The following is a 60,948-nucleotide window of genomic DNA, read 5'->3' as shown; positions in this document are numbered from 1 at the left end:
ATCAATAATAAAATATTATAATACTTTTGTTTTTCTTATATATATAATATGTTTGGATTTTATTTTTTCCAAATGTCATTAATAATTAAATATATAAGTATATGGCATTTTAATTAAAAAGTAATAAATTATTATGATACATAGCATGACAAATTTAATAACATAATAGATTATATAATCAAGTGGTATATAATATAATAAATCCAATAACATAATAACTTCATATTTTTCTAAATGTAATCAATAATTAAATATTATAAGAGAGCATTTCAATTAATAAATAATAAATATAGTATGATAAATTGATAAACATAACATATTGTATAATCAAGTAATGTATAGCATAACAAATTTAATAATATAATAGCTTAATTAAACCTAAATTAATCACACATTTATATTGATCATATATTACAATAAACCCTCATACCACTATGAATTTATAGGTGTTGATACAAAATATATATGTAGACAGTAATAATAATAATAATATATATATATATATAACAAATTAATCACACATATGTATTGATCATATATTATAATAGACTTTTATTTCACTGTAAATTTATGGGTGTTGATACAAAATATATATGTAAACATTTAAAATATTTATGATAATTTATGTAATAATAATAAATATATGAAAACCTATAATTTTGGTAATTTCATAATATATATATATATATAACAAATTAATCACATATTTATATTGATCATATATTACAATAGACTTTCATTCCATTATAAATTTATGGGTGTTGATACAAAATATATATATAAACATTTAAAATATTTATGATAATTTATGTAATGATAATAAATATATGATAATCTATAATTTTGGTAATTTCATAACATATTAAACATATTTAATTTATGATTAATATATGTATAATAATAACTTTGTACATACTATATAGTGGCATGTTCACTCGGAATCATTTTGGTTGTGCTGTAATATCTATGCAAAATGCAAATTTCTTTTGTTTGTGTCATGTTTGATATGGAACTAAATTTGTTTTGAATGATTTATTGTTCTGTTTAATTTATCTTGAAGTTTTATTATTTATGATGGTTATTTATTTTAATTTACTGAGTTTTTATTGAATTATTTAAAATATAAATATAGATAGAGAGCTGGTTTATTTTCAAATGTTGAATTAAATGAGTATGAATTATAAATTATTGCATATTTGTTTTTTAGAGCATGAATTAGAAAATTGGTATATATTTTTTATTCGAACATGTATTCAAACGAGTTATTCGAATATGTATTTACAAGTTATCGAACGAGTTATTCGAATAGGCATTTACAAATTATTGAACGAGTTATTCGAACAGGTATTTATGAATTAGTTGAACAAGTTAATCGAATGAGTTAGTCGAACAAATTAGTTGAACAAACACGAACGAGCTTTTTGTTAATCAAACAAACACGAACACACATCATGTGTTCGTTCGAACACGAACATGAACAATCGAACATGCTTATCGTACGATTTTCAAACGGACATGTTCATTCATGTTCGGTTTGATTGCAGGCCTAGACACAATGGCCAGGAAAAATAATTACTAAGACATTGAGAAAACTTTGATTGTAACAGCTGCTTAGAAAATGATAAATCAAATGCGCAATGGAATAAGCAGAAAATTTTGATTGCTATTCTACAAAACAAATTTCAACACATTACATCCCAAGTACTGTATGTATGTTTACAAACACTATTAATTTCGTTGGTGAAGTGAAGCTAGGTTTAACCGTTTAAGTCTCTAGCACAAACATAATATTTATAGAAAAAGAATGATATTATGAATCAACTAATATAACACATACTCACTGTCACCTGGATTCATTCACATATCCAGTCACCAAAATGGACTAAAATTTACAAAACATTACCTTTTTTCTTCCTTTTTGTCATGTTTTTGCTATATAAAATTTACATCCCAGTTGAGGATGTCCTATTTATTCTTTGTGCACCCAGTTTTGGAGCAGCCGGTTTAGCTCCTCTGCCCCTACCTGCTGCTAAAGGCTTGGCCCTTGTAGTCGGTGGAGGAGCAGCAATCGCAGCCCAAGGGTCATCATCATCAACTGTTGCTGCTGATTTCACATTCAAACGTTTTGATGATGTTTTCGGAGCAGGTGCAGCTATGGCACCCCACAAATCATCATCTTCATCTTTTGCTGCCTTAACTGTACTTTTTGGTCGCAAACTTGTAGCTGGGGAAAATAGAAAATAAAAACAGAAATCCTTTTAGGAAAGTGTTCCCGCAAATGTAATCAAACAAGAAGAAATGAAGTTACTGAAAATGATAATTAGTGAATAAACTTGTCCAGTATATTACAAGCTATAATATAACAGATTATACCTGCTGGTTTTGACTGTGAAACAGGTTGTGAGACTGGCCGCTTTTGAGCTGCTTGAATGTTGGCAAGAGCAGCAGTTGGCTTAGGCTCTTCAAGAGGTTCAATATCATCCCAACCATCTTTGTCACTATCATGCTCTTCATGAATTCCATTTTCAATTTCTCCCCACCCATCTGTTGAAGTAGGGGAAACAGGTGCAGGCTGATCGGCAAAGTCCGTGCCTGAGCTTACATGATGGATTGATGTTGTACTTGTAGTTTCCATTGCTAAAAGTTTCCAGAAACTGACATTAGACATCAAAAGCAGAGAATGCATCCACACAAACTATGATGGAAGGTAATGATCCAGTGGAAGCATAAAGCAACTGCATCACAACAAAAGTGCAAGCATACACACATATGTGTGCACATGTGCATACAGACAATAGGATAATGCGGAATCCTTCATGCTTACATACATACATGTTGTCACAACTTTGTACACAACATGCATAATGACAGCCATCATGCTCCACATTAACAATGATGAAACCATGAAGACTTAATATTATCATCAGTAAATGGTTCATAAAGTGTCGTGTTCACCACAAGGTTGGCAAGTCCCACATAGGCCAATAATGACCAAAGTAAAGCTCACATAAATCCCACTCTCTAATAAGAGGATGATGTGACACCAGGCTTTTCCTCTTCACTTATCATCCAAGACATGGCCCTATTAACCAATTTAAGCATATTTAATAGACTTAAGTGATTTTAGTCAGGTAAATGCTTAACTGTCCAAATTGCCAAGGATATGATGCAAGATGAATAAGAATGCATAAAAAATGAATTTTGTCATAAAAATTGACACATTTAGAAGTAATAATAAGTAATCGAAATACATACCTGAGCTGGCATTGGATGTCGTTGATGTTAGAGGTGTACCAGAATTTGCAGAAGCAACTGGTGCTTGGTCGGAAGGTTTACCTTTAAGCGTTAAGGAGCTCATGGCCCATCTACATGACATTTATAAATGCGTCAATGCCACATTTCGGGAAAGTTGCTAATAAAGAATCAATTTCATTGGCAAATTGACAACATATGTAACAATTCGATACAAGAATCAAGGTACTTGCAAGGTATCTATACCGGAAATTACAAAACATTGAAACAGGGACAAATAAGTGACAGATAAGAACACCTTTAGGTGTCACACTGCATTCCATCAATGCACTCTTGTTTTGAAAGACGCAGCATCATCTGAACAAACAAATTGTTCGTGCAACTTTCCATATAATTTAATTTTTCTTTTCTTTTTCAGTTCTTTAGTTTTTATTGAGTAAACAAAATGAGTCCATTCAAATCCCAGGCACCCCTTTCCAACTAGGATTTAATAAAGCCAATGGTTTGGTTTATTTAATACTAGTGCCTACATTTCCAATGCAATGAAAATATAACACAGAACCAGGTTGTTTAAAAAGAAGAGGGGGGGAGGGGGAGGTGGGGGGTTGCTAAACAAAGCCACAATTCAAAATAAGCATAAGGGGAACAGATGAACAATCATAACAAAGCAAAATGCACAACCAATTGCCTGTGACTCAGCATGACAGAAGGAGGCCAAATGGCACACTTTTGAGTTCAAAATGAGCCACACTTTCATAGAATAAATACTTTCAAATCACTTACCCAAGTAAACTGGCATTTCCTGGCATCGATGAGATTCCAATACCTGAAGCTCCAGGGGTATCACCAGAATTTGTCTACATCAAACACAGAGTAAAAATCAATATAACAAAATGACACAAGTAATGAGATAATCAAACATTAACCACAATAATATCTTCATACTTTCTTACATGAGCTTTTAGGCTTTAGCTATTACAAACTAAGTTTCAACTTGGCATGGATTCTTCAATTTAAGACAAAGATTACTAAAACGGCATCACAGCAACTACTTCACTTTGTCCCAATTGAAATCTATTTTTCAAAAAGAAATGCTGGATACCGCAGATGGCTTAGATCTTGGGGTTATGCTGAAGTACCATACAGGTATGAAATGGTAAGACAGGAAAGTTTCCATTAAAGACCATAGAGAGGTTGTACCCAGATTACTTATACAACTTACTGCTTAACTAGGGAAGCCATATGAACAAGAAATACAAGAGAAGTAGTGACTAAGGAGCAAAAAGACATAATGAATCATTATGATACTTCAGTGCTTGAAATGCAAAAAATAATCTTTTTAAGTCTACATTTACATGCTGTAAACATATGACACTTGTTTATTTTTAAAAAAAATAAATAAATAAAAAGCAAGAAGAAATTGAGGACCCCACCTTCTCGTGGTGTTGCTTCACAATCTGCAAAAACTGGTCAACTGCTTGAAATGCCTTTGATCTGACATCACTGTTTAAAATAAAAGGAGCACCTTGTTCACGTACAAGTACAATAAGTCAAAAAACTTGGATATATAGATACATCTTCCAAAGAAATTTAACCTGTCAGGATCAATTGTAAGTACAACCACATTTGGAAGAATCCTAGTTGCAACCTCATTGATGTCATAATAAGCACTGGTGGCACATAAAGCCATAACTCCTGCCACATAAAAATTTTAAATTGGTTAGTATATTACACAACTGTGGGAGCTAAAAGAGTAAGCAGACACCTAGAGCAACAATGAATACAAAGGAAAATGGTATAGTTGTTCAACACTCTGAAAAATATGGTATGAACTTTAAAGAAACTAACCAAAACTTATAAACAAATAGCTAGAAATTCAATACGACAGAAAATATATTAAATTTTGATACCAGCTCCTCGGGCAGGAGAGAACGTATCCCGCAGTGCACGTACTGTGAAAGCATTAATCAAAACTCTCTTCCTTGTCTACATTGTACATTCAAACACATCAGATGATAATTTTGAACAAGACAAATATAGTTACAAAGACCACATAATGACAACTGGATTAATGATTATCTCATCAACAAAAGAAAACCATAAAACCAGAGATTGACCATTGTCTACAAAAATATCAAAGTAAAAGATAAGCAACTTGCTCATAATTACCCCTTCGTTTAGGTAGCTTGCAATATTCCCAAGTAATATGGTGGTATTTGTCCGGATTGCTGGTTCTTCATCAACCTGTAAAAATTAACAAATATTAACACCATAAACTACAGGACATCAATTTATTTTATGTCAAGAAAAGGAATCCTAAATCAGAAAAAGGATTCAAGAACCAACAACAGTAACTCTCAGCACTAGAAAAGGGCATCTGATTTATATTGTTAGCAATTTATAGAATTTAGTTCTATTGGCAAACAAACCATGCACCTGTAGCTTTGAAAGATATTTCAACAAAGACCCTGACATAGTGCGTTGAGAGAGCTGCGATGAAACATATAAGACAACATTAAAAAAGGTCTCCGCATAACTAACTACAAAAATGTTATCAATAAACCTAAAGAGGAACAGTCACAAGATAGAAAGATCCAATCGACAGCTCATAGTGGAATGTAAGAAGAAGATGGTTCATGTCTATCCTATAAACATACCTTCGGAGCCAGAACAAGCATGGATTTAAGAGTCAACTCACGAAGAAAAGCTGATGTGTCAGAAAAACCCGTAGCAACATGGGGGTACACCTAGTCAGAAGCATATCAAAATGAAGGTAAAAATTTATTGTCAGGACTTCCATCCAAACAATAATATAAACTAGAATTTGTAATAATCACAACAAAAAAAAAAAAAAAAAAAAAATCATTTTATGTTCGGCTGCATACTTGCTCATCAACAATTTGTGCAGATAATGATTCTCCATATTGATCAACATGTTGCAACAGACCCACTCGAACAGCTCGGTCATTGGAGGAATATAGTTTCACAATTGTTGGCAGTACCTGCAAATTACATAAAGCAACTTCCCACAGTCATAACAGAAGTGATGAAACAATTACAGTAACATGCACATGGTTACTCTGAGATTGAATGGAAAACAAAATGACCAAAACAAACGTAAAAAAATATGACACTGTAAAAGTACAGAAGGTTTATTACCTTGACACTGAATTCTTCAGTAGAAAGCCAAGAGCTCATTTTCAGCAGTGCAGTCAATGCAGGGGCAGCAGCTGAACCAAATTCAAGGGCAGAAGCTAATAAAGGAAGCAACTGTACAAACCAGAAGATAAAAGCATAAATTGGCATCAAAAGGCATTCATTATATATTAAGTAAGCATACACTATAAGAATATCAAAAGCAACACCTTTTTCAGCACGATTTGCCTAGGGAGTTGCTCAGCTAAATTTGGAAGTTTGCGGAAGAAGGTATCCTTTTCAACGCTGTCTTTTAAATTCAGAATTTCCATAAAATGTATGGTGTCCACCAACTTATTTTGAAAATATTCTGTGCATCCAAAATTTGTCAAATTTAATAACACATAGAAAAGGAAAACGGAGAAAAGAAAATTATGATATAACTCAAGAAAGTGACTAGCCTCCTTTTTTATCAACAGTAACAAAGAAATAAACTAAAATAACTCAAAGTCAAAAGAATGCTAACCACTGTTCTCAATAAGCTTGGATGAATTCAACCTGCGAGAAGGCATGGAACTCAAAAGCCGCTGATAATCTGGAAGCAGAGACTGTGAGACAAGAAAATAGGCAGATGCAAATGAAAATGAATTTTCAAAGAAATGAAAATAACAACAAACAAAAATGAAAGCACAGATACAAAAGAAATGTTCATGAAGAGTCACTGGCATGCACACTTAGAAATACCAACCATTTCAATTATACATAAAAGAAACAATTACTTTAATGGATTAAGAGGGGGAAAATGAAACAGAACCCAGGAACAGAAAATCAGTAGTCGNAGTTAATTAATAATCCAAACAAACCAAACCGGTTCAAACCCATGCGGGTTCATGGGTCAGAATGTTAAGTGACGTGGCCAACTTTTCATCCCTTTCTCGCCCAAATCTGGATTCCACTAAGTGACGTGGCCACCTAACAGCCTTTGGATGGTGATATCGTGAAAAAAGCAGATCCTTCACAGCATGAACTATTTGCAATGCAAACTTTGGAATTGAGATCGGGGTATCATCTGCCACAACTGATGAAGCATTCCTTACAGCTCTTTCGACTTGGGAACCATCCAAATCCAAAGTAATAGGCACATCTCTTCTCCATCAGACTGAAGTTGATCGCTAACTTCTTTGGTTATCAAAGATTTTTCATGATTTCTGTGGCATAAATGCAAGAGAAGAGAAAAGAAAAGCTTGAAGAAGAATCAAGCTGTTGTGGAAAAAGGTTTGGTAGGAAAAGTTAGGTTGAAGATAAGAATGAAAAGGAAGGAAGCGGGGGAAAGTGAGTTTAGGGTTTAAAAGAGAGAGTGAGAGGGCAGATCTGATTGATTTGAATTTTAAGAAGAGAGCGCGCAGGGCATGAAGAGTTGTCACAAGTGTATTGTCTGTACTCTACTGTTTAGGTTCAGTTTAGTTTAGTTTAATTTTAACATAAACAAAACAAAACCAAACTAGTAAATCAAACACACAATCAATATTTTATACTCTCTCCTTGTTCCTTTTTTATCAAAGAAATAAACTAAAATAACTCAAAGTCAAAAGAATGCTAACCACTGTTCTCAATAAGCTTGGATGAATTCAACCTGCGAGAAGGGATGGAACTCAAAAGCCGCTGATAATCTGGAAGCAGAGACTGTGAGACAAGAAAATAGGCAGATGCAAATGAAAATAACAACCAACAAAAATGCAAGCACAGATAAAAAAGAAATGCTCATGAAGGTTCACTGGCATGCACACTTAGAAATGCCAACCATTTCAATTATGCATAAAAGAAGCAATTACTGAAACAGAACCCAGGAGCAGAAAATCAGTAGTCATATAGTAATACCCAACAATAAAAGGCAAACCTTTGGAATTGAAGCAGTGTTACGCAGCTCCTCTGTTTTGCTCAACCTCATACCAGAGAGACAGCCTATCAGAGTAAAAGAAGTGATGTCAATATTTATACAAGTGCAAAATAATCTATAATTGATATACAGAGTCTATTCTAACAGCAAAAGAAGTAAACTGAGACTCATCCAAGCCCCAAGAATCGACGGCCCATGGGGGAGATTTTCTGATTGCAGCCCAGTCAGACTTTGCCAACTCCATAGATTTGTACTGCGCTCCAACAAGCCATGCATATTGCTGAGGGAAAGAGGAACAAAGAAATCAAATTTTGTGACAAAACAGACTCACTTACCAAGTATATCAGTCAGTATAATAACAAAATTACAGTTGATTTATCAAAAGTACAGAAAGAAAACTATTGTTGATTAAAATAATATTCACATATAATTAAGTAAACATTTCACCCGAAATTTCAACAGGCATAACTGATCATATATGTTAAAATGGTTGGCAGGAAGAAGAGTTGAGTTACAACAAACTATAACTCTTTATCTGTTATTTTCTGATGATCCGTTGACAATAGATTTGCCCTCTTAAAGGAGTCCATCGAATTATCAAATTATATATGCTGCTTGAGTTTTTAGTAATAATGCACGTCATTTCAGAGGTTTTATGAAAACAAAAAATGCAATTGCAGGTTGTTTTTCAAACCAAATACAAAGATTACCGGCATTGCTCCAGTGGCAGCTTCATGATTCCCTTCAAACTCTGACAAAACATCAAAAGCAAGCAGCTTCCAATCCAAAGTTTGTGCAACAACAACACTGGTCAGGCACACGTTACCATGAACCTGTAGATCCCAAAGAGTAATAAAAAACTGAGATTGCAGATCATGAAGAGATTGAAAAAGAAGAATTAAACTAGATTTATAAATATTCCCGCAAATTTTACTCATATCACTTACAAGTTTACAATCATTATTCAGGAAGCTAACGGCTTTAGCAATTTGGTGCAGCCCCCATGCATAATACTCAAACCTAAAAAACAGAATAAAATTAATTCACTAACTCATTAACAAATCAATATTAACATTGCAAGTAAGGGAGATTAAAGTCAGCAAATTATCGAAAAAAAAAAAAAAAATAGCGCTTTTGGGTAAGAAATAAAACGACGTGGTATCATTTTTGTGAAGACGCAAGGCTATATTATATGGTTCAAGTTTCTCCCGCCCATAAACCGTTAGGCAGCTTTAAGAACCCATAAACCGTTAGGCAGCTTTAAGAACTAAGAACAGACTACAGAGTTTTTAAGAATCTTGCTGGTTTTCTTGAAATTTATAAGAATCTTCTTTTGTTTTACTTGCCTTAGAAGATATGGATGAACAGAACTCATCACTGCCGGTTAACAACAACCAACCTGAAGGGGGAGATGTGGAGCTCCTTCGAAGTCTAAGAGAAACTCGCGAAGACCACGCCAGAACCAACGATGATTCTCAGCGTGTATTGAGAGCATTGGAAGCCCTAAAGGGAATCGAGATGACTGAGGAAAAGCGGGAATACATGCTGATAAGTAGATTCTTCTTGATTCTTGATGACGGATTATAATATTTTCTTTAGTTACAAAATATATTGGTTGTGATCTGGTGCCGTTGTTTTGATCTTTAACATTTGCATATCCCCATGTCTAAATTGCTGTATTAACCCATCGTTTTGCAAAATTTAATTTTTCTGAAATCTTCAGCTCGGTAGTGAAAAGAAATACTATATACATCATCGGAAAACAAGAATCAGAAACGCGGCGAAAGAATTATGGCGGAAGTGGATGAGCGAAGTGCCGCCTGCTGATCAACAGAGAGGTTTTGACCACAGTCAGCCGTCTCAGCAAGAAGAGGCTGGTTGCATGCATGCTGGTCATGGTGAGTCGTCAAATCCTGTTGGTGATGTTGGAAGAGATCTAATTCCGTATGAAGATTTGGATGAACAGAACAGATCATTGTCGGTTAACCAGAACCAACTTGAAGGTGGAGATGTAAAGCTCATTCGAGGACTAAGAGCAATTGGCGAAGATCACGATAGAATCGAAAAAGATGCTCAGCGTGTATTGACAACCATGAATGCAAAAATTAAAGCCCTAAAAGGAATCAAGATGACTGAGGAGAAGCGGGAATACCTTGTGGTAAGTAGATTATATTTTCTTTAGTTACAAAATATATTACCCAATGTCTGAATTGCTGCATTAACCCATCTTTTTATAAATTTTATTTTTTCTGAAATCTTCAGCTCGGTAGTGAAATGAAAGGTTATATGCATCATCAGAAAACACGAATCAGAAAAGCGGCGAAAGAATTGTGGGGGAAGTGGATGAGCGAAGTGCCGCCTGCTGATCAACAGAGAGCTGAGGAAGGGTCTGGTGGCATGCATGCTGATCATGGTGACTTTGCTGAGTCGTCGAATCCTGCTGGTGATGTTGGAAGAGATAATGAAGATTTGGAGGGTGGTGAGCATGGCAGTGGTGCTTGAAACTGTTGCGTGTGGATAGTGTATCAAAGTCAGGTAGAGTAGAGATTGTTGCGTTTTGAATTGATGTCCTGCAATTAACTTTGGTTGTTTGGATTTGGAAAGAGACTTTTCTCCAATTTGTGAACAATTAAGTCTTTGTTTTTTATCTTCCAAAACAAATTCTATTAAAACTTTCTGCAGAGTTGTTTGTCTATGGAGCTGATATCATGGGTTTATAAACTTCCAAAGCATCATAAGCATAGCCATTATTAGTATAAGCTGATATCATGGAATTCCATACTTCAATCTCTTTTTCTTGTATCAGATGAAAAATTTCTTCTGCAGCTTCAATCATTTTGCACTTGCCATACATCACAATGAACCTACATACCAAAACTCTCGTCTTCACCATTCCCACAAGCAGTCAAAAAACGAAGTTGACACAAGTCAAGTACATATCAATTGTTGCAGTATCCAAGAACGAGTCACCATTCCCAATGTTCCTTACGATATAACCATGAATCTGCCCCAAATCCCTATTACTACACACATCAAGTAGAATACATAATGTGTAATCTTCAGGTCTTATACCCGGCGATTGCATTCGACAAAACTGATATATTCCCTCTATAAAATGACCAAATCTAAAGTAGCCATCAATCATAGAGTTCCTAACTGATATATCTTGAGTTCCAAACTGATATAGCTCCTTCTCAGTAGAGATTTGACTTTTTCTTCAGATGTCTCCCTGAAGAAAAGACAGGTCACCAAAGACGTCTTCAGATGGCACGTCATGCATGAAGTGCTTGCTGCTGTTTTTACACGTTAATCATTTAATAAAGTTCATAGGTCCAAATAATTTTATTGTCAATAATGTCTCCCTAAACCTTTTTAATGATGCCTGGTAAAATTCGGATTTGGATTCGTTAATCTCGTTGAAACTTGAAAGCAGTAGCAAGGGTTTTCTTTAAGAGAAATAATCTCGTTGAAGGCAGTAACAAGAAAAAGATATAATCATGGAAATTGAAATATATATACCAAAATAAGAATCCTATTAAAAATTAATTTCCTTAAACTTATCTAGAAAATCAGAATCCTACCAAAAATTGTTTTCCTTTAACTTAATTACCTAGTAAAATAAAAACAAAATTTATACTGTACATCAATATATTTTACATAAATAGATTTTATTATTTTATGTTATTTCAATCACATCTCTTCTTTGTATTTATCATAAATATTAAAATCTTAAAATATAAGATTTTTTTTGAATTATTATTATTATTTTACATAAGGAAGTTTGTTTTATTATATCACACGAAAATAAGAATCCTACCCAAAATTGATTTCTTTATAAATTTCGGATTTGGATTCTTTTGTTAAGTTGATCTTGAAAGCAGTAACTTATGCTATAAATTGCGGATTTAGATTCTTTTGTTGAGTAGATCTCTCTCGTTGAAAGCAGTAGCAAAGGGAAGGATATAATCGTATTTGGGAACTGAAAGAAGAAAAAGAAAAAGCTATGGGGAAGATTACTGAACTTCGTGGAGATTTAAAGAGACTGGTAAAAGAACTGGAAGATCTTGATAACGCACGGATCTGCAATTTTAAAAGAATGAAGAGTTACGTCCTCAACGAACAACAATTTAAGCTGGTTAAGGCATGTAAATATACTTTTTAATTATATATATATATATATATATGAATCCATATTTTTAACTCTTTGATGGAAAATTATAATGTGATATTGTTTGTTGCAGGTGGGTACAGAGATGAATCCCGAGAAGGTTGAAACATATAAACTTGATCACGAGGAAAACAGAATATTTCTTTTGATTGGGATGGATCTTCAAAGCGCAATCAAGGAGGATGAAGGTGGTGACTTGACTGAAGCTGCTTTGGATGTGTTGAAAACCTGGGAAAAGAATACTAAATCTCATGAAGATTCAAAGAGATCAGCTTAAGAAAATCACGACACAATCGAAAGGCAGAAAGAGTAGAGTCTTATATTTTTGTTATAGATATCATATTTCATATATTATTGTTTTTAGTACTCAAGTTATAATAGACATCAAATATAAAGTCTTATAATTTTCCCTGGTAAAACACGTATCTCTTCCAAATTTGGAGATTGCTCTCACAAAACAGTCTCTCACGTTTAAAGTTGAACAAGCTAGTTTTAACATCACACAATCTCAGGATGGTATATCATATCTCAGATCTTGGAATCTCTTCAATAGGCTTGACTTGTATTTCTCGATTTCAGCCTCAAAGGATTCTGGAGTGGACCCCAAAAATAATATTGCCCCATCAGAGGATCGTGGAGTGGATTTTATAACTGATATTGCTCCAGCACGGTATAAAGCTCCAGCTGCTTCATCTGTGTAACAGGACAATGGGAAAACAAATATTTGCAATAATAGGCATCACTTACTCCACTCCACATTTCAAACACAAAAGTCTTATGGATCTCTACATTCAATTTGCCCACTTCAGGGCAAAGTATAGCTTCTTGTGGGTGATTACTCATGGTTCACTTACCCTACACAAGTTTGCCTCTCAACTATTGTTTGACAGATACAACATATCAGTAAATGTTATCATATTCTCTTTTATATCCATAGATTAACTCATAAGAGCATCTGAATGCAAACATAACTAACCTGAGCCAGAAAGGGCAGCAAGAGCCTTCAGTGCTTCTATCCGTGTATAATAGTCTTCAGCATCCCCCAACATATATACAAGCTCCTGCGCACCACCAATCTCCACTATGTTCATCCTCCTTTCATCTGTGACCAATAGCAAAACAAAATTACAATATCAGATGCAGTCCATAAACAATCTCCAATCTTAACAATAATGTCATTAAAGAAGAAAGAACAAAACTTTTACCATCTGTTGCAAAACGGGCTACTTTATGAGCTCCCACAGCTTTAACAAAGGGAAAATTGGATTCCAAAAGTAACATAGCGTGTCGCATCTTCAAATTATCTCCTAATTTTAGGAAATCATAAGATTAAGTTAAGAACCCTTCAAAGGCAGAAACTTTCTATAACATAAGCTAGTCGAAAATCAATTCTCATACCCATGAAAGGAAGACCAAAAAGATATACAAGATAAGTTGCAGTCACAGAATTGACAAACCACCGAACCCTTCTATGCTTAATAAAGATCTCATCTACAAGTCAATCAAGTTAAAAAGGAAAAATTTTAATTTCTTTGCAACCAAACAGAGCATTAGCGAATCGAATTATTACCCAGAAAAACACAAAAATAAACCTTTCACATTGCGGGATGAGAAGTTACGGGATTGAACATGCCCGGATCTTCTTCTACACAGATGCTGCACAAAATTTGACAAAAAAAAGAAATTAAAATGAAGAATTGGAAGATAATAAGAAGTGAAGCAGATTGAGGGAAAGAAATTACAGTAGATAGTCGGGATGCTAAGATGCGCATGGTGTTATCTAACAGAAGAAGATTTGAGAGACAATTAGGTCATGAGATCAGAGTATTGAAAATTGAAAGACCTGCTCATGGTGAATATACATATATTCAACATAATATGAAATTATCCAAAAATTTAAATTAAAAGTTTTTGTATTAGTATTGGAATTAAATTATCAAACTAACTAATTTTCGAAGGACAATATTTATATATAAAATATAAAGTGTAAAAGTGGATGGAACACACGATGCAATTGCTAAGGAAAAAATAAAGAGGGGCACTCTTCTAAGTTCGAATGCTTACCATCGTTATCATTTAAACTTACGATAGTTTTAAGATTAGTGGAGATGTGCGCAAACTAATCTGAAATACTCTCAAACAACGAAAAAAAAAAAAAAATTAGCAAGGAGATAAACGAATTGACGAATTCATGTAGCAATGTTATAAACGATTTTTTTTTATTAAAATAAAAACGCAATTTATACATCAATTTATTTTACATTATTTAAGATTTTATCATTTTTAATTATTTTATGTTATTTCGGTCACATCTCTTAATCTTACAGAGTTACTTTTGATGAACTTCTTTTATTTCTACTTATCTGTTCTTTGTATTTGTCATAGATATAAAAACCGTAAAATATAAGAATTATTAAACCGTTGATCTTTAGAATAACTTGGGCTTGGGGTTAATCGAAAAAAACCAATTTTCCGGTTCAGTTTCGGATTGATTCGATTTTTTGGTTTTTTTTTTTTTTTAACACACCTACTATGAATAACTTAAAACATACTCCTTCTGTTTTTTTATAAATGTCGTTTTGAGGGTGTAAATTTTTTTTAAATTAAATGACGTTATCTTGTCTCTGATCCACGTCTCCATTCTCTACTTTTTTCCATGGCCCACATCTCCTCTCTCTCTCTCTTTGTCTTATCTCTTCTCCTCTTCTCCTCTCTTCCACATTTTCCATCGCCCACATCTTCTTTTTCTAATCTGACAATATATATATATTAAATTATTTAAATAACTCACTTATGTGTGCAGCAGGAAAATTTCTACACCGTCTAATAGGACTAGCCCAATCTTAGTCCTATTAGACGGTGTTTGTATAAGCTTATAAGTCAGTCAAACTAGTTTATAAGTTCTAAAATTAAGTTATTTCTTCATAACTTTTTTGGGTTTATAAACTGGACTTATAAGCAATTTTTTTTTTTCCTTATAAACACTCGTGCTTATAAGTTTGTTTGACAAAGTAGATTACCACATTATCTCTATTTAATTTTAAAATTTTACAGTATACTCTTATTTTTATATTTCAAAGTCATGTTATTATAGTATCCTTTTTAGTCATTTTAATAATAAAATGTACTTATAAACCACATTTTACCAAACGCATCAATTACTTATCAATCACTTATAAATAATTTAATCAAATACATAATTACTTAAATTTCAAATGTTTATAAGCTTAAATGTCAATTATAAATACTTTAACCAAATATATAATTACTTAAATTTCAAATGTTTATAAACTCAAATAAACTTATTTTCATACGGTTAGACAAACGCCCCTTTGAACAAGTAATTAGAAGAAAATATGTTGCCAAGAGAGGAAAAAAGTCACCATGGAAATTATAACATTAGAAAAAAAGCTTAATCAATTAAAACTTCTTATAAATAAATTAACTCCAAATTTAAAATAAAAAACTAGTTAAATCCCTAAAATGAAATGAACAAAGGAAACAAAATCAAATCATAATTTAATAATATTTTTCTTCCCGATTCAATAAATTATTATTTTTTCAATATTGTCTTACGATCAAACTAGATATTCAGTCAAAAAGTAAAAATTAAACTGAACAAAAATGATATATATGATGAATCTGTACAGTCTTAATCCTTCTGTGGGATCTTTGGATTCTCCACAAAATTCTAAAATTAGTCCTTCCTTTACAATTAATTAATGACCATTCAATGCCACAATTACTCAACTGGGCCTCTGCCGTTTCTCTCAAACTCTTTACCTTCATCAGACAAAAGTGCGTACGCACACCCCAACCCCCTAACGGCCCGGCCCGACTCGTTTTCAACATAACACCTGGCAACAACTCTGCCCTTCCGCTTGCACCACAATCCCCCACGCGCGACTGAAGTCACTCTCTCCCCATCAACGAATCTGATTCTTTTTCCGCTTTGTCATCTTTTAACGGTTTCACGAAAATCACGCCCTCCGGAAAGGGCGTCGTTCCGTCCTCCCTTTTGATTTCACCGACGGCCAGTCCTCGGACACCGCTTCTCCTTTTTCAACCTCGTCGAATGACCGTTATCGGAGTACGTGGACGTAATGGCGCTTCACGTAAGTTCTTGACGATCTCAGAGACGGAGTTTTTCATCCACTCGTCGATCAATTCTCATGCGAAATCGTCTCATCTCGTTTCTGTTTTGTCCTCTTCTTTTCCAAACTGTCCATACGAGCCAACGACATCGAAATCGGTTCATGCACTTATATTATCATTACCTCGGCCGATCATCGCCACCCGATGATTGACGCGATGAAGATCGATTCCGGCGAGACGCACTGAACACATCGCTCCTCCGCCGCACCGAAGGCTCACCGACCGCCATACTAGGATGAAAATCAATCAGAAACCGAAACGAAAAAGTGATGCTATTATATATCGGTGTGTGTTTTGATTTATGGCGTTCCAGAATGAGGAGAGTGTGATTGGCGGAGAGTTGAAAGGCGTTTTATTGGAGGAAGAATTGGTTTGATTTTGATATTTAGAGAAGTTTCGCCTTTTGTTTTGGGTTTGGTCACTTTTGACTCCGAAATAATTATCTACATCCGTATGAATTGAGTTTGATGCAGCCTTTTCACATCAGCGTCCATTTTAAATATAATACTACTTTTTTTTATTTATACATTAAAAACAGTAAACATTTATATATAGATACTTGGTCTTCTTTTTGGGGAAAAAACTTCCAAGTAATTTTTTTTTTTTTTAATGTGTAAGATTATTACTTTATTATGTATTATTAAGGAGAATATCTTTCTAAGATACAATTTTTTAAAACAAATTACAAATGGATACGAGTTCTAAAACATAAAACCCACTAAACAGGGATAAATTACCGTTAAAGAATGTTAAATTACTATGTCTAACCTGATCAATGTAACTCAAGTTGCTAGATCGGTCTAGTTGAATATGACAAAACCATTGGTCATGCCAACACCCTTGGCTTGGCCTTTATCTAGCAAGCGGTGTTGGCTTTGCTACGATCAACGCCACTATTGATTGCTTTTGTTATTTTTTTTATTTTCTAAGCTTTTTTATTTAAATCTTTTACAATTTTTATAATAATATGAATTTTTTATTTTAATAGTTATTAGTAGCATTTATGTCTTTTTTATATCATTTTTTGTTAAATAACCATAACATATAATTTGTTCATTTTTAGTGAGTTTTAGCACTTGTGTCCATTCACGATCTCATTTTGAAAATGTTGTCCACAAATGATATTCCCCCAAATTATTGTTTGTAGAAATTAATTGATTTTATGAATTAAATAATTATAATATAAACTTGTAATTTGTAATTATATCAAACTATGTTTATGTTTGTGGATTTTTAGTGAAATTCTTAGTTTATTGTATAATATTAGGAATTAAGATAAATTAAATTTTGCGTTGTAATGGAATTATATGGATGATTGTAATGGGATAAAAAGGAAACGGTTGTAGGGGATTGTGGCCGTTATAGAGTTGAGTCCCACGAGGTCCACGAGAAGTAAATCTAAATAGTAGTGTCGTGTACGCGGTGGTCTCTGCATGATTGATCGAAGCCGCATTTTTGATCGAACGGTGGAGAGTGGTGAGTGTGAGGGCTTCACATGAAAAACTGGCGAGCACGTGGTAGCTTGTTAAAATTGCGTGCATCGTTTAAGAAGACACACGCTGCGCGTCTTCACCAACTGAATGATTACAAGTCTTGCCACGTGGTGTCCATGTACATTATCTACTTGACCGAGTACCCACATCTGATAAATGTGCTATAATCTAATTTATTTAACTAATCATTTGTAAGTTATTAATAAAAAAAATAAAACGACAAAGCTACGAATGCCGATTATTTTACACCGAAAATGTGTACTGGCCTATGTGTATCCCTGACCATCACATAACAGTCCAAACGCCTGATTTTCTATAAATATTTTTCTAGTGAACGATCATCCATCAAATATGGACGGTCTTCACTTACATGGACTCCCATCCATATATAATGGACGGGTCCTTTACTACGAGACGCGTCCCCATTTAAAGGACGCCCGTCCATAAATAAAATAGATTAATTTTTTTTATAAAAATTAGGGACGGCCGTTCATCCGTTATGACGGTCTCCCTGTTGAGTTGAAAGGACTCTATTTTGCTGATAAAATACCCAAGTGTGATTAAATTGAAGTATATTGAGAAAATTAAAGAATTTATGAATTTATTCACGAAAATCACTTCTATATTTTCTTATGAATTAACATGTTTGGAATGATTTGGGAAATGATATGAGTTGATATTAAGTTGTGGTTTAGGGATTAGGGGTGATTTTGTCTCATTTATGCTTTTGGGGAGTAAACTGTCATATTTATAGCTGATTTTGTCACATTTCAATTGTGTAGGGACAAAGTGATATTTTGCATTTTGTCTATAAAAGAAGACGAAAAGTCCGTAACGTGGATGCTGTTCACCAGTTTTCCGGCGAGCTCCGGCTACCCTTCGTCTCCCTCCGGCGACGATTCATCTTCCCCACCACCTATCTCTTCATCAGCCGTCAACGCCACCGTGGGAAGTGAAGAGTTGTCGCGACGTTTCATCTTCCACCACCGTGACGCTTCGCATTCTAGGCCAGATTTCGCCTTTTTCCGGCAACGTTTCAGCTCCCCAGACTTGATCTTCATTCCCCACGGTAGAATCTAGCATTCCAAGCTTCATCCATCGCAAAAACCGTCGGAATTCGCCAATCGCCGCCGCGCCTCTTCATCTTCCAGCCCAGATCCTACTCATTTTGGGTGACTCCTCACCTCCCGAGGACCTGATCTAAACTCACCATCACCAGAGCTTTCCATCGGTACCTTCGGATCCCATTTCCACCACTGTTTCCGGAAGACCCATCGGAAAATTAACGTTTTCCGGCGGTGCGCTGTTTGTATTCCGGGCTGTTCGTTGGTCGTTTTCACCCCTTCTTCGCATCATATCGCTGTCGATTACCTCCCCTCCCCATGGTCAGCTTCGTTTCCACCGTTTCAACCTCGTCATCACCACCATGAGCGTTAAGTTCCTGGTTGTCTGTTACGGCATAGCAAGATCGAGATTGACTCCACGACTCTCCTCATCAGCTCTCGACTAGTTGGATGAGCCCTTATAGGACTTTGGTAGTATTGTGCTCAGATTATATTTGTTTCGTTTCATGTTTGATTTCGATACTTTAATAGATTTGAGCATAACTGTAATGAATATTGTTGTTTTATGATTTAAGTGTTTCATAGAATTTGCTGAATGATAAACGTTGGTTGAAATAATTAAATGATGAATATGCTTTTCATTACTTCCCATCGATTGTATTGAGTTGTGTTCGTTTAATTTAATTTTTACTATTGTTGCTTTTATTGTGAAGTTGGTTGATTGGATTATACGTGTTGACAAATTGTATTTGTTAATCGCGTATCAACTAGTGGTATTGCCTTGTAGCGTTTATCGGTGTTCTTGATAGTCTTTAACCAATCGAACTTGAGTGATCGGTGAGACAGGATAGATTATACTGAGTGTCGGGAAGCTATCATTGATTTACCTTGCCTTGTGGTTTAGGGGATCGTAGAGGGTGGAGAAAGAATTATGTGAGTCAGTCTGTGTTGAACCAAACCGTAACGGCAACATTTTTATTATAAAGTCTTTATTAGTTTTAATTTCACTCTTTCATTATTTGCATTTAGTCTATTTAGTTTCATAAATCATTTTGCCAATTTCTCTTTCGTTAACTCAAATATACATTAGGTCATTAGTTCTTGCTCTCTGTGATTCGACCCTGCTTACCGCTAACTACGGTATTATTGTTAATTTTGTGACCGTGACGACCGTCCAACAGTCCCTTCATTTTGGACGGGTGCCCGCAAATAAGGGACGCCCGTCTTAACCAAAATATGAAAATAAAATAAAAAAACTTTGGGACAGGCGTCCTTACGTTTGGACGGGCATCCATTACCGTCCATACTTTAAAAAAAAAAATTCTAAACAAAACTCTTCTTCTTCGTCTTCATTCCCCATCTCCTCTCTTCTTCTTCGTCTTTGTTTTATGAGATAGGTGTGCCAAATCCAAAGGCTCCAAAGCCCAGAAAACTACAGAAGCAAACAGGGGAGCTTAAACATTGCACCTATTTACCCAAAAATACGTTAAAAGATAACTCTTTTTCATAAAATCGCACATGATGAGTCCATTTATTTATTAATACTCAGATGAATTTATAAAGAGCTGGTGTAATTTCGGTAGATGCTGCAAATTTCTGATCACCATCTTCATACACCATGTTTAGCGGAGGGAAGGAAAAGGAACTCATTTTAAGAGTTATTTCCAGAAGACAACTTGGCAGTGAACTAGATATGAATAAATTTTAATATATCTTAAACTTTAACTATTCTTAATCCAAGCTACCCACCAAACAAGTCTTTCACAAGGCTACATCCCAGCAAAGAAATGTAATGGCCTTAAAGTATAAATTAAAAGACTGATTCCGTGCCTGGTACCCGGTTCCTAGTTAGTAAATTCGCGTTTTATACGCGATTATACGGCTAGCCTATAATCCCTTAAACGCGAATTCACGTAGTTTATGAGGCTGCGTATAATTCGCGAATTATATACCCTATCCTAAATTCGCGAATTATACCCGAATTATTGCCGAATTTTTGCCGAATTTTTGCAGACAAAAAAATAATTACATGATAAGGCAAAACGACGTCGTTTTGGTGGGGTTTGACTAAAATTAAAAAACTCCTTCTCCTCTTTCTCGGTTCTCTCTTCCACAGTCTTCATCTCTTCTTCAAATCTTCAACAATTCAACTCTTTTTTCTTCACTCTTACTCTGAGTCTTGATCTCTTCTTCTCTTCTCTTTTTATTTTAACTCTCTTCTCCAAGCTTTAAGTCCAAGACTTCAACTCTTCAAGCCCAGCTACACACTTCTTCTCTTCTCTTTTTAACTCTCTTTGAATCTTGTATGTTGGTGATTTGTTTGTGTTTGTGTGGTTTGGAGTAGTAGTAATAGGGGCTGGTGGATTGATGATTTGTTTGTTGGTGGATTGATAGATTTGTTGAAACAGTTTGATGAAATGCTTGTGAGAGTTATATTTGGTATCTGTTTAACATAATATTTCATTTAGTTCTGTTGTTTTGTGTTGTATGGTCAAAATGAAAGACTAAAGATCATCTATAAAGCAAAAGGTAAAGGCAAAACAACAAAAGAAACATGAATTCATAAAAATAATATTGTCGGGCTTGGATTGGAATTGGCAGATACTTAAAGAAGAAGAAAAAAGCAACAAACCATCAGTTTACAACCAACGCCAACTGCAAATTGTAAACCCATGTGCACTTTGTCATGTTTTTAGATTTCATAACACTTTATTATTTGACCTTTGAATGTACTGTCCAATAAATTCAGAAAATAAAACAACTATACTAATGGAATCCAAACTTTGTATGCGTAGCTATAAAATTAAGGATAAAATACTATCTTAGTTATTGTTCAAATATACTTTAAATTAAAAGGAAAATAAATTGTAGAGTCGACCACAATGGATTATTTAAATGGGGATGTTTTGAAAAGTGCTAAAACCAAGATTGCTATTGCCGTATTTTTCAAAACTTATTATTGACAATTTGTCTTATTAAACCCTTATTTATCCGAATTTTATTTTTTCCGTATCCGAATTTTATGACCGAATTTTTACAAACGTATTTTTCACCATTTGCCGTATTATACCCGTAAAATTCCCGTACCGTTTTTTTGCCGTACCCGTATTTACTAACTAGGCCCGGTTTACACATGCTGCATGCTGCATGCAAGCCTCTCTTTCACTATGCTTTCAGCCAGCTTCTTTCCTGAACAAATTTTTAAATGAAATATTCAGCTCAATTCCGTTGAAGAATAGAAAATTAAAAAACGATGACGTGCTGCCAAACAGAATAAGGAAGTAATACCTGCTTCTTTGTTAGGTACAGTAACGTAAACTACAATCATTGGTACAGTGTCGCTGTTCCCTTCCATTTTGATGGCGTTAAAGCTCTTTGATGGTGTTTTAGTACCAAACTTTGATCTAAAATTACAATTATGTAAATGCTAACAAGCGATAATTCAATTACAATAAAACTACAGAGAAATTGATTCGAAATTTAAGATATGTACCTTAAAAGAGAAATTGTTTTCCCTGTTTTGCTTTTGTAGTTTTCTGGACTTCGGAGTCTTTGGATTTGGCACGCATATCTAATAAAACAAGGACGAAGAAGAAGAGAGGAAATGGGGAATGAAGACGAAAAAAAAGAGAGGAGAAGGGAAATGAAGACGAAGAAGAAGAGTTTTGTTTAGAATTTTTTTTTTTTCAAAAGTATGGATGGGCGTCTAACGTAAAGGACGACCGTCCAAACGTAGGGGACGGTCGTCCAAAATTTATGGATGGCTGTTCCCAAATTTTTTTTTTTTTTTTTATTTTCATATTTTGGTTAAGGACGGACGTCTCTTATTTGCAAGCGCCCGTCCAAAATGAAGGGATAGTCATCTATAACGGATGAACGGTCGTCCCTAATTTTTATAAAAAAAATTTATTCCATTTTACTTATGGACGAGCGTCCTTTAAATGGGGACGCCCGTCCGTAGTAAATGGACCCCCGTCCATATAATATGGAATAAATTTTCATAAGGTTAGACAAACAATATGGAATAAATTTTCATAAGGTTAGACAAACGCCCCTTTGAACAAGTGATTAGAAGAAAATATGTTGCCAAGAGAAGAAAAAAGTCACCATGGAAATTATAAAATAAGAAAATCAAGCTTAATTCAATTAAAACTTCCTTAATAAATAAACTCCAAATTTAAATAAAAAAACTAGTTAATCCCTAAAATGAAATGAACAAAGGAAAACAAAATCAAATCATATTTAATAATATTTTTCTTCCATCGATCAATATATTTTCCGATCAATAAATTATTATTTTTTCAATAATTTGTCTTACGATCAACAGATATTCAGTCAAAAAAGTAAAATTAAACTGCACAAAATGATATTTAATGAATCTTACAGTCTTAATCCTTCTGTGGGATCTTGGATTCTCCACAAAATTCTAAATTAGCCTTCCTTATTACATAATTAATGACCATTCAATAGCCAGCAATTACTCAACTGGGCCCTGCCGTTTCTCCACTCTTTACCTTCATCAGACAAAAGTGCGTACAGCACAACCCCAACCCCGCTAACGGCCGGCCCGATCGTTTCAACAAATACACACGCTGGCAAACAACTCTGCCCTTCCGCTTGCACCACAATCCCCCACGCGCGACTGAAGTCACTCTCTCCCCATCAACGAATCTGATTCTTTTTCCGCTTTGTCATCTTTTAACTGTTTCACGAAAATCACGCCCTCCGGAAAGGGCTCGTTCCGTCCTCCATTTTTTGTTCACCGACGGCCAGTCCTCGGACACCGCCTTCTCCGTTTTCAACCTCGTCGAATGACCGTATCGGAGTACACGTGGACAAGTAATGGCGCTTCACGTAAGTTCTGACGATCTCAGAGGGAGTTTTTCATCCACTCGTCGATCACATTCTCATGCGAAATCGTCTCATCTCGTTTCTGTTTTGTCCTCTTCTGTTCCAAACTGTCCATACGACCAACGACATCGAAATCGGTTCATGCACTTATTATTATCATTACCTCGGCCGTCATCGCCACCATCGATGATTGGCGCGATGAAGATCGATTCCGGCGAGACGCACTGAACACATCGCTCCTCCGCCGCACCGAAGCTCACGACGCCATACTAGGATAAAATCAAAATCAGAAACCGAAACGAAAGAAAGTGATACTATATATCGGTTGTGGTTTTGATTTATGGCGGTCCAGAATGAGGAGAGTGTGATTGGCGGAGGGTTGAAAGGCGTTTTATTGGAGGAAGAATTGGTTGATTTTGGATTTAGAGAAGTTTCGCCTTTTGTTTTGGGTTGGTCCTTTTGACTCCAAAATAATTATCTACATCCGTATAGATTAGTTTGATGCAGCCGTTTCACATCAGCGTCCATTTTAAATATAACTACTTTTTTTTTTTTTATTTATACATTAAAAACAGTAAACATTTATATATAGATACTTGAGTCTTCTTTTTGGGGGAAAAAACTTCCAAGTAATTTTTTTTTTTTTTTAATGTGTAAGATTATTACTTTATTATGTATTATTAAGGAGAATATCATTTTCTAAGATACAATTTTTTAAAACAAATTACAAATGGATACGAGTTCTAAAACATAAAACCCACTAAACAGGGATAAATTACCGTTAAAGAATGTTAAATTACTATGTCTAACCTGATCAATGATAACTCAAGTTGGCTAGATCGGTCTAGTTGAATATGACAAAACCATTGGTCATGCCAACACCCTTGGCTTGGCCTTTATCTAGCAAGCGGTGTTGGCTTTGCTAGCGATCAACGCCACTATTGATTGCTTTTGTTATTTTTATTATTTTCTAAGCTTTTTTATTTTAAAATCTTTTACAATTTTTATAATAATATGAATTTTTTTATTTTAATAGTTATTAGTAGCATTTATGTCTTTTTTATATCATTTTTTGTTAAATTTAACCATAACTAATATAATTTTGTTCATTTTTAGTGAGTTTTAGCACTTGTGTCCATTCACGATCTCATTTTAGAAAATGTGTCCACAAATTGATATTCCCCCAAATTATTGTTTTGATAGGAAATTAAATTGATTTTATGAATTAAGATAATTATAATATAAACTTGTAATTTGTAATTATATCAAACTATGTTTATGTTTGTGAGTTTTAGTGAAATTCTTAGTTTAATTTGTATAATTATTAGGAATTAAGATAAATTAAATTTTGCGTTGTAATGGAATTATTATTGGATGATTGTAATGGGATAAAAAGGAAACGGTTGTAGGGGATTGTGGCCGTTATAGAGTTGAGTCCCACGAGGTCCACGAGGAGTAAATCTAAATAAGTAGTGTCGTGTACGCGGTGGTCTGCCGCATGATTGATCGAAGCCGTCATTTTTGATCGAACGGTGGAGAGTGGTGAGTGTGAGGGCTTCACATGAAAGAACTGGCGAGCACGTGGTAGCTTGTTAAAATTGCATGCATCGTTTAAGAAGCCACACGCTGCGCGTCTTCACCAACTGAATGATTACAAGTCTTGCCACGTGGTGTCCATGTCAGCTTATCTACTTGACCGAGTAACCACCATCTGATAAATGTGCATATAATCTAATTTATTTTAACTAATCATTTTGTAAGTTATTAATAAAAAAAATAAAACGACAAAGCTACGAATGCCGATTATTTTACACCGAAAATGTGTACTGGCCTATGTGTATCCCTGACTCACACTAACAGTCCAAACGCCTGATTTTTCTATAAATATTTTTCTAGTGAACGATCATCCATCAAATATGGACGGTCGTTCACTTACATGGACTCCCATCCATATTATATGGACGGGGGTCCATTTACTACGAACGGGCGTCCCCATTTAAAGGACGCCCGTCCATAAATAAAATAGATTAATTTTTTTTATAAAAATTAGGGACGGCCGTTCATCCGTTATGGACGGTCGTCCCTGTTAGAGTTATGAAAGTGACTCTATTTTGCTGATAAAAATACCCCAAGTGTGATTAAATTGAAGTATATTGAGAAAATTAAAGAATTTATGAATTTATTCACGAAAATCACTTCCTAATATTTTTCTTATGAATTTAACATGTTTGGAATGATTTGGGAAATGATATGAGTTGATATTAAGTTGTGGTTTATGGATTAGGGGTGATTTTGTCTCATTTATGCTGTTTGGGGAGTAAACTGTCATATTTATAAGGGCTGATTTTGTCACATTTCAATTGTGTAGGGACCAAAGTGATATTTTGCATTTTGTTCTATAAAAGAAGACGAAAAGTCGCGTTAACGTGGATGCTGTTCACCCAGTTTCCGGCGAGCTCCGGCTACCCTTCGTCTCCCTCCGGCGACGATTCATCTTCCCCGACCACCTATCATCTTCATCAGCCGTCAACGCCACCGTGGGAAGTGAAGAGTTGTCGCGACGTTTCATCTTCCACCACCGTGACGCTTCGCATTCTAGGCCAGATTTCGCCTTTTTCCGGCAACGTTTCAGCTCCCCAAGACTTGATCTTCATTCCCCACGGTAGAATCTAGCATTTCCAAGCTTCATCCATCGCAAAAACCGTCGGAATTCGCCAAATCGCCGCCGCGCCTCTTCATCTTCCAGCCCAGATCCTACTCATTTTGGGTGACTCCTCACCTCCCGAGGACCTGATCTGAACTCACCATCACCAGAGCTTTCCATCGGTACCTTCGGATCCCATTTCCACCACTGTTTCCGGAAGACCCATCGGAAAATTAACGTTTTCCGGCGAGTGCGGCTGTTTGTATTCCGGGCTGTTCGTTGGTCGTTTTCACCCCTTCTTCGCATCATATCGCTGTCGATTACCTCCCCTCCGCCATGGTCAGCTTCGTTTCCACCGTTTCAACCTCTGTCATCACCACCATGAGCGGTTAAGTTCCTGGTTGTCTGTTACGGCATAGGCAAGATCGAGATTGACTCCACGACTCTCCTCATCAGCTCTCGACTAGTTGGATGAGCCCGATTATAGGACATTTGGTAGTATTGTGCTTCAGATTATATTTGTTTTCGTTTCATGTTTGATTTCGATACTTTAATATGATTTGAGCATAACTTGTAATGAATATTGTTGTTTATTATGATTTAATGTTTTCATAGAATTTGCTGAATGATAAACGTTGGTTTGAAATAATTAAATGATGAATATTGCTTTTCATTACTTCCCATCGATTGTAATTGAGTTGTGTTCGGATTTAATTTAATTTTTACTATTGTTGCTTTTATTGTGAAGTTGGTTGATTGGATTATACGTGTTGACAAATTGTATTTGTTAATCGCGTATCAACTAGTGGTATTGCCTTGTAGCGTTTATCGGTGTTCATTGATAGTCTTTAACCAATCGAACTTGAGTGATCGGGTGAGACAGGATAGATTATACCTAGAGTGTCGGGAAGCTATTTCATTGATTTACCTTGCCTTGTAGGTTTAGGGGATCGTAGAGGGTGGAGAAGAATTACTCTAAAACTTAAGCTTACATGTTTGTTTATAACATTTTTTTAGCTTATAAGTTGGGCTTTAAGCCAAAAAATAAGTTGGGGGGAGGTACTTTTTTTTTTTTGGCTTATAAGCACTATGCTTATAAACTATTGACCAAGTATATTACCACATTATCCTTGTTTATTTTAAAATTCCTTAGTATACCCTTGTTTAGTAGTACCTTTTTAGTCATTTATAATAAAATAACTTATAAGCCATATTTACCAAACACGTCAACTACTTATCAGTCACTTATAAGTATTTTAACCAAACACGTATTGCTTAAATTTTAATGCTTATAAGCTAAAATTAGCTTATAAGCACTTATTGCTTATAAGCTAATTTCATAAGCTCAGACAAACACCCATCTTACAGAGTTACTTTGATGAACTTTTGTTTCTACATATCTGTCTTTGTATTTGTCATAGATATAAAAACCGTAAAATATAAGAATTATTAACCGTTGATCTTAGAATAACTTGGGCTTGGGGTTAATCGAAAAAAACCAATTTTCCGGTTCAGTTTCGGATTGATTCGATTTTTTGGTTTTTTTTTTTTTTAACACACCTACTATGAATAACTTAAACATACCTTCTGTTTTTTTATAAATGTCGTTTTGAGGGTGTAAATTTTTTTTAAATTAAATGACGTTCTTGTCTCTGATCCACGTCTCCATTCTCTACTTTTTTCCATGGCCCACATCTCCTCTCTCTCTCTCTTTGTCTTATCTCTTCTCCTCTTCTCCTCTCTTCCACATTTTCCATCGCCCACATCTTCTTTTTCTAATCTGACAATATATAATTATATTATTATTTAAATAACTCACTTATGTGTGCAGCAGAAAATTCTACACCGTCTAATAGGACTAGCCCATCTTAGTCCTATTAGACGTGTTTTGTATAGCTTATAAGTCAGTCAAACTAGTTTATAAGTTCTAAAATTAAGTTATTCTCATAACTTTTTTGGGTTTATAACTGGACTTATAAGCAATTTTTTTTTTTCCTTAAACACTCGTGCTTATAAGTTTGTTTGACAAGTATACCACATTATCTCTATTATTTTAAAATTTTACAGTATACTCTTATTTTTATTTCAAAGTCATGTTATTATAGTATCCTTTTAGTCATTTTAATAATAAATGTACTTATAAACCACATTTTACCAACGCATCAATTACTTATCAATCACTTATAATATTTATAAATACATAATTACTTAAATTTCAAATGTTTATAAGCTAAATGTCAATTATAAATACTTAACCAAATATTAATTACTTAATTTCAAATGTTTATAAACTCATAAACTTATTTTCATACGGTTACAAACGCCCCTTTGAACAAGTATTAGAAGAAAATATGTTGCCAAGAGAGGAAAAAGTCACCATGATAAACATAAAAATAAAGCTTAATCAATTAAACTTCTTAAATATAAACTCCAAATTTAAATAAAAAAACTAGTTAAATCCCTAAAATGAAATGACAAGGAAAACAAATCAAATCATAATTTAATAATATTTTTCTTCCCGATTCATAAATTTATTTTTCAATATTGTTCTTACGATCAAACTAGATATTCAGTCAAAAAGTAAAATTAAACTGAACAAAAATGATATTATGATGAATCTGTACAGTCTTAATCCTTCTGTGGGATCTTTGGATTCTCCCAAAATTCTAAAATTAGTCCTTCCTTATACAATTAATTAATGACCATTCAATAGCCAGCAATTACTCAACTGGGCCTCTGCCGTTTCTCTCAAACTCTTTACCTTCACAGACAAAAGTGCGTACAGCACAACCCCAACCCCGCTAACGGCCCGGCCCGACTCGTTTTCAACAAATAACACGCTGGCAAACAACTCTGCCCTCCGCTTGCACCACAATCCCCCACGCGCGACTGAAGTCACTCTCTCCCATCACGAATCTGATTCTTTTTCCGCTTTGTCATCTTTTAACTGTTTCACGAAAATCACGCCCTCCGGAAAGGGCGTCGTTCCGTCCTCCCATTTTGATTTCACCGACGGCCAGTCCTCGGACACCGCCTTCTCCGTTTTCAACCTCGTCGAATGACCGTTATCGGAGTACACGTGACAAGTAATGGCGCTTCACGTAAGTTCTTGACGATCTCAGAGACGGAGTTTTTCTCCACTCGTCGATCACATTCTCATGCGAAATCGTCTCATCTCGTTTCTGTTTTGTCCTCTTCGTTTCCAAACTGTCCATACGAGCCACGACATCGAAATCGGGTTCATGCACTTATTATTATCATTACCTCGGCCGATCATCGCCACCATCGATGATTGAGCGCGATGAAGATCGATTCCGGCGAGACGCACTGAACAATCCTCGCTCCGCCGCACCGAAGGCTCACCGACGCCATACTAGGATGAAAAAAATCAGAAACCGAAACGAAAGAAAGTGATGCATTATATATCGGTTGTGGTTTTTGATTTATGGCGGTCCAGAATGAGGAGAGGTGTGATTGGCGGAGAGTTGAAAGGCGTTTTATTGAGGAAGAATTGGTTTGATTTTGGATATTTAGAGAAGTTTCGCCTTTGTTTTTGGGTTGGTCACTTTTGACTCGGAAATATTCTACATCCGTATAGAATTGAGTTTGATGCAGCCGTTTCACATCAGCGTCCATTTTATAAAATACCTACTTTTTTTATTTATACATTAACAGTAAACATTATATATAGATACTTGAGTCTTCTTTTTGGGGAAAAAACTTCCAAGTAATTTTTTTTTTTTTTATGTGTAAGATTATTACTTTATTATGTATTATTAAGGAGAATATCATTTTCTAAGATACAATTTTTTAAAAATTACAAATGGATACGAGTTCAAAACTAAACCCACAAACAGGGATAAATTACCGTTAAGAATGTTAAATTACTATGTCTAACCTGACATGATAACTCAAGTTGGCTAGATCGTCTAGTTGAATAGACAAAACCATTGGTCATGCCAACACCCTTGGCTTGGCCTTTATCTAGCAAGCGGTGTTGGCTTTGCTAGCGATCAACGCCACTATTGATTGCTTGTTTATTTTTATTTTTTCTAAGCTTTTTTATTTTAAAATCTTTTACAATTTTTATAATAATATGAATTTTTTATTTTAATAGTTATTAGTAGCATTTATTTCTTTTTTATCATTTTTTGTTAATTTAACCATAACTAATAAATTTTGTTCATTTTTAGTGAGGTGAGCATCTGAATGCAAACATAACTAACCTGAGCCAGAAAGGGCAGCAAGAGCCTTCAGTGCTTCTATCCGTGTATAATAGTCTTCAGCATCCCCCAACATATATACAAGCTCCTGCGCACCACCAATCTCCACTATGTTCATCCTCCTTTCATCTGTGACCAATAGAAAAACAAAATTACAATATCAGATGCAGTCCATAAACAATCTCCAATCTTAACAATAATGTCATTAAAGAAGAAAGAACAAACTTTTACTACTTTATGAGCTCCCACAGCTTTAACAAAGGGAAAATTGGATTCCAAAAGTAAAATAGCGTGTCGCATCTTCAAATTATCTCCTAATTTTAGGAAATCATAAGATTAAGTTAAGAACCATTCAAAGGCAGAAACTTTCAATAACATAAGCTAGTCGAAAATCGATTCCGAAAATCAATTCTCATACCCATGAAAGGAAGACCAAAAAGATATACAAGATAAGTTGCAGTCACAGAATTGACAAACCACCGAACCCTTCTATGCTTAATAAAGATCTCATCTACAAGTCAATCAAGTTAAAAAGAAAAAATTTTAATTTCTTTGCAACCAAACAAAGCATTAGCGAATCAAATTATTACCCAGAAAAACACAAAAATAAAAAATCCACCTTTCGCATTGCGGGATGAGAAGTTACGGGATTGAGCATGCCCGGATCTTCTTCTACACAAATGCTGCACAAAATTTGACAAAAAAAAGAAATTAAAATGAAGAATTGGAAGATAATAAGAAGTGAAGCAGATTGAGGGAAAGAAATTACAGTAGATAGTCGGGATGCTAAGATGCGCATGGTATTATCTAACAGAAGAAGATTTGAGAGACAATTAGGTCATGAGATCAGAGTATTGAAAATTGAAAGACCCGGGCATGGTGAATATACATATATTCAACACAATGTGAAATTATCCTAAAATTTAAATTAAAAGTTTTTGTATTAGTATTAGTATTTGAATTAAATTATCAAACTGATTAATTTTCGAAGGACAATATTTATATATAAAATATAAAGTGTAAAAGTGGATGGAACACATTATGCAATTGCTAAGGGTAAAATAAAGAGGATTTAACATACTATTTTAAGTTCGAGTTTTACATTGGTGATTATTAAAATTTTTATGATAGTTTTAAGATTAGTTGAAATATATATAGATTAATTTAAAATACCTTTAATCATCCAAAAAAATAAAAATAAAATAGCCAGGAGATAAACGAATTGACGAATTCATGTACCAATGTTATAAACGATTTTTTTTTATTAAAATAAAAACGCAATTTATACATCAATTTATTTTACATTATTTAAGATTTTATCATTTTTAATTATTTTATGTTATTTCGGTCACATCTCTTAATCTTACAGAGTTACTTTTGATGAACTTCTTTTATTTCTACTTATCTGTTCTTTGTATTTGTCATAGATATGAAAACCTTAAAATATAAGAATTATTAAACCGTTAATCTTTAGAATATCTTGGGGTTGGGGTTAATCCAAAAAAAACCAATTTTCCGGTTCAGTTTCGGATTGATTCGATTTTTTGGTTTTTTTTTTAACACCCCTATTATGAATAACTTAAAACATACTCTTTCTGTTTTTTTATAAATGTCTTTTTAAGGGTGTAAATTTTTTTCAAATTAAATGACGTTAACTTGTCTCTGACCCACATCTCCATTCTCTACTTTTTTCCATGGCCCACATCTCCTCTCTCTCTCTTCATCTCCTCTCTTCCCCTCATCTCCTCTCTTCCACATTTTCCATCGCTCACATCTTCTTTTTCTACTCTGACAATATATATATTAAATTATTTAAATAACTCACTTATGTGTGCAGCTAGAAAAACAAGTTTTTTCCACTTGCAAAATCAGAGGAAAAAATCAAATTGAAATGAAATGAAATTGTTTCATTCAAAGTTGTGTAGAAACTTAAAACGTCGTTTATATTGAAACGGAGGGAGTATATAATAGTAGGGTCCGTCACTCTTAATGCTAAATAAAAAATATAAATAGCCAAATCCTAATCCTATTAGACAGTATTTGTCTAAGCTTATAAGCTAGTCAAACTAGTTTATAAGTTTTAAAATTAAGCTATTTTTTTATAACTTTTTTGGGTTTATAAACTGGACTTATAAGCAATTTTTTTTTTTTATAAACACTCGTGCTTATAAGTTGGTTTAACCAAATATATTATCATATTATCTTTATTTAATTTTAAAATTTCATAGTATATTCTTATTTTTATATTTCAAAGTCATGTTATTATAGTATCCTTTTTAGTCATTTTAATAATAAAATGTACTTCTAAACCACATTTTACCAAACGCATCAATTACTTATTAATCACTTATAAATACTTTAACCAAATACATAATTACTTAAATTTCAAATGTTTATAAGCTTAAATATCACTTATAAATACTTTAATCAAACATATAATTACTTAAATTTCAAATGTTTATAAACTTAAATACACTTATTTTTATAAGGTTAGACAAACACTTTGAATAAGTGATTAGAAGAAAATATGTTGCCAGAGAGAGGAAAAAAGTCACCATCGAAATTATAAAATAAGAAAATAAAGCTTAACTCAATTAAACTCCAAATTTAAATAAAAAACTAGTTAAATCCCTAAATTAAAAAAGGAAAACAAAATCAAATCATAATTTAATAATATTTTTCTTCTATCAATGTCAATATTAGTTTTTCCGATTCAATAATTGTCTTACGATCAAACTAGATATTCAGTCAAGAAATAAAATTAAACTGAACAAAAATTATATATGATAATGAATCTATAGAGTCTTAATCCTTCTGTGGGATCTTTGGATTCTCCACAAAATTCTAAAATTAGTCCTTCCTTATTACAATTAATTAATGACCATTCAATAGCCAGCAATTACTCAACTGGGCCTCTGCCGTTTCTCTCAAACTCTTTACCTTCATCAGACAAAAGTGCGTACAGCACAACCCCAACCCCGCTAACGGCCCGGCCCGACTCGTTTTCAACAAATAACACGCTGGCAAACAACTCTGCCCTTCCGCTTGCACCACAATCCCCCACGCGCGACTGAAGTCACTCTCTCCCATCAACGAATCTGATTCTTTTTCCGCTTTGTCATCTTTTAACTGTTTCACGAAAATCACGCCCTCCGGAAAGGGCGTCGTTCCGTCCTCCCATTTTGATTTCACCGACGGCCAGTCCTCGGACACCGACTTCTCCGTTTTCAACCTCGTCGAATGACCGTTATCGGAGTACACGTGGACAAGTAATGGCGCTTCACGTAAGTTCTTGACGATCTCAGAGACGGAGTTTTTCATCCACTCGTCGATCACATTCTCATGCGAAATTGTCTCATCTCGTTTCTGTTTTGTCCTCTTCGTTTCCAAACTGTCCATACGAGCCAACGACATCGAAATCGGGTTCATGCACTTATTATTATCATTACCTCGGCCGATCATCGCCACCATCGATGATTGAGCGCGATGAAGATCGATTCCGGCGAGACGCACTGAACACATCGCTCCTCCGCCGCACCGAAGGCTCACCGACGCCATACTAGGATGAAAATCAAAATCAGAAACCGAAACGAAAGAAAGTGATGCTATTATATATCGGTTGTGGTTTTTGATTTATGGCGGTCCAGAATGAGGAGAGGTGTGATTGGCGGAGAGTTGAAAGGCGTTTTATTGGAGGAAGAATTGGTTTGATTTTGGATATTTAGAGAAGTTTCGCCTTTTGTTTTTGGGTTTGGTCACTTTTGACTCCGGAAATAATTATCTACATCCGTATAGAATTGAGTTTGATGCAGCCGTTTCACATCAGCGTCCATTTTAAATATAAATACTACTTTTTTTTATTTATACATTAAAAACAGTAAACATTTATATATAGATACTTGAGTCTTCTTTTTGGGGGAAAAAACTTCCAAGTAATTTTTTTTTTTTTTTTTTTATGTGTAAGATTATTACTTTATTATATATTATTAAAGAGAATATCATTTTCTAAGATACCATTTTTTAAAAGAAACTGCAAATGAATACAAGTTCTAAAAAGGGATAAATTACCGTTAAAAAATGTTAAATTACTATGCCTAACCTGATCAATGACAACTCAAATTGGCTAGAACGGTCTAGTTGAGCATGGCAAACCGTTGGCCATGCCAACACCCTTGGCTTGACCTTTATCTAGCAAGCGGTGTTGGCTTTGCTAGCGATCAACGCCACTATTGATCGCTTTTGTTATTTTGTTATTTTTATTATTTTCTAGGCTTTTTTATTTTAAAATCTTTTGCAATTTTTATAATGATATGAAATTTTTTATTTTAATAGTTATTAGTAGGCATTTATGTCTTTTTTTTTTAATATCATTTTTTGTTAAATTTAACAGTAACTAATATAATTTTGTCCATTTGTAGTGAGTTTTAGCACTTGTGTCCATTCACGATCTCATTTTAGAAAATGTGTCCGCCAATTGATATTCCCCCAAATTATTGTTTTGATAGGAAATTAAATTGATTTTATGAATTAAGATAATTATAATATAAACTTGTAATTTGTAATTATATCAAACCATGTTTATGGTTTTGAGCTTTAGTGAAATTCTTAGTTTAGTTTGTATAATTATTAGGAATTAAGATAAATTAAATTACGCGTTGTAATGGAATTATTATTGGATGATTGTAATGGGATAATAAGGAAACGGTTGTAGGGGATTGTGGCCGTTATAGAGTTGAGTCCGACGAGGTCCACGAGGAGTAAATCTAAATAAGTAGTGTCGTGTACGCGGGGGTCTGCCGCATGATTGATCGAAGCCGTCATTTTTTATCGAACGGTGGAGAGTGGTGATTGTGACGGCTTCACGTGAAAAAACTGGCGAGCACGTGGTAGCTTGTTAAAATTGCATGCATCGTTTAAGAAGCCACACGCTGCGCGTCTTCACCAACTGAATGATTACAAGTCTTGCCACGTGGTGACCATGTCAGCTTATCTACTTGGCCGAGTAACCACCATCTGATAAATGTGTATATAATCTAATTTATTTTAACTAATCATATTCTAACTTATTAATAAAAAAATAAAAATAAAGGTTCCAGCATTTTGAAAAGTTAACACCGTTATCGTTAATAATGTTTCTGATAATAAGTTGTTTGATTAACCGTTAACCATTTATTTAAAATATATATATATTTTTTTTTATCGTTTTCATCATGTTCAATTAAGAGTGTTACTATTATTTTCGACTAATCGAATTTCTATTTAAGGTGTCATCGTTACTTCCCTGAAATTGAAAGGGAATTTTTTTTACCAAACTTTAAAGATGATTTTTTAATTAAAGCCATTAGGCATTTATTTAAGATTTTTTTTATCCTTTTCACTATTTATGTTTAACTATGGAATCTCTATTTGAGGGTGTTATTATTATGTTCGATTGATCGAGTTTCTATTTAAGGGTATCATCGTTACTTTCCCAAAAATGAAAGGGGAAATTTTTTTCACCAAACTTTAAAAGATGACAATGTAATTAACTTAGAATAACAACGATCAAGAGAGGAAGGAGCCCCAAAAGCTAGTTTAAAGAGGAAAAAATCCAATTATATATATATACATTATAATAATCTACTAAATTAATGATGTTGGACAAATACAACTTTACATGCCTTGAAAATAATCGTGGACAGAAACTTTCATGATCTTAACAAATGCAACCATGAATTCATCAATTTCTATGCATATTTTCTGAGATGAAAGCTTGAAAGGGAGGCCCATGGCAGGATATAACACGGGATCTCGAGTAATAGGCTCATCAGGGATGAGTTGTGTCCACTCATACTCTGTTATTAAATAATGAATCACTAGCAAACTTTCAATTCTTGCAAATTCAGCCCCGGGGCATATTCTTCGTCCTGCTCCAAAAGGGATGTATGTGTGTGGGAAATGCCCTTGAACTTGAAGAAGCATCAAATCTTGAGGAATATCAAAGCCATCAAAAGTGATGTCTCTTGTTATAAGTCGAAAGTTTCCAAAAACGGGAGGAGTAAATCTCATGAGCTCTTGAGCTACTCTACATGTTTACTTCATCATTTGCATTTCATTCCAGCTGAGCTTTCTGTCTCTTTGCTGTTTAGCTTTAACAACTTCTCTTTGCTCTGTTCAAATACAAGACTTTCATAAAAAAACTGATTCTGCAGTTGATGTAATCTACATTATCAAGATATATTTTCAACAGCTTGAAGCACTTTGATAGATACCTCTGGGTCCCTGACCAGGTGTCTTACAAAATGACTGAGGAGAATTGTGGTTGTATCATGGCTAGCAATTATCAAGGTTAAAAATATGTCAAGAACTTCCCGTTCAAGTAAAGGTTCACCATTTTTATGTCTCAGAACAAGGAGGCTAGAGATGATATTGTCTTGGGAGTCAACTGTTCCTTCTTCCATTTGTGTTTTCCTGTTCAATATCAGCTTGGAGAGCAGTTTGCAGACCCGGCCCCGTGCCTGCGATGCTCTATGAAGTGTAGTCCCTGGAATAATCAAAGGAACTGCCCATACTCCTTTCAGGGTAATTGAAAAATCTTCCAAAAGTTGATCTTTCGACTCCCCATCTGGTAACCCGAAAAATATACTGCTAGTCACATTGAATGTTATCTTATTCATCAATGTCAAAACTTGTACTGAATCCTTCCCATCAAGCTCCTGAGTCAATTTGATTAATAAAGCAAAGTAAGCAGAAACTAAAAGGAGTAGGAAAAGATTCATGGATTTTCTGTCACCTCGGGTAGCTGCTTCTGAAGCAGAGTATCCATTTGATGCAAATATCTCTGAATACTTTCAGGTTTTAGAAAGCTCGCAATGGCACCCCTAATAAGCTTGTGCCGCTGTCCAGACATATCAAAGAGGCTGTATTTTCCAAACATTTTGACGGCACTGCTTGGTTGGTTGTAGGATATACCATTATCACCTCCACTAAACACAAACCGATTGCCAGCTTGGCCTGTCAAAACCATCGTTTTTTTAACCCAGCAGTGAGGTTTTGAATACTGGTCCAAACTTGTTGATGCGGCTCTGAATCCATTCATCAGTCTTGTTTTGCTTCTGTGCTCTCACAAAACTTATGGATTCTCCAACAAGTGGAAATCCTAACGACCCTGGTGGAAGTTTTCTGCCAAGACACCATGAGCATTTGTGTTTCAAGTACCCAGCAACAATGGCAACGAGTGTTAAAAGAGCAATGGTTATCAATGGCAATGTAGATTCATAAACAGTAAGGAACTCCAGGGTTTCTTGTTTGTAGAAGGACTGTAAAGCTTAGAACAATCAGAATGTAAAATCAAATGAATGATAAGAGCAACCAAATAGCTTGAATTATCTCATCTCAGGATCATAAGGTAGAAAGTTGAGGAACACCAAAATGTGAGTACTTGTACATGCACAGAAAGTTTGGCTCTATAAATCTAATTAGAATTTGATTAAATTTAACAGTAATGATGTTGACATTTGTCTCGGCATGCAACAAGATAAAGATAACAAGCAACTCTTTCAATCTTATTAGTCCATGGATACAGGACAAAAGGGAAGCAAAGGCCTGTTGAGGCAGTTGATTGTTCATGTATTCTGCAGGTATGGTGCAGAAATAATTCAAGACTATGATGTTTCGTCATATATGATTTATTGACATTAATGAAAGAAAATGTAAACTTCATAAATAAATAATGAAAAGGGGGTTGAACTTTGCATAATATTCTATGTATCAAGCAAATTTATAGCTTAAAGAAACATCTGATAACATTTGGAAAAGATTGAAAAATATAACTTTTGATGCATAGTTCCTTCATTCTCTAGCTTTAACTCAGAGGGACCAACAAGTTGGTTGCTGTTTGGAGATGAACGACAAATCACTTATGGATTTAATTCTTAAACGACAAGTTTCTTTTTCGGTGGAAAATAGTGCCACAAGTCATTTACTTTGATGAATAGACTGCAAGTGATTGGCTCAATGATAACTGTGTTGGACATAACAAGAATCCCAATGGAAAATCCCTACACTGTCCAAATAAAACGTTCCCATGAAGGGCTGGTCCTTGAAACAATTTTAACTTGCAATGAATACAAACCCTTTAATTTCTCAGGTTTCAGCCTGAATCCAGCCTTGTTTTAGTTTATGCCTATATATATGGTGACGTTTCTTGTCTTGTTTACTAACAAATGTTTACATCATTGGATTACAGAAAAACAAATAACACAATCAATATGTCAATTCGAATGGTTCAAGATTCTCTCCTGATCTGGAATTTTTATTTCAGTTTATATAAGCTTGTGTTCGATGGTTAATGAAAAGAAAAAACATTTGAGTATTTATATTATCCACTTTCTCTTTGAGGGTAGGTAAGTGAACTGTTCCATTATTCAATTCAAATGTCAATTCTGGCTTTCTACTGTACTTTGGTATTCAAGTTTGTTGAATATTTCACACCAGAGAAAAGATAATGTTTGATTTAGAAATATATGTGGTAGGTTTGTTGTGTGGTGGTTACCACCTAACTTCTATGAACGTGNTGGTGTAAACCCTTTTGGAAGTGCTTTCTTGACAGGGAATTATGGTTGTTAGAGGGAGTTTTTCCCTAATTTGGATAGCTAGAGAATGAAGTATAGTAGTAATTTTAGTAGAGTGTTTATATGCACATGAAATGTTTGATGAAATGCCTAAGTGAAATCTGCCCTGTCACTACCGTAACTTTCTAAGTAATTTTTGGGCATCTTACGGTTTGAACTGGGCTGAGACCGAAACATAGAAGTTATAGCCCTATTTCTAAGCTTTGAAACGAGACTAGAACCATAGCAATCCGAGGTAGATAACGAAAGTTATGGTCTTTTAGTGTGACTGGTACAGAATGACTGTTTTGAGGAAATCTTGTATTTGGCATTTCATTAGTGCATTAGTGAGCATGAGCTAGCTCTACACAAGTGTTTATGCACTTAAATAGTAAGAAGTAGCTTGGGATATAGTAGAGAATGTGAGTATAAGCTACTTTAAGAGTTAAGAGAAGAGAATAGAGTAGGTTGTGTGATGGGGAACCCGTGAGTAATGGATAGAGTATTCCCGTATGTACGCCGCATTGAGAGAGCGGCATGAGTATCAGATAGTGAAGTGGTGTAGCCCGTGAGAGTGCATGCGGATGAGGGCTATACCCGAGTACCCGAGAGAGAGAGATTATACACTCACATCTCCAAGAGTTCCGAATCTATGCACAACCGAGTCCGATCGGCTAGAATGAGTAGAGGTCACGTAGAGTGGGAGCGAGTCCCGGCCGTGCCCTCGGTAAGATGGGGCCGTGACTTACTAAAGAGAGGTAATAGAAAAGAGTTCTAAGAGAAAGAGAAAGAGAAAAAGGGAGAAGTACCCAAAGAGAAATTGAATGAGGAGTTGTAAGGAAAGAATTAGAGAAAGAGAGTTACGGGGCTAGCATGAGTAGAGGATTTACTTACTGAGCATCATTTTAGTGCTCACCCCGTTGTTTTCCTATGTTTTGCAGGATCCAGGTGAAGACACAGTCGGATGGACGTCGACACGCGAGAGGAAGCGGTTACACTGTCCACCATGTTTTAGTATCCTTTGTGTACATTATAAGTTTGTATAAAAATGTATATATTTAATAAAAGAAAATTTTGGGCCCAATTTCTTTATGTTATTTTTATGTATTTCATTATAAGCTTTTGAGTAGTAGTGGCTATTACACATTAACTATTTATGGTTAGTCAATGCCCAATAGTCTAAGGCACCATGCATTTATATTATCCTAAGAATCGAAATCTTGTAATAGTCAAAGAGATATAATCAAAAATTGGAATTGGAATTGGAAATAACTAATATTTCAACATGTACACAAAATTACCAATGTAATAAAGCTCACTAACCTTCTTTAAATCAGTAGTACTTGGGACTTCCTCACTTGAATTATTGAAACGATTAATTATACACAAAAATTAATACAAATAATGAAAAAAATAAAATACAATTACACTAAAAATGAAGTAATTAAATTACCTAGGAGAAGACAACTTCTCGTATGCCTCTTTCAGTCCTTCAATAAGATTGCACCGTTTCATTTTGAAAGCTAGAATTCACAAATTAAATGCACTAGAAATTAAGACTCGGAAAAGTTAATAATCTACAAAGAAAAGTGCAAATTGCTTAGACAATTTCTAGTGTATTTTTCAACTTGGGAAAGGACAAGGACTAGTTGGTCAATTAATGGTAAAAGTTGAATAAATATCTTCAAAGGCAACTGCATCACGATCCCCAACTACCACCTTAAACAATGATAAAAAGATGAGATTGTTAGATGGCATAGCATCATAAAGGCTTTAATATCAGCTACACCTTTAATTTTACTTCGAAAACTTTTGCACCATCCCAGATCTATTCCACAAAGAATTCCCCAGAAAATTGATCAGTAAGTGCTTCTCTATCTTATAGTTGTCAGATGATAATCTGTTTGTTCTAGCTTCTATGACTTAATTCTGATTGTGTGCAATAAAATATGCAGTGACTACTGAAGTTGTAAAGGTGGATGAAATCCCTTTTCCTTCTCAGATCACAAAGGCTAAGCCATTAAATCTTCTTGGTCATGGTAAGTCATCTTGAGGGAAACAATATTAGATGATTCATATTTGATTTGATTCGAAAGTTTCTTATTTCAATTTTTGCCTTTGTGGGGCTGCAACAGGAATCACAGATATTGAGATACACTTTTTGCAAATTAAGTTCACAGCAATTGGTGTTTACCTTGATCTTGAGGTTTTGAGTCACTTGCAACAATGGAAGGGGAAAGCTGGAAGTTCTCTAGCAGAAGATGATGACTTTTTTGAGGCTATTGTTTCTGGTAATTTATATTTCAATAGCGATCAGCAGACTCTGACTTGCATAATAACAAATTGATCATAAGTCTTTTCTTGAATTATATTTGCAGCTTCTGTGGAGAAATTATTGAGAGTTGTAGTGATCAAGGAGATTAAAGGGTCACAATATGGAGTGCAACTGGAGAGTGCTGTGAGGGACAGATTGGTAGATGATGACAAATATGAAGGTGAGGAAGAACAACAATGAAAAAATACAAGACTGGGCCATTTTGAGTATGAGAAGAACACCACATTGCAGGTCTCTTATATACTGAATTTAACGATGACGAATGATGGAATAAAGGAAATGCAGATGGTGAACTTTAGAAATGCGGATCTAAAAACCCAGATCTAAAACCCACCGGAAACACAGATCTGAGAGAGAATGCGAGACTTACTTTGTGGTATGAGGTGAGTGAGCCGTGAGGTGATTCCGACAGAGAATGCAGCTGCGGCGTGGCAGCGTCTGGCGTGCGGCGTGAGGTGGTCCAACAGAGAATGAGAGACAGAGAATGCGGCTGGGGCGTGGCAGCGTGCGGCGTGAGAGTCCGACAGGGAATGGGAGACAGAGAATGCGACTGCGGCATGCGGTAGTGAGAAATCTGAGAATCAGAGTGTAGATCTGTTGACTGTTGTAGACTTGTAGTGTTTTGTGTTAGATTTAGTGTTAGACACGAGAGAGACAGAGTGACAAGAGACAAGAGTAGAGTCAGTAGATTGTAGAGTAAAAAATTTCAAAACTAAAAAGTAAAAACAAATTATTTTTTGGTTCAGCAAACCGGTTCTGGGTAACCGGATTTTATTTTACCAAAAACCGAAAACCAAACTGGATTTTTGGTTTTTTAAATAATCAAACCGGAACCAAACCGAAACCCAAAAAAAATGAATTTTCGGTCCGGTTCGGTTTTCGGGTTTTTTTTTTTCCACCCCTAGCAATAAAAGCAGAAATGGCAAAGTAAGTCTGTCGCAAAGTGAATGAGCCATGAACCTGTTAACTACACAACGACAATGAGTTCCCTTTAGGCATGACAGAGTATCGAAATTGATAGCACGATGGGCAGGGTTGGCCAAAATATGGAATGTGACAAAAAAAAGCCCACTACAAAACCATGATCCCACAATCATGCTAACAAGTTAGTTCTCTTTATAGTGAGACAGAACTTAAAATGGCAAAACTCTAAAATAGCTTCATAGTAGAGTATGGCCAAGGTCCCGCTGCATGTCGACGCTACAACGCCAATCAATAGCTAGAGTTTCTTAGGCACAACCAGAGCCTTATAAACGTCTTAGTAAATCATGCGTGGCCAATAAAATTTAGCTTGTGTTGTTGCTGGGAGACTACTAATTGCTAAGTAACATTCGGTAAATGGAAACGTCAGGGTAATTGATGCATGCAAAAGCAACAGCCAATTTAAACCTTACTTAAATTCCATTAAAATGTTGTTTGTTAGCACAGAGCAAGCAAGGGTCTTTCCTGTAAAAAAAATTCAAACTAACTAATTATTTACCGAATATGGGGGGTTTTGATTAGTAACGCAGAAAATAAAAACAAATAATTAAATTCAAGGTTGAAAGAAGATGAGAATAATGAGATTGAAGGATCATTCATCACCACTAAACATGCACAGCAAATTAACAAAAGCACTTCCTAACTTCCTACCCTTTTGATTATAACAACTCAAAAAATATCATAAGTTCGATAAATTCAATTTCTTTTTAGTGTGTCGCTGGATTAAACAATCTCTTACCCACTTATCTATACATCAAACAATCTAGAATAAGCTCTCTTGATTTAGCTATCTTGAGTGTTTTTTTCCCATTGCAAGCAATTTACCACTAGATATGTAAATTAATTAAGCGATTACATACTTAAGTATCCAAATTGGTAACAGATAGATTAACCATTCAATTGCACACTTAATTAATCAAGAGAATCCACTAAGGCATTAATAGTAGAGAATAAAACACAGTAATAAGAAAGAAAATTACAGATTTTATTAATTATCACAAATCATGTCTATGACTTTGAAATCACCCCCAACACAAGAAAATTAGTTATCCGTAGAAAATAATAAATCCATATTAGTATTCATGAGAACAAACAATAGACGTGAATAGAAAATCTTAAGAAAATTGGGTGGATCAATGGTGTTGCTGCAGAACTCCTCCTAATTGCTTCCTTCCTCACTCTATTCTTTTGTCTCTTCTTTCGTCAATTCCTTTGTCAACTCTCCTTTAAAACATATTGAAGACATCTATTTATAGTGCTTGGGTTCAAGGGGTACTTTTGGAACAATTCTAGGAATTACCCTAGGAAAATTCGGATAAAACTAATCAAAAAAACCAACAACTCGAATTCCTTCACACGGGCCGTGACATTTCTTTTTCAATGTCACAGCCTATTGCATTCTACTCATGCACTCGTAGCTGCACAGTCGTGGTTGTTAGAGTAAGTGCCTTAGGCCAATCAATTATTGTGGAATTAACTCTTTGTAATAATGTCTATTGATCAATAAAAAGCATTTTATTCTATATCGTGTAAATCATATTGATATGTATTGATATATATCCTTAAAATGGTAGAACTGTGGCAAGGGTATCAAGTGTTTCAAATCCTGATAGTGAGAACACTATGATCATGATCACATATGGTGGTCATTCTAGAAATATCTGTAGCCCCAGTATTATTCTAACTAAAGACACAGATAATACAGTAAGGCTATCATAGTGTTGAATGATCCTGTCAAAAGGTAGTGACTAATCTCACTTTCAAGGTTGTTTGTCGACAACCTGGTGCAAAACATTGGTGCTTGCTATAAGCAAGTTCACTAGACTAACCCACTAAAGGATTACATATAGATGGTAACCCTAGTGTCTATAGAACAAATCTTCTAAAGAATGGTGGTGCATGTAATCCTTAGACTTGAGATCACTAGAGCGTCTTGTGCACCGATTGGTGTAGTTTAACACTAACCTAACGTAGTTCTTTTTAGAGCTATCAATACAGTAGTGATTAGCTACATCAAGGAGTGTATCAAGACTATGGTGGATCGACAGAGGATTCATCAATCCCGGGTACCGGGAGAAGTTATCTCATTACGCAATTCAATAAATGGCAATGACACTAAATCTATGGCCATAGTGGGATTGAGTTGTTGCCCAATCCAATTCATTATTCCGGTCATTGGTCCAGTAATTGAATATAAACACATCAAGAATAACTGAGGTTGACACTATTTCTATACCTCAGTCTGGATGAGATAACAGATAATGAAAGGATTTGATTGCATGGTAACCATATCGTTGATAGGTGGTTATTTCACTGAATCTGAATCTATCGGGTGGTCATGATGCCTTACTAAGGGTCAATCTTGGTCTATATGTAGTGAGATGATTAATTAATGTTAATCACGATACTACTCACTGCCGATATAATAAGGAGTCTACGGGTCACACACTTAGAAGATAATTTAAGAATCATTTTGTGCAAGGGGTATTTTTGTCTTTTTTGGATAAAAGGGTATTTTGGTAATCTCACAATGTAATTAAATTTGCTGAGGTTGTTGCCTATATTTAATTTAATGTTAAAATTAAATTAGTGAGATTATATTTAAATATATGTATGCATATATTTAAATGAATTATTATTTATCAATTAAATGTTAATATATTTTATAAATATATTAATTTATTTTAATTACTATAATAATTAATTAAAATAAAATACCATAAGAAGGGTGTTTAGATACAAGGGTGGATTAGAGTTGGAACCCATGTGTATTCCTTATTGGAATAGGGTTTCAACAACTTTCACTATATAATGCAAGTTGTATTAAAGAAAAAACAATTATTCATTCAATCAAAAGAGAGAAAAAGGCAACCCCCTTTCACCCTTCACACACGTTTTCCCCTTTGTTTTGAATCAAAGATTTCCTTTGATTCAAACTTGATTCTTGAAGCCAATTTGTGGATCTAGCAAATCCCTCTTTGGTTCTTCGGATTGTCTTCGTGTGGATCACTGTTCGTTCAGTTCTACGTTGAATCAATAGCGAAGTAAATCCAAAAACATTTGAATGAGCCTCCAAACATGCGTAAGATCTCTTATCCTTGTCTGGATTGTGTTATCTTTGTTCTTTTTCAATTTAAGCTTGTAAAATATATACATATCAGACCCTGATCTTGGGTTAATCAGAGTAAATGATGGGAAATAATTTTTATTTTCTGCTGCTTCTACCCATCGATTTACTTACAGTGGCATGTGTCCTTCTTCATATGTAATGCAAACTCGAGACATCACCATTGCGACGCAAGATTCCAAATGTTGCAACACACCTCTTTGTCTTAAACTCATGTGCACATGTGCGAGCTGACTCGATTTGAATTGGTATAGACATGTGAACCATTGGCACTCGAAATGCCATAACTTTCTTGTTTCAACTCCGATTCATGAACCGTTGGTTCCCAGTCATTAAAAATTCCCTTGCCGGCATTATTTTCACCCAAATATTATTTTTAAACACTTATACTTTGAAAACATACCAAACATACATGTGACTCCAAAAAACACATTTTAAAAACAATTAAGTCACCTTATACAAATTAAACCTAATTTCTCACAAATGACACCTATAAATCACTAAGTATAAGTGCATTTCCAAGTACTTATCAGTATAAGTGCATTGCCTGAGAATTGACAAAGTTTTATAGGTTAGTGTCCTTAATATTACTACTTTTCTTTACAGTCTTTTATATTAAAGCTTCCTACTCTTAAGTGCCAATGACCAAGAAAATCAAACAAGTGTTGAAAACGCGAATATTGTTTATAATAGTTGTGTATTGGCCAAAATCCATGCTGGGCCTCTAATAGCCCCAATCACAATCGATTCCATTATAGAGCCCATTAGCAGACAACTTAATTCCGTGGCCCAACTCTTGTTGGTTCATATCAAAGCCCATCCTTTGGAGGGTTCACTCTACGGCATGGGTCGCTCTACTAGATGAGTCCATCTATGAGTTGAGCCACTCGAAGGATTGGGCTCATTTGACAATGGGATTCCGAGTCCCATGGGAACTCTAACACCTCAAGGACTGTGAGTCTCATGCGAATTCTAACACTCCTAGTATTGTGAGTTTCATGACAACTCTACTCTAAGTACTATGAGTACTCCTAATTTCATAAGAACTCAAATCACCCTGGCTTCCTATAAATACAAAGGTCAATCCTCTCAGAAGGGGATTCACTCACAATTCCTCTCTCTCGTTCTCTTCTTCTCCTCTTTAAGAGCTATCGTTCCTAACTGTAGAGCCATGTTTCAACCACTCTATGCCAGTAGTCATGTCTTAGCTCCACGGTAATGATAAACCCTATCCTGTTCTTTTCCTTACTAAATACTTGTCACAACCGTGCTAATTTGAGCGTCGAAGTGCTTACGGCAAACACCACACCAATGTCAACTTCACGTTCATCCTTTTGTGTCTCTAACAACATATCTACAAGGTTATCAATGGTATCTTCCTCATGGGTTCATCCTCACGAGCATCTATGGTAGATTCTGACCGTCTACAAGTTTTAAAGCATGATCATAGGGGCAAGCAATAAAAATATAAAAGCAGATATGGCCAAAGCTACACATCCAGCCTTTCTCACGGGTCATCCTTGTTAGTGTATGCCATAGGAACCAATCGTGTTGTCGGTTTCAGGACATTATATCTTGTAAATGTATTATGAATAAAAGAAATTGTTCTTATTTCACATGTTGATTTTCTGCTTCATTTATATNATAACAAGTCAGACAACTAGTTATAACTTAATAATATGATGATACAAGCGATAATATGGTGATTCCCTTACCACATTGCCCTTGGTCCTTTACGTCAGTAACAGCTCCTTCGTCTATCCAGTTCAAGCTAGATGGAACGTCCTCTGTATCGTTGTACCTGAAGGGTGATACCGTTTTGGATGACTTTGATTGGGTAGACTTGTATCCAGTATGTGTAGCTTTGAATTCTTCCATGGTCAAGTCTGCAAACTTATTGATGCCTAGCTTGTGACTCTGATTCCCTGCATTGTTGAACTTTTCTATGAATTCAAAATTGTCCTTGAATATCATAAAACGCCTTTCTTTCTCTGCATTATCCTCATAAGTGCGTCCATATTGAGCCATCCATTGCTCATATTTCTCAGCAATGGGAGCTTCATGCAATGTACGGGACATGACTTGAGATGCCCATGTCCCGAAAATCATTAACATAGCAATGAAAATTTTTTTTCCTAGTGTTAAAGCCATTGTTTATAGACAGAAGATAGCTCGAATCTTAAGCAACGGCTTCTAGTGTTTGATAAGCTGTGAGGAAGTAATGGCTCAATTTAGGTATTTATAGATTTGAGTTTCATGTGAATTTGCGCCTAGTTTTTTTTATCCTTTGTATGTGGTATTGTCTATGTAATATGATTGCTGGTATAATTTGTTCTTGCAGCTCAATTACAGAATCCAGACATCTATTAGAAGTATCTTTTGCAAAGACGAGGTTGCTAATATATACTCAAATACTGTATAATTAATATTCAAATGTGGTTGTTACTAAATCAAAACCTAGACGCAATAAGTCAAGATGACATAGAGATCTTCGTGTTGTATATCCCCACAAAACGGTGCAAACCTTGCAATATTCCTGCGACCTCTGTGTCGTTTTCTAGATTTTAGAATTGCAGCATCATTGCACTACTCCAGTGACCTGTGTGTCTTTTTCAATATTTAAGAATGGCAGAAAACGACGCTACGGCAGCGTTGTTGCACTATCCCAGCGATCTCTGTGTTGGCACAAGAAGTAATGTTTGAAGCTTTGGAGCGGTGCAACGTGTGTCGGATTTGGTCAATGCAGATTACATAAGCCATAATATTTCATCGGATAGCCGATTACATCCACCCTAAAATGTGTCTATTTCATGCTTCTGCCATGTACATACCAAAGTACATACCATGCAGAGCTTTTATTAACAACCACATTTGTTAATATTCAAATGCGGTTGTTAATAAGGTCTACACATCACCTCTAATCTGAACTTAACTGAAAAACAACTGCTGCTTGAACAAATCTGAAAGCAGTTTGCACAACACAGCCAATCACGCACACTGCAGCAAACTCCTACCGCTGCAGCAACCATTTTTATTGCTGCAGCGGTCGGTCTTCAACTTCATGCTTGCCATCTTCTCGCCGCAACATTACTTTTTCCATGCCAGGCATCTTCAACTTCTACCAAAAGATTCATACTTCAACAAATATTACAATGATTTAAGATAGTTAAGCTTAACAAAATATGATCTTTTGTTGTATAGGTTTTAGAATGAGATTTCATCTATATCTTACCAAAATATTACTCTGTATGCTGTTTTATTTCTGGTCAAAATCACAGAGTTTTGATCATGCACTTGGAAAAATATATTACAGTGATACTAATGATTGCATTATATATGTTCCAGATTATCAATCACTCCATATTAATTGTGGGGGCCCAATTGTGACTATAAACAATATCATGTATGAAGGTGCCAGACATGGAGCCGTATTGAATTGTTTTGGTTCTACTCTTATCAATTCAGAGTGCATAAGAAACCTTACATCAACAGAAGATCTCTGTCCACTCAATCCTGAGACCGTATCTCTGAACCCTAGTGAGAGTTCTTTGATTTTACATCATAGTTCTTGAGCTTAATTTACAAATGATGAACTACAAAATCATTGTAGATTTTTTTTTTTTGGGTCCTAATTAGTATTTATATTGCGATTGTGAACCATCATAGCTGGGATTTTTGGATTCTGACTAATATGTCGCTAATGCATTTATCATTGTAAAGAAACACTGAAACATAATACTGAGATTATAGACTTCCATCTTTTAATTTGTTAGTATTCTGATATTCTCCTTATTAATTACACCACATTTATGTTATAAAATATCTATTGAAATCTCACTTAATACCAAGATTATAGATTTCCATCAAATTCTTAGAAAAATTCAAATAATATTTAAACTCTAAAATTCATTATTATTACTTAATATATTTGAAATTCAAACCTAAAAATCATTTCTTGTAACTCTGAAGTTTGAACATGAGATATAATAATCTAAGAAGGAATTAAAATTGGTCTATTTAATTACTGGAGTGAGCAATTAAAACATGTTAAAACGTATAGTGTTCTTTATAGTAATTTAATTTAAATTAAACCTGTCAAAAGTTTTTTTTTTTTTTAAAAAAAAAGTTAAAATGGGAGACTATTAAAAGAAAAGGTTAGAACTAAAAATCATGACCCATATTTTATTTATGATTTCCCCACCGCGTGATTATAAAAACCAAAATTTGGTCCAAATGAAAGGAAATAAAGGCTCCGTTTGGTTCACAATTGGGTGTTTTTGGGAAAAGTTTTCTGAAAAAAGTTAAAAAAAAGTTGAATTGGGCGGGTATTACGATGTAGGATTTATAAATTAATAAAATACCCCCTATATTAGTTTATTTACAAAATACCCCCTATAATAAAATCTTAAAAGTTAACAAAAACACCCTCAACCCAATGTCAAATACGGACAGCCGGCCACCACCACCGGAGGGTGGCCGGGTTCACCGTATTGGCACATAACCAGCTGGATCTTGCCGGTCATGCGCCGATATGGCCTTTGCCGGCCAGATCCACGGTGGATCTGGCCGACAAAGGCCAGATCTACGGCCAGATTTGGCCATATTTTCTCGTCAACGATGACCAACAAACGGTCGTCGTTGATGGTCAACGACAACCGTTTGTTGGCCGTCGTTATAAACTGTTACGGCCAAAGATCTAGCTGTCAACGACCAGATCTTTGGCCTTAGATCTGGCCTTTTCCGGTCAGATCCATGATCGGCGTACTACTGGCTAGATTCAGCCGGTAGTGCGCCATCCTAACAGATTCCGGCCATTTTCTGGCAGTGGTGGCCGAAATCTGGTAAATATGAATTACTGGGGTGTTTTTGTAATTTTTAAAAAAATATTTAGGGGTATTTAATTAAATTATAAAATTTAAGGGGTTTAAAAAAAGTTGAATAATATTGGGAGTAGTATTTCCAAAAATCAAAGTTTTTAGATATTTTACTGTTTAACTTTTTTGGGAATACTAAAAGTAGTATNATTAAAATTTTAGTTTAACCGCTTCAAATTTAACTCTACCATTTGTTATCATCGGTAATTACAAGTGTGTAATTATAATGAAACAATGAAACATGTAGCATTTAACAATATCATACATTTACTTTTCCCCTCTAATAAAAAATACCAAAATCAGGTCAAAAGAAGAGGAAATAAAGTTGGCCCAAATTTAGTTCTTAGTAAAAGGAAGTAGCAGTAAGCACACATAAGCCCAAGTCAAAGAACTTGAAAGAAAACTATCAAATTAATTGTTTCTTACAACGGTAACTCGCAATTGATCAAGTAAAAAATTTCATTAGGAATCAATTGCGAGTTACCATATCAGAGTTTTAAGAGAAAGTTTGTGAGATTAAGTTGTAAATATAGTATTGACCAATAGAAAATGTTTCTAAAACGAATCTATGAAAAACAAAAAATAAAAGTATTCCACGGATAAGAGTGAAACAACGAAGAGTTAGAAAAAAGAGATAGAGTTTTCGGAGACAGATATCTTTAATAGGAATTTTACATGAGGCTATTTCAACATTACAATGCATGGTGAGTGTTGACAATAACATTTAATCAACCCTATTATTTTGAAGATCGACCTAATTACATGCACGTCAATCTCTTATACATGGAAAAATAAAAAATCTTAATAAAAAGTTGTACAATGAATCAATAATTAGTTGGTTGTGTATATAGTATTTTATCAAGGACTTTTTTTTTTTTTTTTAATACGTATAATTAATCATAATTAGTTGGTGCTTGATTATAAAATTTCTATTTTTATTTTTTATTTTTATTTTATGTCATTCTTATGAATTTCAAAAACATCATAGGGTAAGTAGTGATATTTTCTGATATATAAATCTCTGTAAATTAAGATTTTCCAGCTCGGATTTCTCTTTCCGACATATTCCTCCAATTATGTAGAAATAGACATTTAGCTGAAGACTTGCATTATTGATTCATGGAAATTTGGCAACCATCAATTCATGCATCAATAATTTGCACGGCAATGAAAACAACGTTTTCCTCTTTCCGTCCTCTCCTTTATTTGTGATTATGCGTTCATGACATAAATGTTATAAATAAAAGTAGTTCATTAAAATCCAACTCACAAACAATAAGTTTCGGACTGTCTACTCACATCAATGTGTTGGTTGATAATTACTGGTCTGTTTGATACTTCACCATTGATTGACTTCTATAATCTAGATTATTAGATATTAAGAGAGTAATGATCGTAAAATCTCTAACGATCATTTGGGGTGCGTTCTTTTATGAATTATATGTATTCATTTTAAATAATCTGTTTTACGGCTTATTAGAGAAGCTCAAATTTTGAGTTTTTTCCATGCCCTTTTTTTGAGTTTAAGAGAGTTTTGAAATTTCAAAAATATCTCTATTTAATTTTATAAATTTAACTTGACCTATTCTTGTATAGTAAAACCCTTCTTAGTAAATTAATATTAGAAAGTTCTTCTACATTTTCTTAACCAAATAATTGTCAAGATTTTCTCAAAATTATATTCATATAAACTCTATTTGAAGAACCTGAGAAGCCATATCAAACAGGTTCTAAATTAAATTATTTGTAGGTAGGAAGGAGAGGGAATAGTAACAATTATAACTCCAAAGGGTTGGCTTGGCTTGGCGGTCCAGAATGCTCCCTTTATTGCTTCTTGAGTTCAAATCACATTGGGGCTATTTACCATATTTGTGACTTACCTTGTAACATTTGGCTTGTAGGGTATTTAATGGTTGGAATTTATTATTAAGTTGAATGAAATGAGATGTGGTGGTATAAGTTGAGAATTTGAAAGATGAAAGGTTAGTGAATTAATGGAGCGGTAATGTACTAATTTTTACCAATTTATCACATATAATTAATTAATTATTAATTTACTATAAATACTTGATAATTGAAGTAAATAACTAAGTATTATTCAATCAAATATATTATTTTATTCAAAAATAATTCTTTTAATAACAATAAAACACTTTTAATTGGATCCTAATTCCAATTATAATTTATACACTTAATTAATCAAAAACTTTAATATTATAATATATTAAAGTTTTTTATATGTAAAATTTTAATATATTAATTTGATTAGGTTATTTATAATATATTAAAGTTTTTTATATGGTGAAGCATATAACTATATATTTATAATTAATTGTATATATATTTGATTAGGTTATTGTTATTGTTATTATTACACTATAATTTTTTATATAACATTTCAATCTAATTTGGCCATTTTTAATTTTTTCTAGTAAAATTACAATACCCCCAATTCTTTACTGATATTTCGTTTTAATCCAGGTTCCAATACAGGTTCGAACACAGGTTCCAATATAGGTTCTTTTTCGAGTACCCGGGCTTGGTTCCATTCAGGGTACCTGTTGCAGGTTCTGCTTCCGGTTCCAGTTTCTGCATGTAATCGGATCTGCACAGTAACAGTTCCAAAAAATTGGAACCGGAACCTACCCGCACAGTGTTGGTTTCGAGTAGATTCCGATTTCGATTCTACTCGCCGGTTCCGGTTCTACCCTTTACCCATGCTCACCCCTAAATTGAGAGGTTTTAAAATTTGGAAAGTGAAAAGATGGAAAATAATGGTGGGATTCAATGTTTTGTCCCATCTTGAGTAGTATAAAAAGGTGTTCTTCCTCTCATTTCACACACCAAAATTTCAATCTCTCACTTTCTCTCTAGCTTTTTAAGGTTTTCTTTTTTTGGAGTTAAGTCTTAATTCAGTTCGTTAGAATAAAAGAACAGTGATTCTCTTGCTATTCATTTGTTGTTATATCCTGGGAAACAGACGTTGCTCAAATCCTTGTGTACCTGAGTTAATGAGGTGAATATGTTTTAAGGAAACTGTGTGTTACACAGGCCTCGACATTCATCCTGAAACTGTATTCTTTATCGAATCTCTTCCTATCATTATGAAAGATCTCTTACACGTGATCACGTTGTTGGTATTGTTAATTTTATTGTATTGATATTTTATTGACATTTAGTTATATTGTTTTTATATTCAATATGTTTATTATTTGCAGTTACTAATATAATAAATGATTATTTTATAACAATCTTAAAACAGATTTGAATTTATTAGTAACCGTATTTTAATTTGTTGAAAACATTGGATTTTGATATTCCCAAAGGTTGTTGTCCTTATGCAGTAAAAGTGTGGTGGTGAAATTTGAACAGTCCGATTTCGAGAAAATCTATCTTAGGAGACTGGATTTTAAGAGGGATCATTTGTGACCCCTCTAGTGTTTCTTGGGAATTATTTATTGACAATTGTTCAAAAATTCACATAACAATTTTTTGGTTTGGATTTTTCAGAATATGGCATCTGAATCAAACCTCGGTGATGTGCCAACCCAAGTTGTAGCTCCCACACCAACTCATGTGGCATTAGTCTCTATTCCTATGAACCATGCAGAAAAACCAGAAAAATTCAATGGAATGCATTTCAAGAGGTGGCAACAAAAGATGTTTTTTTCTATTTGACCACCTTGAATCTTGCGAGATTCTTGACTGAGGATGCTCCTACGCTCAAAGAAGATGAGCACGATGTTCAAGTTATCAATGTTGTTGATGCTTGGAAACATTTTGAATTTTTGTGCCGAAATTATGTCATAAATTGTCTGACAGATTCATTGTACAGTGTGTATGCTTCAAAGAAAACGACCAAAGAATTATGGAAGTCTTTAGACTATAAATATAAAACTAAGGATGCTGGGTCCAAAAAGTTTGTGGTGGAATGATTCCTCGATTATAAAATGGTGGACTCAAAAGCTGTCATCAATCGAGTGCAAGAGATCCAAATGATATTACATGAAGTTCATTATGAAGGGATGGTGCTAAGTGAAACTTTCCAAGTAGCTGCTATTATATATTGAGAAGCTACCTCCTACATGGAAAGATTTCAAGAACTATCTTAAGTACAAGTGAAAGGAGATGAACCTTGAAGAACTCATTATTAGACTTTGGATTGAAGAAGACAACAGAAGTTATGAAAAAAGAGGGTTTATTCCTACAGCAGCAAAAGCAAATGTTGTGGAACATGGTAAGAGTTTTAAGAAGATAGGGAAAAAGGCCAAGCCGGAGCCAAAAGGAGGCATCTCTAAGAAGCCAAAAAAGTTTCAAGGCAAGTGTTTTGATTGTGACAAGATGGGTCACAAAGCTTCTGATTGTAGATTGCCAAGGAGGAACTGAATCAAAGAGGCAAATGTTATGGAGAATATTTCTCAGGATGTCTCCGACATAAGTCTCTCTACGGTGGTTTTAGAAGTGAATCTAGTTGGGTCTAACCCAAAAGAATAGTGGCTTGATACTAGAGCCACTCGACATGTCTGCTCAGACAAAGGACTATTTAATTCCTTCGAATCAAATGAGAATGAGGAAAAGTTGTACATGGGAAACTCAGCTACTTCTGAGATTGAAGGACAAGGAAGAGTGGTCTTAAAGATGACATCTGGGAAAGAGCTAACTCTGTATGTGCAAAAAATCCGTAAGAACTTGGTGTCTAGTTCTTTGTTGAACAAGCATGGTTTTCGTATAGTTCTTGAGTCAGACAAAAGTAGTTTTGTCAAAGAATGGAATGTATATTGGAAAGGGTTACGTGAGTGATGGGCTATTTAAGCTCAATGTTTGTGTTGTGAAACTTAAAAGTATTAATAAGAGAATTTCTTCTGCTTATTTGCTTGAGTCTTCCTATGTGTGGCATGGTAGACTAGGACACGTTAATTATAATACTTTGCGTAAATTAATTAACTTAAATCACATCCCTATGTTCCAAATCGATTCCAAACATAAGTGTGAAACTTGTGTTGAGGCAAAATTGACAAAGTCATCATTTAATAATATTGAAACAATCACAAATCCTCTTGATTTAGTTCACAGTGATATTTGTGACCTAAAATTTGTACAAACAAGGGGTGGCAATAAGTATTTTTATTACTTTTGTTGATGATAGCACACGATACTGTTATGTGTATTTGCTAAAAAGCAAGGACAAAACTATTGATAAGTTTATTCTTTATAAGAATGAAGTTGAGGATCAACTGAATAAAAAGATTAAGGTGTTACGAAGTGACCAAGATGGTGAGTATGAATCACTGTTTCATGATTTTTGTGCACAACATAGAATTATACACGAAACCACAGCACCTTATTCGCCTCAGTCAAATGGAATTGTTGAGCAAAAGAATCGTACTTTGAATGAAATGATGAATGCAATGCTAGTAAGTTCTGGGTTGTCTCAGAACATGTGGGGGGAAGCTGTGTTGTCGGCTAATTATCTTTTAAATAAGATACTCCCAAAAAAGGTAAGACAAAACCCCTTATGAATTATGGAAAGGAATGAAACCTTCTTATAAATACTTGCTAGTGTGGGGGTGTCTTGCCAAAGTAGTAGTACCGACACCAAAGAATGTGAAAATAGGTCCAAAAACAATTGATTGCATCTTCATTGGTTATGCACATAATAGTAGTGCTTATCGAATTCTTGTGCATGAGTCCAAAATACCAGACATAGCTTACATACTTAGTAAACTGAGTAGATACACGAGTAATCCTGGAGCTGATCATTGGAAAGCAATAATAAGAATACTTAGTTATTCACAATATACTCGTAGTTATGCGATGCACTATCTTAGATATCCAAATGTGCTAGATGGATAGTGATGCAAACTAGATATCTGATATAAAAGACTCAAAATCTACTAGTGGATATGTGTTCACACTAGGAGGTGCAGCTGTTTCATGGAAATCCTATAAATAAACTGTTATAGCTAGATCCACTACAGAATCTGAATATATTGCTTTGGATAAGTGTGGTGAACAGGCTGAATGGTTATGCCAATTCTTAGAGGATATTCCAAAGTGGCCAAAGCCTATGCCAGCAATCTACATTCATTGTGATAATTAATCTGCAATTGGAAGGGCATAGAGCTATCTATATAGTGGTAAGTCAAAACATATACGTCATCGACATAATACCATTAGACAACTACTCTCAACGAAAATTATCTCTATTGATTATGTGAAGTCAAAAGATAATTTAGCGGATCCGCTAACCAAATGGTTAAATAAAGAGGTTGTTGAAAAATCATCGAGAGGAATGGGACTAAAGCCCATGAAATAATAAGTTGATATAATGGAAAATCAACCTAATTGACTAGAGATCCCAAGATTTAGGTTCAAAGAGACAACTTAATTATAAAGACTTAGATAGATCACTGTGAGAGTTACTCTCAGTATGTTCCTATGATTAAATGAAATAGTGATGCCCGTAAGGAATAAGGTTAAGCAAAAACTTTTGATGATTCTTATGCATCGGGTTTCCGAGTAGAGTAATGCGGGTTACTCTTAAAGAGATCACCTATGTGAGAAAGAAGTAGGGTCACTTCTAAAGGGAAATGTATAGGGCTCAATTCTTAAGAACTTCTTGCAGAACCAGGAGTATGTTCATGGCCAAAACGAACATAATAATAGAACTAAATAATGTTAGGGAGGATTCTTGCATGAAGTATGCCTTCATTTACATAAATGACAAATCAGTTCAAGGACATCATGTCTACTAATCAATCAGTAAAGTAAACATACTTTCACAAGGGAAGGTTCAAAGGGTAACACCTACCTATCCTATGCAAGTCTGCATCTTGTGTCTAGATCTATCTATTTCATTCATGTGGGGGATTGTTGGAATTAATTATTAAGTTGAATGAAATGAGATGTGGTGGTGTAAGTTGAGAATATGAAAGATGAAAGGTTAGTGGATTAATGGAAGAGGTTTTAAAAGTTGGAAAGTAAAAAGGTGGAAAATAATTGGAATTCAATGTTTTGTCCCACCTTGAGTAGTATAAAAAGGTGTTCTTCCTCTCATTTCACACACCAAAATTTCAATCTCTCACTTTCTCTATAGTTTTTTAAGGTTTTCCTTTGTTGGAGTTAAGGCTTAATTCAGTTTGTTAGAATAAAAGAGTGGTGCTTCTCTTGCTATTCATCTGTCATTGTATCTTGGGAAACAGACGCTGCTCAAATCTTTGTGCACCCGAGTGAAGGAGGCGAATCTGTTTTAAGAAAATTGTGTGTTACACAGGCCTCAACATTCATTCTAAGGTTATATTCTTTACCGGATCTCTTCCTGTCATTCTAAATGATCTCCTACACGTGATCACGTTGTTGGTATTGTTAATTTTTCTATATTGTTATTTTATTGACATTTAGTTATATTGTTTTTATATTCAATATGTTTATTATTTGCTATTACTAATATAATAAATGATTATTTTACAACATAGATGACGTGTGCTGCAAGCTGACCCAAATACCCTGGTAAAAAAAAAATAGTAACAATTATTCTCTTCTTAAGAGAGTCACTAAAAGATAGAGCCAGGCATTTGGGACCGGGTCCAAAAACCCAGTTCTAGAAAGCCTGGTCCCAAAACCGAACCAGGCCTAAGGAAGAGGGCTCGGTCCCTCCATTGGGCCCTCCTCCAAGGCTCGGGGTCCCAGCCCAGGTCCAAACCCTTTTGGTTTTTTTTTTAGCCCCCTGGACAATTACTAAAAACCTCTTATAAATTTTGAAATAAACATAAATTGTAGGGGTTAAAATAAAATTTTATAAAATTTAAAAAAATTGTTTAATAACCGTTGGCTTGTAGCCAACAGTTCCCCATCCCCCTAACTACACTATAAATATCCCCTAAATTTCTCATTTTTTCCATACCACTCAGTCTCTCATTCTCTCAATCTCTCTACTCTCTACTCCAAATCTCCAATCGAATTCTCATTCAATTTATATTTATATTTATAATTTATTCATATTATAATTTATTTATTTATTTCTATTTTTCTATTTTTCAATATCATCTCTTATGAGGATCATCCCCAAATGAGTTTTACATTCCATTTACCGAAGAAATAGAAGAGTTCAATCCATTTTCACCATTTCCTTCAGAGGCAACAACTGCAATTCAACAACCACATTCGGCCAAGATGAGGTGCAGTCAAACATAAGCGAGCTGCGACTCAATGGGCACGGGCGTAGCCGAACCCCCCCGACCGTCAAAGAGGGTCGTGTCTGATGTATGGTGACACTTCACCAAATCAAAACGGCCAAAGACAAATAGGGAGGGGGAAGAATCATGTGGGGTATGTAATTTCTGTGGAACCAGTATTGGTGCTGAGAAGGGAACTTCAACGATGTGACGACACTTGGAGAAGAAGCACCCCCAAATAATGCAACTGTCCGATACATCTTCAACCGAATCAGGTAGGCAAATTCAAACTCAACTTAATTTTAATCCACAATCCTTGACTCTCTCAATATGGCAATACAATGCACATGTTGCACGAGAGGAAATAGCGAGATTCATAGTTGCTACAGACTCTCCCATTTGTTTATCTGAAAATCCTTATTTTATTCTCATGATTAAAACTGCATTTTATCCAGTATATACCCCTGTTAGTAGAAGACATATACTAAAACTTTATAACAAAATAAATAATAAACTTAAAAACGAATTTCAAAATTTTAGGAATATATCTATTGCACTTACATTAGACATATGGGCTTGTGGATTAAAAACAGATTTTTTAACTGTCACAATACATTTCTTAGATCATAATTGGGGTTTACAACAAAAATTGATGGGTTTTAAACCATTATATGAAAAACATAGTGCTGACACTATTTATTTTACAATTCTTGAAGTTTTGCAAGAATATGTATTAACTAATAGAGTTATAGCTCTAACGCTTGATAATGTAGCTGCTAACACCGCGATAATCTCTTTATTTGAAAAGAGATTGGATCCGCATGATGAAGGCAAATTTTTTCACCAGAGATGTGTTTGCCATATCATCAATTTGATTGTTAAAGCAGATTTAAATGCTATACATTCAAAGATGGAGAGGGTGCGCACGGCTATCGGATTTATCATCAGCGGTAGCAATAAAATATGGTAGGACTAAATCAAATATTGTAGGCAAGAGGACCTACTAGTTCGACTTTTGAAGTTATGTATGGACATACCTATCCATTGGAACTCCACCTACTTGATGTTGGAAAAAGCTTTGCCAACCGCAAGACAAATTACAAATTTTGTCAATCGGAAGAACTATCTAGAGGAAGTTGTCAGCTATGATGATTTGGCGGTTTGTGAACTTTTTTATTCATTTCTTAAAAATTTTTATGATTCCACTGATACATTAAGTGGTATTTATTATCCGACTACTAATTTAGTGTTAGATATTTTACTTCAAATTTCTAAAACTTTTGCTAAATATAGATATAATGACGTTTTAATGGAAATTGTTTCAAAGATGGAAGAAAAATACGAGAAATATTGGTTAGATATTTCATTCTCATATGGATAAGGCCTTGTTGTAGATCCTATGTTTAAATTACGTGTAGTTAACTGTATAATTACTGAGATAGGCCAACATTTAGGATATGATTATACATCTTATTTGACTTACTTTAAGCCAAAATTAGAAAGCCTTTTTTCTTTATATCAGAACAGATACAATAGAAGTGGAAGTGGAACGTCCAGAAAAGACAATCAGGACCTTGATGAAGACTTCCATCAAGTATCAAGCAAGTGGACGTATATGAAACATGGTGAAAGTAGTAGCTCCAGCTCGTACATACATGGACCAAATGAGCTAAATCGCTAACTATAAATGAATATGTCCTACATGACGATGAAGGAGAAACGTGAGATGGATTTGCTTCAATGGTGGAACCAACATTAAAGTCGATTCCCCATTGTAGCCCAAATGGCACGTGACATTTTATCTGTGCCATTTCTACAAGTGCATCTGAGCTAGCATTTTCAACGAGTGGCCGGATTGTTGAAGACAGAAGATGTTCTTTAACCGATAAGATGATTGAAGTGATAACGTGTTTACGGGATTGGACTCATGCAGAGAGAATACCACAACAGTACCCTGAAGATCTCAAAGTACTCGAACTCTTTA

General features: G+C 34.6%; 5 protein-coding genes, 1 long non-coding RNA gene and 1 pseudogene across 7 annotated transcripts; 1 reads left to right on the top strand and 6 right to left on the bottom strand.

Moving 5' to 3' along the window:
* Positions 1-1,790: 1,790 nt before the first annotated feature.
* Positions 1,791-9,000, bottom strand: LOC116129711 (probable inactive serine/threonine-protein kinase scy1). Its single transcript, XM_031415429.1, has 17 exons — positions 8,995-9,000; positions 8,462-8,564; positions 8,285-8,349; positions 6,914-6,995; positions 6,618-6,757; positions 6,412-6,522; positions 6,138-6,254; positions 5,910-5,999; positions 5,689-5,742; positions 5,422-5,496; positions 5,163-5,238; positions 4,848-4,947; positions 4,686-4,755; positions 4,036-4,109; positions 3,256-3,365; positions 2,374-2,637; positions 1,791-2,224 (listed from the first exon to the last, which is right to left on the bottom strand). The coding sequence occupies exons 1-17, from the start codon at positions 8,998-9,000 to the stop codon at positions 1,944-1,946; spliced, it is 1,818 nt and encodes a 605-aa protein (XP_031271289.1). The 3' UTR covers positions 1,791-1,943.
* Positions 9,001-12,736: 3,736 nt separating this feature from the next.
* On the bottom strand, positions 12,737-14,285 carry LOC116129669. Of its 2 annotated transcripts, none has more exons than XM_031415390.1 (6): positions 14,195-14,285; positions 14,045-14,108; positions 13,851-13,943; positions 13,658-13,759; positions 13,429-13,554; positions 12,737-13,145 (listed from the first exon to the last, which is right to left on the bottom strand). In XM_031415390.1, the coding sequence occupies exons 1-6, from the start codon at positions 14,222-14,224 to the stop codon at positions 12,961-12,963; spliced, it is 600 nt and encodes a 199-aa protein (XP_031271250.1). In that variant the 5' UTR covers positions 14,225-14,285; the 3' UTR covers positions 12,737-12,960. The 2 variants fall into 2 exon arrangements, with proteins under 2 accessions (XP_031271250.1, XP_031271251.1); XM_031415391.1 differs by having other exon boundaries at positions 13,026-13,328.
* Positions 14,286-22,266: 7,981 nt separating this feature from the next.
* Positions 22,267-23,000, bottom strand: LOC116129670. Its single transcript, XR_004127943.1, has 3 exons — positions 22,658-23,000; positions 22,453-22,568; positions 22,267-22,353 (listed from the first exon to the last, which is right to left on the bottom strand). It is a non-coding gene; the product is annotated as an uncharacterized LOC116129670 (long non-coding RNA).
* A 7,880-nt stretch (positions 23,001-30,880) lies between these two features.
* LOC116129710 lies at positions 30,881-34,440 on the bottom strand. The gene is made up of 4 exons (XM_031415428.1): positions 33,823-34,440; positions 31,502-31,565; positions 31,301-31,393; positions 30,881-31,011 (listed from the first exon to the last, which is right to left on the bottom strand). Exons 1-4 carry the CDS (start codon positions 34,438-34,440, stop codon positions 30,881-30,883), a joined length of 906 nt encoding a protein of 301 aa, XP_031271288.1.
* Positions 34,441-36,534: 2,094 nt separating this feature from the next.
* LOC116129708 lies at positions 36,535-38,490 on the bottom strand (annotated as a pseudogene).
* Positions 38,491-41,317: 2,827 nt separating this feature from the next.
* LOC116129755 (probable chalcone--flavonone isomerase 3) lies at positions 41,318-42,003 on the top strand. Its single transcript, XM_031415484.1, has 4 exons — positions 41,318-41,335; positions 41,429-41,512; positions 41,609-41,764; positions 41,852-42,003. Coding segments are annotated over exons 1-4 (378 nt in total). The 5' UTR covers positions 41,318-41,334; the 3' UTR covers positions 41,989-42,003.
* A 5,584-nt stretch (positions 42,004-47,587) lies between these two features.
* Positions 47,588-48,067, bottom strand: LOC116129707 (senescence-specific cysteine protease SAG39-like). Its single transcript, XM_031415427.1, has one exon. The coding sequence runs from the start codon at positions 48,065-48,067 to the stop codon at positions 47,588-47,590; it is 480 nt and encodes a 159-aa protein (XP_031271287.1).
* Positions 48,068-60,948: the final 12,881 nt, after the last annotated feature.

The sequence above is a fragment of the Pistacia vera genome, unplaced genomic scaffold (genome assembly GCF_008641045.1).
Source record: "Pistacia vera cultivar Batoury unplaced genomic scaffold, PisVer_v2 Contig213, whole genome shotgun sequence".
Lineage (NCBI taxonomy): Eukaryota > Viridiplantae > Streptophyta > Magnoliopsida > Sapindales > Anacardiaceae > Pistacia > Pistacia vera.
This window is presented reverse-complemented; position numbering and strand designations above follow the sequence as displayed.

Excerpts from the sequence above, each read along its gene's own strand:
- LOC116129711 (XM_031415429.1), bottom strand. Across the intron at positions 5,743-5,909 it reads TGCTTGTTCTGGCTCCGAAG|CTCTCTCAACGCACTATGTC; the intron begins GTATGTTTATAG and ends GTTTCATCGCAG. Across the intron at positions 5,497-5,688 it reads AATATCTTTCAAAGCTACAG|GTTGATGAAGAACCAGCAAT; the intron begins GTGCATGGTTTG and ends TAATTTTTACAG.
- LOC116129755 (XM_031415484.1), top strand. Across the intron at positions 41,513-41,608 it reads ATTAAATCTTCTTGGTCATG|GAATCACAGATATTGAGATA; the intron begins GTAAGTCATCTT and ends GGGCTGCAACAG. Across the intron at positions 41,765-41,851 it reads TTTTGAGGCTATTGTTTCTG|CTTCTGTGGAGAAATTATTG; the intron begins GTAATTTATATT and ends TTATATTTGCAG.
- LOC116129707 (XM_031415427.1), bottom strand. The coding sequence starts at position 48,067 with ATGGCTTTAACACTAGGAAAAAAAATTTTCATTGCTATGTTAATGATT.
- LOC116129669 (XM_031415390.1), bottom strand. The coding sequence starts at position 14,224 with ATGCGCATCTTAGCATCCCGACTATCTACT. Across the intron at positions 14,109-14,194 it reads TAGCATCCCGACTATCTACT|CATCTGTGTAGAAGAAGATC; the intron begins GTAATTTCTTTC and ends AATTTTGTGCAG. Across the intron at positions 13,146-13,428 it reads TGCTGCCCTTTCTGGCTCAG|ATGAAGCAGCTGGAGCTTTA; the intron begins GTTAGTTATGTT and ends CCTGTTACACAG.
- LOC116129710 (XM_031415428.1), bottom strand. The coding sequence starts at position 34,440 with ATGGCGTCGGTGAGCCTTCGGTGCGGCGGAGGAGCGATGTGTTCAGTG. Across the intron at positions 31,394-31,501 it reads CTCATCCCGCAATGCGAAAG|ATGAGATCTTTATTAAGCAT; the intron begins GTGGATTTTTTA and ends ATTGACTTGTAG. Across the intron at positions 31,012-31,300 it reads TTTTGGTCTTCCTTTCATGG|ATGAAAGGAGGATGAACATA; the intron begins GTATGAGAATTG and ends TATTGGTCACAG.